At 43.3% G+C, this 72,089-nt stretch overlaps 5 protein-coding genes across 5 annotated transcripts; 1 reads left to right on the top strand and 4 right to left on the bottom strand.

The window, feature by feature from the left end:
• Positions 1-3,737: 3,737 nt before the first annotated feature.
• LOC106581388 (olfactory receptor 10A6-like) lies at positions 3,738-6,980 on the bottom strand. The gene is made up of 2 exons (XM_014163423.1): positions 6,336-6,980; positions 3,738-3,929 (listed from the first exon to the last, which is right to left on the bottom strand). Exons 1-2 carry the CDS (start codon positions 6,978-6,980, stop codon positions 3,738-3,740), a joined length of 837 nt encoding a protein of 278 aa, XP_014018898.1.
• Positions 6,981-20,090: 13,110 nt separating this feature from the next.
• LOC106581387 (olfactory receptor 4D1-like) lies at positions 20,091-34,002 on the top strand. The gene is made up of 4 exons (XM_014163422.3): positions 20,091-20,969; positions 29,589-29,671; positions 31,806-31,923; positions 33,988-34,002. Exons 1-4 carry the CDS (start codon positions 20,103-20,105, stop codon positions 34,000-34,002), a joined length of 1,083 nt encoding a protein of 360 aa, XP_014018897.3. The 5' UTR covers positions 20,091-20,102.
• Positions 34,003-34,760: 758 nt separating this feature from the next.
• LOC106593235 (olfactory receptor 52K2) lies at positions 34,761-38,126 on the bottom strand. The gene is made up of 2 exons (XM_014184576.3): positions 38,014-38,126; positions 34,761-37,637 (listed from the first exon to the last, which is right to left on the bottom strand). The coding sequence occupies exon 2, from the start codon at positions 37,588-37,590 to the stop codon at positions 36,658-36,660; it is 933 nt and encodes a 310-aa protein (XP_014040051.1). The 5' UTR covers positions 37,591-37,637; positions 38,014-38,126; the 3' UTR covers positions 34,761-36,657.
• Positions 38,127-52,782: 14,656 nt separating this feature from the next.
• Positions 52,783-54,084, bottom strand: sorf (main olfactory receptor-like protein; the record flags this gene model as incomplete). The annotated part of the gene is given in 3 exon segments (NM_001123603.1): positions 52,783-52,883; positions 52,885-53,690; positions 54,067-54,084. Coding segments are annotated over 2 exon segments (860 nt in total), but the record flags the coding sequence as incomplete, so codon positions are not given.
• Positions 54,085-69,943: 15,859 nt separating this feature from the next.
• Positions 69,944-71,675, bottom strand: LOC106591488 (olfactory receptor 52K2-like). Its single transcript, XM_014182712.3, has 2 exons — positions 71,563-71,675; positions 69,944-71,186 (listed from the first exon to the last, which is right to left on the bottom strand). The coding sequence occupies exon 2, from the start codon at positions 71,137-71,139 to the stop codon at positions 70,207-70,209; it is 933 nt and encodes a 310-aa protein (XP_014038187.2). The 5' UTR covers positions 71,140-71,186; positions 71,563-71,675; the 3' UTR covers positions 69,944-70,206.
• Positions 71,676-72,089: the final 414 nt, after the last annotated feature.

Genomic DNA, 72,089 nt, shown 5'->3' with positions numbered 1-72,089 from the left:
TCTATGTATTTTGGGTTTTCTGTTTTCTATGTGGGTTGTCTAGATTGTCGTTCTGTGTTGTATTTTCTATGTTGGTGCCGGGTATGTTTTCCAATCAGAGGCAGGTGTTTTTCGTTGTCTCTGATTGGAAGCCATACTTAGGCAGCCTGTTTTTCATGGGGTTTTGTGGGTGGTTGATTTCCGTTTCGTTGTTTGTACCTGATGGGACTGTTGGTCATTTTTGTTATTTTGCAAAGGGTTTTCATTAAAAGTAATTATGAGTACTTCACACGCCGCATTTTGGTCTCCTTAAACGACCCTTATTACACACTGTCAGTTATCAGAATGATTTTACCTCAATATGTTGTACAGTAACTTTCTGTTAATTCAGTAGCTTTATGATGGTTGCAGCATTAATCCCTCCAATAATTAATGTTATAAACATGCCAAAATTACAGCTGTGGCATAAAAAACATCTCTGAAATGTACACAAAAAAAGATTTGAAATTAGAAGTTCGCATTTTATTTACTATAAGTTACATCTATTATCTGCAAATATTGTGTTCAGAAGAATCGACATAAATAGCTTTGTTGCAAATATCTTAAAGAGTTAGTGTGTATTAAACAGTATCAACAGAAAAATGCTGAAAGTAAGTAGATACAAAGAGGAAGTTGCCTTGGAAACATTTCTTAAATCTTGAGTTCTTGCTGCAGAATTGAACCCAAACTAAAAATCTGAAAACATAAGATCAACAACTCCATGTAAGGTCTCATTTGTGAGGTGTAGCTTTTGTCTTTACATACAGTTTGATGATTTTCTCTCGCAGCTCCTCTGTCTTTAGGCTGTAGTTGATAGGGTTGAGCATGGATGGCAGACACAGTGAGGATGGCAGTCAGGAGGTCTGAGGACTGCACCAAGCGCAAGTTACCGTAATTTCCGGACTATTAAGCGCACCTGAATATAAGCCGCACCCACTGAATTTTAAAAAATATATTATTTTGAACATAAATAAGCCGCACATGTCTATAAGCCGCAGGTGCCTACCGGTACATTGAAACAAATGAACTTTACACAGGCTTTAACGAAACACGGCTCGTAACAAAAATAAATAGGCTTTAAAGAAACACAGCTTGTATCAAAAATAAAAAATTAGCAGTAAGCTTTAGTTGTCTTTTTGCACTGAGTCAATTCCTCACGCTGCTGTTTCCAACGTCTTATCATCGACTCATTAAGACCAAGCTCCCGTGCAGCAGCTCTATTTCCTTTTCCAACAGCCAGATCAATTGCCTTCAACTTGAAAGCTGCATCATATGCATTTCTCCGTGTCTTTGCCATGATGAGGGTGACAACTGACTAGCGTAATCAGAATGATGGGAAGTTTGAGAGCGCTCGATTTAATCTAAACAGTAAACAAAAAAGTTGTTTGACCTTAACCCGTTCGGCAATTTCATTGGTCTAATGAAAGCTTCATGCCGGCAAAAAACTGGTCAAACTCCATATATTAGCCTCGTCATTGTTAGCAATGAACCCCGAGTCGGGATTGCTAACAAGGCTGGAAATTCAAAACATCAAAAATCTAATAATTTCAATTTCTCAAACCATCAACTATTTTACACAATTTAAAAGATAAACATCTCCTTAATCTAACCACATTGTTCGATTTTCAAAGAGGCTTTACGGCAAAAGCATAAAGTTAGATTATGTTAGGACAGTACATAGCCACAAAAGTACAAACATCAATTTTCAATTCAAGGTCAGGCGTCACCAAAAGCAGAAACCAGCTAGAATTATGCACTAACCTTTGTCAATCTCCATCAGATGACACTCCTAGGACATTATGTTATACAATACATGCATTTTTTGTTCCATCAAGTTCATATTTATATCCAAAAACAGCATTTTACAGTAGCGTGAAATTCAGATTTTTTTCTTCTCTGAAATGCTTCCGGTGAACATAACAAAATTACTATTCGACAACATTGGTAAATTATAATATTGTCATTCAAAGAATAATATATTATCATCTCGTAATTGCTACCGAATGGCCAGATCTCAAAATAACTTTACTGCGAAATCACATTTTGCAATAAACGGGGTGCTATGCTAAGAACAACAGGCTATGCTATACAGTTAGCATCATCTAAAATCGATAATAACATTGTAAATACCCCCTTACCTTTGATTATCTCCATCAGAAGGCAGGATCCCAGATCCGGAAGGCATTCCAGGTCCGGAACAAATGTGGTTTCTTTTGACAAAGTTCATAATTTATGTCCAAATAACACCAAGTACTTAGCGTTCATTATGCTCCCACAAAACGTGGTTGTGGGGCTGGTAAAATCACGCCGAAAAGCTAAAAAAACCTAGTAAATAATCTATTTGTGTTCGTTCAAACATGTCAAATGTTGTTTAGCATTAATCTTTTGGTCCATTTTTAACGTTAAACATCAGTAATATTTTCACACAACCTATCCTATGTCTAGATAAAAAATGATGACAAACTCACGTTTCTCAGATTTATGCGCAGGCGCAAAAAAATGAAGTGATGACATGTCAACTTCCTTGGATTCTAATTTGCTCTCTGTTTATCATAGACGCTTCAAACAACTTTATAAAGATCGTTGACATCTAGTGGGAGCCGTAGGTGTTGCGAAATGAATCGTTTCTCACTATGGTATCTATAAAACAATGACACTAAATAGTACAGTCACAAAATTGAAATTTTTTTTAAATCTATTTTTCACAGGTTTTTGCCTGCAATATGAGTTTTGTTATACTTACAGACACCATTCAAACTGTTTTAGAAAATTCAGAGTGTTTTCTATCCGAATGTGTTAATAATATGCATATCCTAGCTTCTGAGTTGGTGTAGGAGGCAGTTAAAAATGGGCACATATTTTTTTCAAAATGTCTCAATACTGCCCCCGAGCCCCAACAGGTTGCCGCGAGGTTCAAAGCCTGGGAAAAAAGTTGCTGCTTATAGTCCGGAATTTACGGTACCTAGGAGGGAAGGGTGTGACAGTAATGCTAGTACGTACTCGGACCCAGGCGCAGAGAAACACAGCAAGCAGAGGTAAGGGTAAATCCAGAACTTTTACTAAGGTCTTTACAGAAAACAAAGCAATAACACACGAGTACACTAAACAAACATGAGCCCTAAGCAAAGATGCAGGCAAACAGAGGAACCTAAAATACAAGGCAACCAGGTGAACTGAGAGGGTAATCAAACGCCGGTGAAACCAATAAGAATTATATCCGGGTAACTGGAAACTAAACAAGATAAGGGTGCCCTCCAGCGGTAACAACACTCCCCAAAGAAATCGGGAGCTTCTTGCGGTCAAACTGGCTTTGGAGGAGTGGCGGCACTGGTTGGAGAGTTCGGAACACCCCTTTACGGTTTGGACTTACCACAAGAACCTGGCCTACATCCAGGAGGCTAAACGACTCAGTCCCTGACAGGCTCGTTGGGCTCTCTTCTTCACTCGGTTCAGATTCACGTCATCTTACCTTCCTGGGTTTAAGAATGTGAAGCCGAATGCTCTTTCTTGCCAGTTCCCCAGCTCCAGTGAGGATCGGCCACTTGGATCCATCATTTTCAGTCGCTCATCCTCACGCCGGTGTCCTGGGGTATAGAGACTGTAGTGAGGGAGGCGCAAGGTAGGGAGGCAGTTCCAGACGGCTGTCCACCGAACAGACTTTTTGTCCCTCTTGGGGCACTGTCCAAGGTACTTCTTCCAAGGCAATTCCAAGGTACGTCTCACCTCTCATCCGGGAGGGAAGGGAATTCTAGAGTTTCTGAGGAGGAGGTTTTGGTGGCCCTCGGCGGAGGTGGACACTTGTACCTTTGTGGCTGCTTGTCCGACATGCGCCCCAAACAAAACTCCTCGTCAGCAGCCTCTGGGGCTTCTTCATCTGCTGTCAACACCTTCTCGACCCTGGTCTCATCTCTCTATGGATTTCATCATGGGTCTTCCATCCTCAGCGGGCCACACTGTCATCCTGGTCATTGTGGACCGTTTTCCCAAGGTGGCACATTTCATTCCGCTGCCTAAGCTTCCATCTATCTGTGAGATTGCTCGGCTTGTCATTCAGCATATCACAGACTTCCTCTGGACATCGTCTCTGACCGGGGTCCCCAGTTTGCCTCCAGATTCTGGAGGGCGTTCTGTACTGTTCTGGGGTTATCAGCTAATTTGTTCTCGGGCTATCACCCTCAATCCAATGGTCAAATGGAGCGGATGAACCAGGATCTGGAGACCGCCTTACAGTGCTGTGTCCGCCAAATCCGCCACTTGGAGTCAACATCAGGTGAACTGAGAGGGTAATCAAACACAGGTGAAACCAATAAGAATTAATCATTGTAAACTGGAAACTAGACAACAAGATAAGGGTGCCCTCCAGCGGTAACCTTTGGAAACAACACTCAACAAGAACAGAAACTGTGACAAAGGGACAAACAGACACACATCCAGTGTCTTTGAGATGATGATTGATAATATTAACAGTAAAATTAACATATCCATTAAAAATAAGAAGGATATTGTTCACTGTGACATGATATACGTTCCCACGTGTTATCTTTTCTTTACTGTATCATTCACATGTACCTACAACGGGCTAACTCAGATGTGCGGCAGGTAGCCTAGTGGTTAACCTCTATGGGCTAGGTGGGACGCTAGCGTGCCACCCGTGGTGCACTCCATCAACAGCAGGTGCATTTCAAGAGCGGCAAATTTGAATCCAAATAAATGTCAAAATTCAAATTTTTCAAAAATACAACTATTTTACACCATTTGAAAGATAAACATCTCCTTAATCTAACCACGTTTTACGATTTCAAAAAGGTTTTACGGCGAAAGCATAAATTTAGAGTATGTTAGGACAGTACATTTACAAGAGTTGTGTGTAATGTTTTGTCAAGTCAAAGACAGGGTCACCAAAACCATAAAACCAGCTAAAATGATGCACTAACCTTTTACAATCTCCATCAGATGACACTCCTAGGACATTATGTTAGACAATGCATGCATTTTTAGTTCTATCAAGTTCATATTTATATCCAAAAACAGCGTTTTACTATGGCATTGATGTTGAGGAAATCGTTTCCCTCCAATAACCGGCAGTCAAGTCAGCGTCACAAATTAAATAATTAAAATTAGAAAACATTGGTAAAATATTATATTGTCATTTAAAGAATTATAGATTTACATCTCTTGAACGCAATCAACTTGCCAGATTTAAAAATAACCTTACTGGGAAATCACACTCTGCAATAATCTGAGCACTGCGCCCAGAAAAATACGCGTTGCGATACAGACTAGACGTCATGTTGGGGAGATCTAAAATCGAAAATACTATGTAAATAATCCATTACCTTTGATTCTCTTCATCAGATGTCACTTCCAGGTATCACAGGTCCATAACGAATGTAGTTTTGTTCAAAAAAGCTCATCATTTATGTCCAAAAATCTCCGTCTTGTTAGCACATGATCTAAGCCAGCCGGACTTCTCGTCATGAACGAGGGGAAAAAATATATTTCCGTTCGTTCAAACATGTCAAACGTTGTATAGCATAAATCATTAGGGCCTTTTTTAACCAGAACATGAATAATATTCAAGGTGGACGAATGCATACTCTTTTATAACGTATTGGAACGAGGGTACCCAACATGAACTCGCGCGCCAGGTGTCTAATGGGACATCATCGTTCCATGGCTCTTTTTCGGTCAGATCTCTCTCCAGGAGACTCAAAACACTTTGTACATGCTGGTGACATCTAGTGGAAGCAATAGGAAGTGCCAAAATATTCCTCAGCCCCTGTGTTTTTCAATGGGATAGGTTTAAAGTCAATACAACACATCAGGTATCCACTTCCTGTCAGAAAATGTCTCAGGGTTTTGCCTGCCAAATGAGTTCTGTTATACTCACAGACACCATTCAAACAGTTTTAGAAACTTTAGAGTGTTTTCTATCCATATATAATAAGTATATGCATATTCTAGTTACTGGGTAGGATTAGTAACCAGATAAAATCGGTTACATTTTTTTTATCCAGACGTGCAAATGCTGCCCCCTAGCCCTAACAGGTTAAGAGTGTTGGGCCAGTAACTGAAAGGTTGTTGGGTTGAATCCCCGAGCCGACCAGGTGAAAGATCTGTCGATGTGCCCTTGAGCACGGCACTTAACCCAATTTTTTCTGGATAAGATTGAGCTAAATGGCTAAATTACAGAACAACATATAAACACTTGAGGCAAATTTGCTACACTTAAGGATCATACAGTTTATATCAAGTATAAAAGGTGCGGTGATAAACACATAACACATAAGAATTTTGCTGAACCACCACCACAGCACAGGTGAAGATAGAGGGCCTAACAGGACAGCCAGATACTTAGCTGTCGCTAGTTTCCTGTTGAAGCAGGCCAGTCTGTATACAGGGCTGTGTTCACAGCAGCAGATATGCACCACCCTGGAGGCACAGTAAGGCAGACTAGAGGCCAGCGCAACAGGGGAGACCTCCAAAAGGAAGGACAGGGTCCAGATCCCTACCAGGATTAGCAGCAACCTCAGGTTGGTGTTGATGGTGAGGTAACGCAAAGGGAAACAGATGGCTATCACACGGTCGTACGCTAGGAGAGCCAGGGAAAAGGAATCAATATCACCAAATAAATGAGTGAAGAACATCTGAGAAAAACACGTCCCAATGGAGACGTAGTTCAGATTGAACACAAATACAGGCACCATCTGGGGGATGATGACAGTGTTCAAAGAGATGTCTACTATTGTTAAATTGCACACTTCAACATCTTTGGGAGTTTGTAGGCTTGTGTTTATAATGAAGACTGCTAACAGAGCAAAGTTACCCATTAGAGTGAGGATGTATATTATAGATAGAGCTAAGATGAGGTCATTTTTATTGCCCAGTGTGTGGAAGGCTGTAATATAGAATCCATCATCTGATGATTCCATTCCATTGTAAAGGCGCACAGAAAAACCCATGTGAGGGGACGCTGTGTGTCTGGAAGAGAAAACGTACAGACTACTGAGTTATTATATATTTTTTATCCATAAATTATCTGAAGATACAAAATGAAGTTCTAAACCAAACATTGACCAAGGCAAGACAATCTCAAACAGCCTTTCTGGTAATTTAATACCTCCCTGACAACATTTTACAATAATACTGAACACCCACTGTACCAACATCAATAATACTGTACACCCACTGTACCAATGTCAATAATACTGAACACCCACTGTACCAACATCAATAATACTGAACACCCACTGTACCAACATCAATAATACTGAACACCCACTGTACCAACATCAATAATACTGAACACCCACTGTACCAACATCAATAATACTGAACACCCACTGTACCAACATCAATAATACTGAACACCCACTGTACCAAAATCAGTAATACTGAACACCCACTGTACCACCATCAATAACACCGAACACCAATTGCACCTCTGCTTTTAACAATGTTTTGTAAGCAGTCTGTCATTTTGGTTTAATTAAAGTGAGAAAACAAGCACATATTTATGTATTAACAACTCATTAAAGGTAATGTTGTTAATAGATCTAAGGACCTAATTATCGCCATCTTATTTTATCATATCAGGGCCTAATTATCTCTTTTGAGTATAATGTTTACGCTCTTTAGCTTCTCTGTTTAATTATGACAACAACAACTAAAGATAATGTAGTGGAAACCGCTCAGTTCTGCCTCCAGGGAATGATTCATGACAATAAACTAAAACCTTTTGTAACTCTTGCTCTGGCCTCCCGACAAGAACATTTCAGAACCCTAACCCCTGCCTTATCTTGACCTGTCTTCTAAACCCATTCCCTATCCCCGACCGTTGGAGGCGGGTTTGCTCAATATACAATTTATAAAAAAATGAATGTTGTGTGAATTGCAACACAAATGGCTGAGTTGATCGAACAACTAGTTCAGAAGGCTGAGACCCAAAACTTAAAATAATATGTTGGCTTAAAATCCATATGTTCTCCATAACATATTTCCCAGTGTGCCTTGTATTTTACCTTATTTTATTCAATTTACTTGTCAGGGCCACTTAAAAACCAAAATATCCTGAAGTATAATGCATTAAACCAGATGAAGCAAAAAAGAACAGTCCCTTCAGAAAGTATTCATTCCCCTTATTCCACATTTTGTTGTTACAGCCTGAAATCAAAATTGATTATATTGATTTTTTTCTAACCCATCTACACAAAATACCCCATAATGACAAAGTAATAACATGTTTTTAGAAATGTTTGCAAATGTATTGAAAATGAAATACAGAAATATCAAATTTACATGCAGTAAATATTCACACCCCTGAGTCAATACTTTGTAGAAGTCCCTTTGGCAACAACTACAGCTGTGAGTTTGTGCAACATTGTTCTAAATTATTCAAACTCTGTCAAATTGGTTGTTGATCATTGCTAGACAACCATTTTTAGGTCTTGCCATATATTTTCAAGTAGATTTATTAAGTCCAAACTGTAACTCAGCCACTCAGGAACATTGACTGTCTTCTTGGTAAACAACTCAAGTGTAGATTTGGCCTTGTGTTTCAGGTTATTGTCCTGCTGAAATGTGAATTCATCTCCCAACGATTACAAGCATACCCATAACATGATGCAGCCACCACTATGCTTGAAAACATGAAGAGTGGTACTCAGTAAAGTGTTCTATTGGATTTGCTCCACATTTTTTGCAGTATTCCTTTTGTGTCTTCATGCAAACAGGATGCAGATGATGGAATATTTTAATCTGTATAGGTTTCCTTCTTGTCAATTAGGTTAGTATTGTGGAGTAACTACAATGGTGTTAATCCATCCTCAGTTTTTTCTGTTAAACTCTATAACTGTTTTGAAGTCACCATTGGTCGCATGTGGAAATCCCTGAGCGGTTTCCTTCCTCTCCAGCAACTGAGTTAGGAAGGACGCCTGTATTTCTGTAATGACTGGGTGTATTGATACTCCATCCAGGGTGTAATTAATAAGTTCACCGTGCTCAAAGGGATATTCAATGTCTGCTTTTTTATTTTTACCCATCTACCAATAGCTGCCATTTTTTGCGAGGCATTGGAAAACCTACGTGTGGTTGAATTCGTGGTTGAAATTTACGGCTCGACATACAGATAATTGTATGTGTGGGGTACAGAGATGAGTTAGTCATTCAAAAATCATGCTAAACACTATTATTGCACACAGAGTGAGTCCATGCAACTTATTACCCCTTTTTTCTCCCAAATTGGTCGTTACAGTCTTGTCCCATCGCTGTAATTCCCATACGGACTCGAGAGAGACGAAGGGCAAGAGCCATGCACCCTTCAAAACACGACCTTGACAAGCCGCACTGCTTCTTGACACACTGCTCGCTTAACCTGGAAGCCAGCCACACCAATGCACCTGGCCCGCCACAAGGAGTCGCTATAGCGTTGATGGCACAAGGACATCCTGGCCAGCCAAACCCTCCCCTAACCCGGATGACACTGGGCCAATTGTGCGCCGCCTCAATTGTGCGCCGCCTCCTTGTGGGCCGTGGTATATTGGCCATATACCCCACCTCCTCTGACCTTATTGCTTAATTATATAATCTAATGAACTGATAACATACTAGCTTATTCTGAATATAAAATACACATTTTCATTGTGTATGTGCTTTGTTTTTGTGTTTCTCAATTCCCTGCTCACTAAACTCACAAAGACTTGAGGTAAAAGATGATGAGTGGAGCTGTGTTAGAAGAATCATAGAGCGGACTATGTAGAGTATCTCAGTGAAGGTGCAGCCAGTGAGTTGTGTTAGAAGAATCATAGGGTGAAGAGAGGACTACGTAGAGTATCTCAGTGAAGGTTCAGCCAGTGAATGAGAAGATATGGGACCTGGCCTCCACATTCGGAAAGGATACAGTGCATTTGGAAAGTTATTCAGACCTCTTGACTTTTTCCCATAGCCTTATTCTAAAAAGGAAAACATTTTAGTTTTTTTCCCCACACCAATCTACACACAAAACCCCATAATGACAAAGAAAAAACAGGTTTAGACATTTATGCACATTTATTAAATATTAAAAACAGAAATATCACATTTACATAAGTATTCAGACTCTTTACTCAGTACTTTGTTGAAGCAACTTTGGCAGTGATTACAGCCTCGAGTCTTCTTGGGTATGACGGTACAAGCTTAGCACACCTGTATTTGGGGAGTTTCTACCATTCTTCTCTGCAGATCCTCTTAACTTGTTATGGATAGGGGGCAGTATTTTCACGGCCGGATAAAAAACGTACCCGATTTAATCTGGTTATTACACCTGCCCAGAAACTAGAATATGCATATAATTAGTAGCTTTGGATAGAAGACACTCCAAACTTTCTAAAACTGTTTGAATGGTGTCTGTGAGTATAACAGAACTCAAATGGCAGGCCAAAACCTGAGAAGATTCTGTACAGGAAGTACCCTGTCTGACCATTTCTTGGCCTGCTTTGTCATCTCTATCCAAAACAGAGGATCTCTGCTGTAACGTGACACTTTCTAAGGCTCCCATAGGCTCTCAGAAGACGCCAGAACGTTGAATGATGACTTTGCAGTCTCTGGCTGAAAAACAGTAGCGCATTTGGTAAGTGGTCGATCTGAGAACAATGAGACGGGTGCGCGCGTGCATGTGAAGAGTCCATTTTACTTTTTCAGTCTTTGAACAAAAACAACGACTCCCGGTCGGAATATTATCGCTATTTTATGAGAAAAATCGCATAAAAATTGATTTTAAACAGCGTTTGACATGCTTCGAAATACGGTAATGGAATATTTAGAATTTTTTTGTCACGATACGCGTCCGCGCGTCACCCTTCGTTACCCTTCGGATAGTGTCTTGAACGCACGAACAAAAAGCCGCTATTTGGATATAACTATGGATTATTTGTAACCAAACCAACATTTGTTGTTGAAGTAGAAGTCCTGGGAGTGCATTCTGACGAAGAACAGCAAAGGTAATCCAATTGTTCTTATAGTAAATCTGAGTTTGGTGAGTACCAAACTTGGTGGGTGTCAAATTAGCTAGCCCGTGATGGCGAGCTATCTACTCAGAATATTGCAAAATGTGCTTTCACCGAAAAGCTATTTTAAAATCGGACACCGCGATTGCATAAAGGAGTTCTGTATCTATAATTCTTAAAATAATTGTTATGTTTTTTGTGAACGTTTATCGTGAGTAATTTAGTAAATTCACCGGAAGTTTTCGGTGGGAATGCTAGTTCTGAACGTCACATGCTAATGTAAAAAGCTGTTTTTTGATATAAATATGTACTTGATTGAACAAAACATCCATGTATTGTATAACATAATGTCCTAGGAGTGTCATCTGATGAAGATCATCAAAGGTTAGTCCTGCATTTAGCTGTGGTTTTGGTTTTTGTGACATTATATGCTAGCTTGAAAAATGGGTGTCTGATTATTTCTGGCTGGGTAGTCTGATGACATAATCTAATGTTTTGCTTTCGTTGTAAAGCCTTTTTGAAATCGGACAGTGTGGTTAGAGAAAGGAGAGTCTTGTCTTTAAAATGGTGTAAAATAGTCATATGTTTGAAAAATGGAAGTTTTCGGATTTTCGAGGAGTTTGTATTTCGCGCCACGCCCAATCATTGGATATTGGAGTGGTGTTCCGCTAGCGGAACGTCTAGATGTAAGAGGTTTAAGCTCTGTCAGTTTGAAGCCACTCCTGCGTTGTCTTGGCTGTGTACTTAGGGTTGTGGTCCTGTTCGAAGGTAATCTTTCACCCCAGTCTGAGGTCCTGATCGCTCTGGAGCAGGTTTTCATCCATGATCGCTCTGTTCTTTGCTCCGTTATTCTTTCCCTCGATCCTGACTAGTCTCCCAGTCCCTGCCGCTGAAAAACATCCCCACAGCATGATCCTGCCATCACCATGCTTCACCGTAGGAATGGTGCCAGGTTTCCTCCAGATGTGATGCTTGGCATTCAGGCCAAAGTGTTCAAACTTGGTTTCATCAGACCAGAGAATCTTGTTTCTCATGGTCTGAGAGTCCTTTAGGTACCTTTTGGCAAACCCCAAATGGCCTGTCTTGTGCCTTTTACTGAGGAGTGGCTTCCGTCTGGCCACTCTACAATAAAGGCCTGATTGGTGGAGTGCTGCATAGATGGTTGTCCTTTTGGAAGGTTCTCCCATCTCCGCAGAGGAACTCTGGATCTATGTCAGATTGACCATCGGGTTCTTGGTCAACTCCCTGACCAAGGCCCTTCTCCCCCGATTGCTCAGTTTGGCCGGGCGACCACCTCTAGGAAGAGTCTTGGTGGTTCCGAACTTCTTCCATTTAAGAATGATAGAGGCCGCTGTGTTCTTGGGGACCTTCAATGCTGCAGCCATTTTTTGGTACCCTTCCCCAGATCTGTGCCTCAACACAATCCTGTTTCGGAGCTCTACGGACAATTCCTTTGTCCTCATGGGTTGGTTTTTGCTCTGACATCAACTGTGGGACCTTATATAGACAGGTGTGTGCCTTTCCAAATCATGTCCAAGCAATTGAATTTACCACAATCAAATTGTAGAAACATCTCAAGGATGATCAATGGAAACAGGATGCACCTGAGCTCAATTTCGAGTTTCATAGCAAAGGGTCTGATTACTTATGTAAATAAGTTATTTCAGATTTTTATTTTGAATAAATTTGGCCAAAATATAAAAAGCTGTTTTTACTTTGTCATTATGTAGTATTGTGTGTAGATTGATTCATTAGAATTTTTTTACAATTAATTTTAGAATAAGGCTGTAATGTAACAAAATGTGTAAAAAGTCAAGTGGTCTAAATACTTTCCTGTTGCGCTATACAGTATCTCAGTGAAGGTGCAGCCAGTGAATGAGTAGGTATTATCAAGGCTCAGGAGAAGACCCAGATGCTTTATTACAGAAGTTTATTACAGAAACAGGGGGGCAGGTAAACGACAGGTACATTGGGGATAATGGGGAAGATGGGCGACACCTGGAGGGGGGTGGAGACAAGCACAAAGACAGGCGAAACAGATCAGCGTGTGACAGGTATGGGACCTGGCCTCCACATTCTAAAAGGAGACCTCCCCCTCCTTATAATCTACAAAAACCCCCGCCTTCAGAGGATTATTTCTCAGGGAGAGGATGATGCTAGGCCCAGGGTGAACCATGTATTCCCAATTTTGCAGGCCCACAGTCCAGTATCCATTTGCTTGATTCCTTGTCACCATATTCTCTGACCATTCCTAAAGTGTACCAACTTGGTACTGGTACCCCCTGTCTGCCCTATTTCTCTGTATCTCTCTTGCTGAGTTTTACTGCCTGTTCGATCTGATTAGCCTTCTGAAGTTTCTCCTGGATCATCTTCTGAACTTTACCCTTAGTCTTCCTCGTCTGAGCCTTCTTCTTCCCACGCTCTTCCTCTATAGGGACAGTGTTATGAGTCTTGTGGTCTGTGTCACTGCAGAACTGACACACACACACACACGTTTGGTCTCTTCTACAGAACAGCTCTAGGGGTCTCTCATGCTGTCCTCCAGGTTCTCCTCAGCTTGTGTTTCTTGAAAGATGCCAGTGTCTTTTTACACATGGGACACTGGCACAGGTCAGTGCTATCCCAATATCCTTTGACAAAGGCCTTGCAGTAGTTGTGCCCACATGGGATGGACACTGGCTCAGTGAACAGACAGATAGAACATTGGAACTGCTGCAGGAAGCCATAGCTGTAAACAGACCAAAGAAAATATGATTTATGATAGTCACTCTGGTGGTCAGTGCTGATGGATTTGAAAGAGACCACTGTCTGGTCCATTCATTTGATACGTACAACATTTATTTACTTGTCTCAAACTAAATAAAACATTTAAAATAGCAATCTGTCAGCAACAAAAAATCCATAGTCGATCAACTTGTCTCATGAGTCAGAATAATTTCCTCAACACATACTTTTAAGTTGATTAAACTTTCCCCCAACTTGTCCCATTGAGTCAGAACAAAGTTTTGGCCAACTCAAAATTTGAATTTCATTCAACACTTTGCCAAAAAAAGGTGGGTGAACTCAAAAAGGCTGTGGAACTAGTTCGTTTTTGAGTTGGGCCACCTAAAAAAAAAGTACAGTGTGACCAAAGCCATTCCAGCTGGGGTGACCCCAGCTGTAGTCGGTCAAATATTGCCACTCTTTCACAGATGACTGACACAATAACCTGAGGCTCTTGCTGTCAGCCATTCCATAGAGGTCCATTACCAGTGCTAAGTAGAGAGGTAGAGGGACCCAGGAGAGGAGTATGTGTGCCCCACCCTTCCAATCAACACTGCTGTAAACAAAGCAGTCATTAACCTAATGAGCAAAGTTTCAAAGATAGTAAACATTGTGGTTGCTACAGTATACACATGGTTGGAAAGTGTACTCTTCAATAACAAGGCCTAAGGTGAGGAGAGACCCTCCAATGACACGTGTTCACCGAGGCAGCCTATGAGGTGAAGGTTATGATGACACCACTGTGTCATCTAATTCCATAGGGTGCCTTGTCGTAGCAACATCTCTAAGTTTCATTTCAGTTGTTACAGAGACAGATAGAGAGGACCTCACACTACCGAGCTCATTACAGAAATCTATCCACTGTTATATGTACAGATACATTTTATTTTCTGTTCAGGCACTGTAGAAGATGACAATACTACACGTGTTGTCTATGGTATACACAGCACACTGAATAAATCCTTATGGGAGTCAACTAAGAATGAATGTTCATTCCTATCAGGTGTCGGCTGTCAAGTCAACAAAACACCTTTTAAACAGAGCTTGTTAACTGTAATATGCACATTATCAAGCTCCAAATCATGTTGTGGACCTCACAGGTGTCAAAATGAGTAGACCAAGGTGCAGCGTGGAATATGTTCATCTTGTGGTTTAATGAAAGAATGAACACTTTAAAACTTAAACAAAAAATGACAGCAGACAGTTCCGTCAGATACTCACAACTAAATGGAAAACAACTACCCACAAAAACAAAGGAAAAACAGGCTGCCTAAGTATGGCTTCCAATCAGAGACAACGATAGACACCTGCCTCTGATTGGAAACCATACCCGGCCAAAACATAGAACACAAAACATAGAATGCCCACCCACCTATCACACCTTGGCCTAGCTAAACAGAGAAAACACAGCTCTCCTAGGTCAGAGCGTGACACATGCTCAATGTTGAGATTGAACGTTGAGACACAATGTGCCCCAGATTCAATTGACCTGTATAAAACTGCTATTTGATGCTTCATGTAATATTTTCAAATGAGGAAACTATAGTTCCTGAATGACCAACAATCTTTCTATTAGCAACAAGTACGTAATGCATTGTGCAATAAATGTAAAATGGGAATATAGTTTACATAGGTTCTCATAAAAGCCAAGAGGTTTTATTTTGTATTTGTATCTTTCGTATCGTCTGAGATCCCCAAATATTGGAAAGCTGCTGCAGTCGTCCCTCTCTTCAAAGAGGGAGACACTCTAGACCCAAACTGTTACAGACCTACAGTGAGGGAAAAAAGTATTTGATCCCCTGCTGATTTTGTACATTTGCCCACTGACAAAGAAATGATCAGTCTATCATTTTAATGGTAGGTTTATTTGAACAGTGAGAGACAGAATAACAACAAAAAAATCCAGAAAAACACATGTAAAAAATGTTATAAATTGATTTGCATTTTGATGAGGGAAATAGGTATTTGACCCCTCTGCAAAACATGACTTAGTACTTGGTGGCAAAACCCTTGTTGGCAATCACAGAGGTCAGATGTTTCTTGTAGTTGGCCACCAGGTTTGCACACATCTCAGGAGGAATCCCCACTCCTCTTTGCAGATCTTCTCCAAGTCATTAACCTCTATGGGCTAGGTGGGACGCTTGCGTCCCACCTACTCAACAGCCAGTGTAATCCCGTGGCGCGATATTCAAATACCTCAAAAATGCAAAAACTTCAATTTTTCAAACATATGACTATTTTACACCATTTTAAAGACAAGACTCTCGTTAATTTAACCACACTGTCCGATTTCAAAAAGGCTTTACAACGAAAGCAAAACATTAAATTATGTCAGCAGAGTACCCAGCCAGAAATAATCAGACACTCATTTTTCAAGCTAGCATATAATGTCACATAAACCCAAACCACAGCTAAATGCAGGACTAACCTTTGATGATCTTCATCAGATGACAACCCTAGGACATTATGTTATACAATACATGCATGTTTTGTTCAATCAAGTTCATATTTATATCAAAAACCAGCTTTTTACATTAGCATGTGACTAGCATGTGACTAGCATTCCGACCGAACACTGCCGGTGAATTTATTAAATTACTCACGATAAACGTTCACAAAAAACATAACAATTATTTTAAGAATTATAGATACAGAACTCCTCTATGCACTCGATATGTCCGATTTTAAAATAGCTTTTCGGTGAAAGCACATTTTGCAATATTCTAAGTAGATAGCCCGGCATCACAGGGCTAGCTATTGAGACACCCAGCAAGTTTAGCACTCACCAAAGTCAGATTTACTATAAGAAAAATGTTATTACCTTTGCTGTTCTTCGTCAGAATGCACTCCCAGGACTTCTACTTTAATAACAAATGTTGGTTTGGTCCCAAATAATCCATTGTTATATCCAAATAGCGGCGTTTTGTTCGTGCGTTCAAGACACTATCCGAAAGGGTAAATAAGGGTGACGAGCATGGCGCATTTCGTGACCAAAAAATTCTAAATATTCCATTACCGTACTTCGAAGCATGTAAACCGCTGTTTAAAATCAATTTTATTCCATTTTCTCGTAAAAAAGCGATAATATTCCGACCGGGAAAGCGTGTATACGTACAAAGAGAGAGAAAATAAAACATCTCGTGCCCTCGTGCACGAGCCTGAGTCTCAGAGTACTCTGACCAGCCACTATCCAAAGGCGATAATGTGTTTCAGCCTGGGGCTGCCTCGATATCATTCAGCTTTTTTCCCGGGCTCTGAGAGCCTATGGGAGCCGTAGGAAGTGTCACGTTACAGCAAAGATCCTCAGTCTTCAATAAAAAGAGCCAAGATGAACAACAACTTGTCAGACAGGCCACTTCCTGTTCAGAATCTTCTCAGGTTTTTGCCTGCCATATGAGTTCTGTTATACTCACAGACACCATTCAAACAGTTTTAGAAACTTTAGGGTGTTTTCTATCCAAAGCCAATACTTATATGCATATTCTAGTTACTGGGCAGGAGTAGTAACCAGATTAAATCGGGTACGTTTTTTATCCGGCCGTGTCAATACTGCCCCCTAGCCCTAACAGGTTAAGGTTTCGAGGCTGACGTTTGGCAACTCGAACCTTCAGCTCCCTCCACATATTTTCTATGGGATTAAGGTCTGGAGACTGGCTAGGCCACTCCAGGACCATAATGTGCTTCTTATTGAGCCACTTCTTTGTTGCCTTGGCCGTGTGTTTTGGATCATTGTCATTCTGGAATACCCATCCACGACCTATTTTCAATGCCCTGGCTGAGGGAAGGAGGTTCTCACCCAAGATTTGACGGTACATGGCCCCGTCCATCGTCCCTTTGATGCGGTGAAGTTGTCCTGTCCCCTTAGCAGAAAAACACCCCCAAAGCATAATGTTTCCACCTCCATGTTTGACGGTGGGGATGGTGTTCTTGGGGTCATAGGCAGCATTCCTCCTCCTCCAAACATGGCGAGTTGAGTTGATGCCAAAGAGCTCCATTTCGGTCTCATCTGACCACAACACTTTCACCCAGTTGTCCTCTGAATCATTCAGATGTTCATTGGCAAACATCAGACAGGCATGTATTTGTGCTTTCTTGAGCAGGGGGACCTTGCGGGCGCTGCAGGATTTCTGTCCTTCATGGCGTAGTGTGTTACCAATTGTTTTTTTGGTGACTATGGTCCCAGCTGCCTTGAGATCATTGACAAGATCCTCCCGTGTAGTTCTTGGCTGATTCCTCACCGTTCTCATGATCATTGCAACTCCTTCGAGGTGAGATCTTGCATGGAGCACCAGGCTGAGTGAGATTGACAGTTATTTTGTGTTTCTTCCATTTGCAAATAATCGCACCAACTGTTGTCACCTTCTCACCAAGCTGCTTGGCGATGGTCTTGTAGCCCATTCCAGCCTTGTGTAGGGCTACAATCTTGTCCCTGACATCATTGGAGAGCTCTTTGGTCTTGGCCATGGTGGAGAGTTTGGAATCTGATTGATTGATTGCTTCTGTGGACAGGTGACTTTTATACAGGTAACAAACTGAGATTAGGAGCAGTCCCTTTAAGAGTGTGCTCCTAATCTCAGCTCGTTACCTGTATAAAAAACACCTGGGAGCCAGATATCTTTCTGATTGAGAGGGGGTCAAATACTTATTTCCCTCATTAAAAATGCAAATCAATTTATAACATTTTTAAAATGCGATTTTCTGGATTTTTTTGTTGTTATTCTGTCTCTCACTGTTCAAATAAACCTACCATTAAAATTATAGACTGATCATTTCTTTGTCAGTGGGAAAACATACAAAATCAGCAGGGGATCAAATACTTTTTTCCCTCACTGTATATCTATCCTACCCTGCCTTTCAAAAATCTTCAAAAGCCAAGTTAACAAACATATCACCGACCATTTCCAATCCCACCGTCCCATCTCCACTATGCAATCTGCTTTCCGAGCTGGTCATGGGTGCACCTCAGCCACGCTCAAGATCCTAAACGATATCATAACCGCAATCGATAATGGACAATACTGTGCAGTCTCAACAGAAATTAAGCATTGATGGGTGGAGGGGAAAGGCTCCACCCATCAAGAACATCCAATTAATGTTAAATTGTAATTTTTTTTATAATACCAAAATAGTGTATGAATCATGTGAAAGACAGTTCACTTTCACTATAAAACCACTATAAAATCCTTCCATAAAATAGCCTTAAAGAAACTTTCTTTCTTTCTTTTTTACTATTTCAGTGCTTTATCTGCAGAACATATGGTTCATCAGTCACCAAGTTCCATGGCTTTGTTCTGATGAAGGCCTGAACAACCATAGCCCTGCCAAAGCATGTCTGTTGCAAACATGTGTATTTGAGTATTTGTTATTTCAATATATTGGTATTTATTATTTCAATATTTGAGTATTTGTAAAAACCAAATAGTTATTTGTAAAAACCAAATAGTCAACCAAATTGTACTTGACAGGATTTTCAAATACCTAAGTTAAATGCATAGGAGTGCCACGTCTGCTCCTGCTCTTCCCTCCCCCTGGCGCTTGAGGGCGCCAGGTTACCCTGCATCATGCACTCCTGCAATCCATCACGCACACCTGCCTTCCCTCGTCACGCGCTTCAGCGATATTGGACTTACCTGGACTCACTCATCATCTGTTTATTTCCTCCCCTATATTTGTCAGTTCCCTTTCTCTGTTCCCCACTGCTGCATTGATTGTTTTTTGTGTGTATTATCAGTTTGCTGATGCTGTTCCTGACTCGTTCCATGTCCGTTCTTTATTAAATGTTTTACTCCCCGTACCCCGTCTTAGTTCAGCTGTAGTTGGCATCCTGATATGACATTTGCATTCTGAAAGAGATGATCTAATCATTTACATCACGTGTCAAACTCATTACACGGAAGGCCGAGTATCTGCCTGTTTTCGCTCATCCCTTATACTTGAATGATGAATTAAGGTCACTAATTAGTAAGGAACTCCCCTGACCTGGTTGTCTAGGTCTTAATTTAAAGGATAAATCAGAAACCCACTGACACTCAGCCCTCCATGGAATAAGTTTGACACCCTTGAATTATATTGTCCAATCACCACCTCCAAAATACATTAATACATTATTAATGACAGACCAATAATCGTTTGAGGTAAGGTTGTAGAACCACAAAGCACAGGATCAGCTTTCTTATAAATATACATGCAACCATATGCTTCCAGAACTATTAACACTGATGTTCTGCACTCTACATCTCCAAGGCTATCAGTGAATAACAATTGCTGTTCATTTAAGTTGATGTTTTGGGACATTTTTAGCACTCTTCAAGCTGCCGTGAGGTTCAACGCTACAGGAGAATGGGGAACCGAACCATAGATGTACTCAACGCTGTTTTCATAATGGGCAAAATTGACTTGTCCTCTGAAGGGAAATATTTGACTGTCCTAATAGGCTCTCTCGTCTACTTATTTACACTGTTTGGTAATCTGTCTTTGCTTGCGGTTATAGCTTTCAACAGAAATCTACACGGGCCTATGTATCTGTTCCTTTTTAACTTATCCATCAATGACTTGATCGGTATCAGTGCCATGATTCCAAGGGTCATGTCATATGTATTGTCTGAAGATATGCACATCACTTACCCAGCATGCTTGATTCAGGCTTTCTGTATTCATATGTATGGCGGAGCGACACTTCTCATATTGTCTATCATGTCGTTTGATCGCTACATAGCTATCTGTCATCCACTAAGGTACCACTCCATCATGAATAAGAACACTGTTGTAAGTCTCATCGCCTCTGCTTGGCTGATTGACTTTCTACTGGTTGGGATCCTGTTCGGGCTCACGTTGCGTTTCCCTGTTTGTAAAACAGTTATTGTGAACATCTATTGTGACAATGTGTCCCTGTTAAGACTGACCTGTGCAACAGACACCACAGTGAACAACATCTATGGCTTATTTATCACAGGTGTACTCCATGGGGGAGGGGCTTTTTCTGTGGTGTTCTCCTACTCATTCATTCTATTCACATGCTTTAAAAGTAGTGACTCTGATGCCAAGCTAAAGGCCTTGCATACATGTGCCACACACCTGCTTGTCTTTCTAATCTATGAGTTCTCAGGTATCATTGTTGTCCTTGTGTATCGAATACCGAACACTCCTCTCCTACTTCAGACATTTGCAGGAATGATATTTGTCATATTTCCTCCAGGTCTGAACCCAGTAATATATGGTATCAAAACTAAAAAGATTAGAGTGAAATTACTTCAGCTTTTCTCCATGGCCAAAAGTTCAGTTAGAGTAGTAAAAGTCAATAGTGTAACTTAATAATGTAACGTTAATTCTTCATTGTTCTGTTTGTTATACATTTACATTTCTATTGTCAAGGAAAATAATTGTCAAGAGGAATGTATGTTAAAAAGCATAGGGAAGTCATTGTGTGTTAGGAAGCATAGGGACCAGAGGAGGAGCTATAGGTGGATGGGCTAATTGTAATGGCACAGTGAGGAGGAGACAGGCAAGTGGGACAACACAGGGATTGATCCCTGGTCTCCAATGCAGAGCAGTATATGACTGGCCATAAGAGTTACTGCTAGACCACGGGCTCTGCACGTCAGGTAAGAGATGATCAACGAGGGGCTATGCGTTCTATGGAAAATAATGAACGATGTGGAAGGTGTGTTCCACAACATGCTATTGGAGTGGAGCTAAGCTTCCACGTTGTTCATTATTTTCCAGAGAAAGTATAGCCCTTCATTGATTATTCCTTCCTTGACATGTAGAGCCTGTGGTCTAGCAGTAACTCTCATGGCCAGTCGTATACTGCTCTGCATCGGAGACCAGGGATCAATCCCTGTGTCCACCCTGTCTACTGTTGTCCCACTTGCCTGTCTCCTCCTCTGTTTCTATCTGTAAAGGGTATATATATATATTATTAATTGATTAGTCAATTTATGTGATTGTGTTTCAAGTCACCAGAATTACCACAAAAATGAATATTTAACCTTTAATATGTTTAATTAACAAATACAATTTCCTCCATATACAGTATTTTCATTTTTACTTTGGTTTGTTCGAAAACTGTTGGCTGGAATACCACTTTTCTCATAAAATATCAAATAAATTATGTGAATAATTTTTTCAATTTGTAAACTACACTTTCCACCACTCTTCCTGACACATTCTCAGTTTGCATTTGTATTTGCATCCTTTGTAGTATTGTTTTATGTAATTGATTCAACCTGTATGGCACCGAAATGAATCTCATCTGATGAAGGGAGCTATGCAACATGATCTTCAACCTATCAGCAGAAGCCATGTGGGCTAAACCCGCCCATAGTTTATGAGAGGATGCTGATCAAGTGCCTCGACTGGAGAATTTCCAGACTGAATCAGTGAAGGGAAACAATAGTGGAACAGAGTGATATTCAGTGTGGATTCCAGGCTATATTTGGTGCAGAACAAAATCACTAGAGGGTGCTGTGAACTAATTTGGACAATAAAATGTGGGTTTTTTTGTCAGTTCATCAACATTGTTCTAATCAGCATCCCAGACCTAAATAGAAATGGGTATGTCTCATTCTATACATTTTAAATCTGTCTTGTTTTGTGATATCCACAAACTAAACATGGGTTTGGAAGATGGAGAGAAGAGGAACAATTAGGCCTACATCTAGGTCATCATACAACAAACACAGTGATATCATATCTTTAATGTGAAGAGATGGCCAAATACACCAGACATAATGCATAGGCCTACATATGAGATGTATAACAATTACTTCTACATTTTAGTCATTCAGCAGAGCGACTTACTTGAGCAATAAGGGTTAAGTGCCTTGCTCAAGGGCACAGACAGATTTTTCACCTAGTCAGCTCAGGGATTTGAACCAGTGAACTTTCGGTTACTGGCCCTCTTAACCGCTACCTACCACCCCTAGTTTTTGTGTTAGTATTTGAGAATCCAGGGAATTAGAAAGAAAGAAAGAAAGAAAGAAAAAGAAAGAAAGAAAGAAAGAAAGAAAGAAAGAAAGAAAGAAAGAAAGAAAGAAAGAAAGAAAGAAAGAAAGAAAGAAAGAAAGAAAGAAAGAAAGAAAGAAAGAAAGAAAGAAAGAAAGAAAGAAAGAAAGAAAGACTACTAGAGTGTAAACTGGGCAAAATAACATTCTTTTACCAAATCAGACCAATGTTGAAGATGGATATTGGAAATAATTTCATCAATTTCAGACACATTTTCACAGATCAATAAAAGTCTAATGTCAAGATGAGTCCATGTCTCACGCCATCTGTGGTGTTGATCGATCTTTATACTGTAATCGCGATGAAATAGGAAAGATAGGCACCAAATAATATGAAATGAGGTGGTGCCTATGCATTTTAAAATGTGGAGTCATTCTTCAACTCAGACTGTTATAACCATGATCAAAGATATCACATGATGGCATTCGTCATAGGAATCATCAAATTGCTTTAAATGTCTCTCATAGTTTGATGTCTTAGGGAAGGTCTCAATTGCATATTTCTTTCTTCCTCTCTCCGCTCTCCTCATCTCTTTCTCAAACCCATTGGAGGTGAAGGTCAGAGGGGAGGGACCTCTGGCTTTCTTATCCAATGGGTTTTGAGAAGGAGACGAGGAGAGAGAACAAGAGGAGTATGCAATTGAAAGCTTCCCATAGACAGCATGATTTACATTTTCTTGTGAAACCTTGACAATCCACAAAAAGTACAGGCCTGAAACCTCCTTACTAGTTTATTCAAAATATGATCTACTTACATTGTCTGTTGTTGGTTGCCCCATACCATTTTTTAAGTGTATTTGTAGGGTTATTTAGTTTGTTCCAACTAAATCAGTCTCTGATTAACATTAGCTTCATAGGGCCCAAAATGAATGGCACCCAACAATGGTTGTTATATCATTTCCCATGTCCGTTAGAAATCAAGTGAGTGATTTCTTGACACCCCGGTGTGTTCTAAATGGCTTAATGGTTTTGGAATACAAGTGATACATTTACAGTTATGAAGATGTGAAAAATGGCGCCGGAGGAGATGGCCGCCGTTTTAAAGTCTCCTATCCAATTGTGCTATTATGTGGGTTTTTTCGCGATATTTGTCAATTATTTTGTACATAATGTTTCTGCAACCGTATCTTACGGCAGAAAAGAGCTTCCAGATATCAGGACAGCGATCACTCACCTCGGACTAGACAAAGATTTTTTCAACAACACAGTAGCAAGCAGGACTCACACGATTTCTCCAAACACCCCACAGGGCAGACATCCCAATTATTCGCAAAAGGAAGTGATGCAGAGGAAGAAGAGCGGGATGCCTCATCCGGACCCGAAGAAGGCAACTAGGAAAGCTGCCATTACCGTCAATATTACTTGCCAACTCACAATCATTGGACAATAAACTAAACGAGGTACAATCACGAATATCCTACCAACGGGACATCAAAAACTGTAATATCCTATGTTTCACGGAATCGTGGCTGAATGATGACATGGATGGGGGGGGGGCGGTCTGTGCATATTTGTAAACAACAGCTGGTGCACGGAATCTAAGGAAGTCTCTAGATTTTGCTCGCCTGAAGTAGAGTTTATTGTGATAAATTGCAGGCCACACTGCTTGTGTAACGCTTTTGGTTTGGAGACGTAGCAGAGTCAGGCGCAGGACACAGGTTTGAGTGAAAACAGTCTAGTTTACTCAAAAAACTCAAGCTCCAACAGCAAAACAACAGTGTGAGGAGAAAACACCTCCAACAACCACTGACAACGAACAATCACAGACAAAACAGAAAGGTAAGCCAGAGGGTTAAATAAGGAACATAATAAGGGAATTGAAAGCAGGTGTGTGTAATCAAGACAAAACAAAACGAAAAGGGAAACATGGATCGGTGGTGACTAGAAAGCCGGTGACGTCGACCGCCGAACGCCGCCCGAACAAGGAGAGGGGCCGACTTCGGCGGAAGTCGTGACAACTTGCCTAGAGAGTTCTCAGCTATACTTTTTGTGGCTGTTTATTTACCACCACAGACAGATGCCGGCACTAAGACCGCACTCAGCCAACTGTATAAGGAAATAAGCAAACAAGAAACCACTCACCCAGAGGAGGCGCTCCTAGTGGCCGGAGACTTTAATGCAGGGAAACTTAAATCAGTTCTACCAAATCTCTATCAACTAATCTCTACGAATCTCTATCAACTATTAAATGTGCAACCAGAGAGAAAAAAATTCTAGATCACCTGTACTCCACACACAGATACGCGTACAAAGCTCTCCCTCGCCCTCCATTTGGTAAATCCGACCACAACTCTATCCTCCTGATTCCTGCTTACAAGCAAAAATTAAAGCAGGATGCACCAGTGACTCGGTCTATAAAAAAATGGTCAGATGAAGCAGACGCTAAACTACAGGACTGTTTTGCTATCACAGACTGGAACATGTTCCGGGATTCTTCCGATGACATTGAGGAATACACCACATCAGTCACTGGCTTTATCAATAAGTGTATTAACCTGTTATGGCTAGGGGGCAGTATTTTCACGGCTGGATAAAAAACATACCCGATTTAATCTGGTTACCACTCCTACCCAGTAACTAGAATATGCATATACTTATTACATATGGATAGAAAACACTCCAAAGTTTCTAAAACTGTTTGAATGGTGTCTGTGAGTATAACAGAACTCAATTGGCAGGCAAAAACCTGACAAGGTTTCAGGCAGGAAGTGGCCTGTCTGACAAGGTGTCGTTCTTCTTGTCTCTGTTTATTGAAGAGTGAGGATCTTAGCTGTCCCGTGACACTTCCTACGGCTGCCATAGGGTCTCAGAAGGCGGTAAAAAGCTGAATCGTGGCTTTGCAGGCTCTGGCTGAAAAAAAGTAGCGCGTTTGGGTAGTGGCTGGTTACAGTACTGTGAGACTCAGGCTCGTGCCCGCGTCGACCGAAAGCTTTGTTTACTTTCCTCAGTTTAGCTAAAAGGAGATTCCCGGTCGGAATATTATCGCTTTTTTATGAGAAAAATGGCATAAAAATGGATTTTAAACAGCGGTTGACATGCTTCGAAGTACGGTAATGGAATATTTAGAGTTTTTTTGTCACGAATTGCGCCATGCGCGCGACCCTGATTTACCATTTCAGATAGTGTCTGGGACGCACGAACAAAACGCCGCTATTCGGATATAACGATGGATTATTTTGGACCAAACAAACATTTGTTATTGAAGTAGCAGTCCTGGGAGTGCATTCTGACGAAGACAACAAAAGGTAATGAAACTTTTATAATAGTAAAGCTGATATTGGTGAGTGCTAAACTTGCCGGGTGTCTAAATAGCTAGCCCGTGATGCCTGGGCAAAATGTGCTTTCACCAAAAAGCTATTTTAAAATCGGACATATCGAGTGCATAGAGGAGGTCTGTATCTATAATTCTTAAAATAATTGTTATGCTTTTTGTGAACGTTTATCGTGAGTAATTTAGTAAAATGTTAGCGAATTCCCCGGAAGTTTGCGGGGGGTATGCTAGTTCTGAACGTCACATGCTAATGTAAAAAGCTGGTTTTTGATATAAATATGAACTTGATTGAACAAAACATGCATGTATTGTATAACATAATGTCCTAGGGTTGTCATCTGATGAAGATCATCAAAGGTTAGTGTTGCATTTAGCTGTCTTCTGGGTTTTTGTGACATTATATGCTAGCTTGAAAAATGGGTGTCTGATTATTTCTGGCTTGGTACTCTGCTGACATAATCTAATGTTTTGCTTTCGTTGTAAAGCCTTTTTGAAATCGGACAGTGTGGTTAGATAAAGGAGAGTCTTGTCTTTAAAATGGTGTAGAAATAGTTATATGTTTGAGAAATTGAAGTAATAGCATTTTTAAGGTATTTGAATATCGCGCCACGGGATTAGACTGGCTGTTGTGTAGGTGGGACAATTTGGTGCCACCTACCCTAGAGAGGTTAAGCAGACCTTCATAATCCCTGTGGCCAAGAACACTAAGGTAACCTTCCTAAATGACTTCCGACCAGTAGCACTCACATCTGCAGCCACGAAGTGCTTTGAAAGGCAACATTATCCAGAAACCCTAGACTCACTCCAATTTGCATACCGCCCTAACAGATCCACAGATGATGCAATCTCTATTGCACTCCACACTGCCCTTTCCCAACTGGACAAAAGGAACACCTATGTGAGAATGCTATTCATTGGCTACAGCTCAGTGTTCAACATCATAGTGCCCTCAAACCTCATCAATAAGCTATGGACCCTGGGACTAAATACCTCCCTCTGCAACTGGATCCTGGACTTCCTGACGGGCCGCCCCCAGGTGGAAAGAGTAGGTATCATCACATCTGCCACGCTGATCCTCAACACAGGGGTCCCTCAGGGGTGTGTGCTCAGTCCCCTCCATTACTCACTTTTCACTCATGACTGCACGGCCAGGCACGACTCCAACACCATCATTAAGTTTGCCAATGACTCAATAGTGGTAGGCCTAATCACCGACAATGACGAGACAGCCTATAGGGAGGAGGTCAGAGACCTGGCCGTGTGGTGCCAGAACAACAACCTCTCCCTCAACATGATCAAGACAAAGGAGATGATTGTGGACTACATATGTTAATGTTGGCTATATTTAGCACTTTTCTGGGATGCTTGATTGTTTTCATTGCTTTACTGGGAAGCTTAGCAGCATGTTATTTATGTTAGTGCAGGGTGAACTCAACACAGCCTTATAATGCTGTGAATGGATCCAGGAACCCAGATGATTTGAGTGGATCCCATCCTCCTTCTAAAACAAGCTTTGTTTACAGGTGTATCAAAATGGTAAATTAATGTTGCTACAATAGTCTCGTAGCCAGTTATGAACGCTTATAGCAATAAAGTTACATTGTTTTCAGTAATTTCTGCAACATGCATTGCACATAGGCAGTTTATATTAAGTGCTATTAAAGAATGCTACAGCAGTAACAAAAAATGTATGAATGCAGTCTGATATGACAGACTATACAGCGGTCCCCTCATCTTTGGTGAAATAAGACATATTGTAAGTAAACAGAAGTAAGCTGACAAAAGTGAAGGGGAAAGGCTCCACACAACAAGAACATCCAATTAAAGTTAAATTATTCTTAATTATGATTTTTTTGATGACCAAAACAGTGCATGAATCATGATTCTTATATGACTGGCCGTAAGAGTTACTGCTAGACCACAGGCTCTGCATGTTAAGTAAGGGATAATCAACAAAGGGCTATGCTTTCTCTGGAACATAATGATTGACGTGGAAGCTTAGCTCCACTCCAACAGCATGACGTGGAACACACCTTCCACATCGTTCATTATTTTCCATAGAACGCATAGCCCCTCGTTGATTATCTCTTACCTGACGTGCAGAGCCCGTGGTTTAGCAGTAACTCTTACGGCCAGTCATATACTGCTCTGCATTTGTCACGACTACTGCCGAGGGCGGTTCCTCTCCCTGTTCGGGTGGCCCTCGGCGGTCGTCGTCACCGGCCTACTAGCTGCCATCAATCTCTTTTTTGTTTTTTTGTTAGTTATGTCTTTATGAGTTACACCTTTTTCCCATTAGTAATTTGTTTTATTATTTAAGCCCGCCTCTCCACCTCTTCTGTGTGCGGGCTTGTTACGTGTCGTCACTTTGTATGTTTTGTGGTACATGTATTTTGGACTTCGGGGTTATTGTTTCGCCCTGTTGTGTTTGGACATATTTCCTCGGTTTTCAGTACTTATTAAATTACATATTGTACCAAACATTTTCCTGCTTCCTGCGCATGACTCTACACCCACGAAGCCCAAAGTGTTACAGAAGCCCGCACCATAGAAATGGAGTCAGCAGAAGCAGCCACCACCCCTCTACCATCGATGGAGGAACGGGTCCTCCATAACACCACTGTTCTCCATCGGATTGGGTCAGCCATGGACCAGATGATGGAGAGAATGGATCGATGGGAGAGGAGTGGTCTCCCTTCACCTCCGGTTCACCCGACGAGCTCACCTCCTCCACTCCCTTCCCCGTCTGGATCTGGGGCACTACGTCTTACGCCTTCGAGGGAGTATGATGGAGCAGCGGCAAGGTGCCAGGGATTCCTATTACAACTTGAATTATACCTGGCGACCGTGAGGCCGACTCCCTCGGGGGAGGAGAGCGTGAGCCTCCTCATCTCCTGCTTGACGGCCCGAGCATTTTTGTGGGCCAACGCTGTGTGGAATGGACCCGATTCCGCACGAAACAACTACCCTGAGTTCACCCGCCGTTTCAGGGCCGTCTTCGATCATCCCCCGGAAGGAAGAGCGGCGGGTGAACGACTGTTTCACCTTAGGCAGGAGATGAGGAGCGCGCAAGATTTTGCCCTAGAATTCCGGACTTTGGCGGCTGGAGCTGGGTGGAACGACAGGGCCCTAATAGATCACTACCGGTGTAACCTCAGGGAGGACGTCCGCAGGGAGCTAGCGTGTCGGGACACTACACTCTCCCTAGATGAACTGATCGACATGTCTATACGACTGGACAATCTGCTGGCTACCCGCGGGCATTCAGAGAGGGTCCTGTCAGTTCCAGCTCCTAGCCTGCCTGCACCCATTCCTATGGAGCTCGGAGGAACTGCATCAAGGGGAACCGGAGGATGGCGCCCCTCCTGCACCAATTGTGGTCGACGAGGACACACGGCCGACCGGTGCTGGGGGGGTCCCTCTGGGAGTTGAGAGGGCAGGCAGAACACTCATCGTTCATCCCAGGTGAGTCAGCACCACATTCACCCAGAATCCTCTGTTGGTCACGTTTTTGTCTTAATTTTTTTCCTTGATTTTGCTCCCTTTTCCCAGCATAAGGCGCTAGTCGATTCAGGCGTAGCTGGTAACTTTATGGATAGCGGACTAGCCCTTAAGTTGGGAATTCCGCTGGTACCGTTAGATTCCCCTTTCCCCGTGCACTCCTTAGATAGCCGACCATTAGGGTCAGGGCTGATCAGGGAGACCACAGTGCCACTGGACATGGTAACGCAGGGGAATCATAAGGAACGAATTAGTTTCTTTATTATCAACTCACCTGCGTTTCCAGTGGTGCTGGGGGTGCCGTGGTTAGCTAGTCACAATCCTAAGATTTTGTGGAAACAGGGGATTCTCCAGGGATGGTCAGAGGAGTGTTCAGATAGATGTCTAGGTGTTTCCATCGGTGCCACGTCGGTGGAGAGTTCAGACCAGGTTTCCACTGTGCGCATTCCCCCTGAGTATGCCGAATTGGCTCTCGCCTTCTGTAAAAAGAAGGCGACTAAATTACGACCTCATCGACCGGGGGATTGTGCGATAGACCTCCAGGATAACGCTGCGCTTCCTAAGAGTCACGTGTACCCATTGTTCCAGGAGGAGACGTTGGCTATGGAGACATATGTCACGGAAGCTCTGGGGCAAGGGTACATTTAGCCCTCCATTTCACCTGTCTCCTCGAGTTTCTTTTTTGTGAAAAAAAGGGGGGAGGTTTGCGTCTGTGCATTGATTACAGAGGTCTCAATTCTACCACAGTGGGGTTCAGTTACCCGCTACCTCTCATTGCTACCGCAGTGGAATCATTTAACGGAGCGCGTTTTTTCATGAAACTGGATCTCAGGAGCGCTTATAATCTGGTGCGTATTCGGAAGGGAGACGAGTGGAAAACCGCATTTAGTACCACATCGGGCCACTATGAGTACCTCGTCATGCTGTATGGGTTGAAGAATGCTCCAGCCGTCTTTCAATCTTTTGTGGATGAGATTCTTAGGGACCTGCACGGGCAGGGAGTGATTGTGTATATCGATGATATCCTTATTTACTCCTCCACACGCGCCGAGCATGTGTCTCTAGTGCGCAAAGTGCTTGGTAGACTGCTGAAGCATGATCTATACGTCAAGGTTGAGAAATGTGAGTTCTTCAAAAAAGCAGTAGTATGGGAGGTGGACGCGGACATTGAGTGGGCGTTGTAAATGGAGCCTGCACCTTCAAATTGTCCTACCGGTTTTAAATACGTTCCGCTTGGTGTTCGTGATCGATTGATTCGATGGGCTCATACACTACCTTCGTCGGGTCATCCTGTGGTGGAGAGGACAGTGCAAGGCCTTAGGGGGAAGTACTGGTGGCCCACCTTGGCTAAGGACGTGAGGTTTTATGTCTCTTCCTGTTCGGTATGCGCCCAGAGCAAGGCTCCTAGGCACCTTCCTAGAGGGAAGTTACAACCCCTCCCCGTTCCACAACGGCCGTGGTCTCACTGTCGGTGGACTTTCTTACCGATCTTCCCCCGTCTCAGGGGAATACCACGGTTCTGGTAGTTGTGGATCGGTTTTCTAAGTCCTGCCGTCTCCACCCGTTGCCCGGTCTCCCTACGGCCCTACAGACTGCGGAGGCTCTATTCACCCATGTCTTCCGGCATTACGGGGTGCCGGAGGACATAGTCTCTGATCGGGGTCCCCAGTTCACGTCCCATGTATGGAGGGCGTTTATGGAGCGTCTGTGGGTCTCAGTTAGCTTGACCTCCGGTTATCACCCCGAGAGCAATGGGCAGGTGGAGAAAGTGAACCAGGAGGTGGGTAGGTTTCTGCGGTCGTACTGCCAGGACTGGCCAGGTGAGTGGTCGAGGTATTTACCCTGGGCTGAGGTGGCGCAAAATTCACTCCGCCACTCATCCACTAACATGTCGCCTTTCCAGTGTGTGTTAGGCTACCAGCCGGTCCTGGCACCACGGCATCAGAGTCAGACCGAGGCTCCTGAGGTGGAGGATTAGGTACAGCGCTCCAAGGACACCTGGAGAGCTGTGGAGGAATCCCTTAAACAAGCAGGAGAAAGGCAAAAGAGGAGCGCTGACCGCCTCCGCAGTGAGGCTCCCATATTCGCACCGGGAGACAGGGTCTGGCTCTCGACCCGAAACCTGCCCCTCCGCTTGCCCTGCCGGAAGCTGGGTCCGCAGCGTGTAGGGCCCTTCAAAGTCCTGAGGAGATTTGAAGAGGTGTGTTATAGATTAAAACTCCCTTCTTATTATCGTATTAACCCCTCGTTTCATGTGTCTCTCCTCAGGCCGGTGGTAGCTGGTCCCCTACAAGACGGTGAGATGCCGGAGGTCCCTCCGCCCCCTCTGGACATCGAGGGGGGCCCAGCGTACACAGTACGCTCCATTCTGGACTCAAGATGCCAGGTGGGGGGCCTGCAGTACCTCGTGGACTGGGAGGGGTACGGTCCGGAGGAGAGGTGCTGGGTCCTAGTGGGGGACATACTGGATCCATCATTGTTAGTTGATTTCCATCGCCCTGTGCCTCGTCCTCCGGGTCGAACTCGAGGCCGGTGTCGGCGCGCGGCTCCGTCGGGAGGGGGGGGTACTGTCACGACTACTGCCGAGGGCGGTTCCTCTCCCTGTTTGGGTGGCGCTCGGCGGTCGTCGTCACCGGCCTACTAGCTGCCATCGATCCCTTTTTAGTTTTTCTGTTAGTTATTTCTTTATGAGTTACACCTGTTTCCCATTAGTAATTTGTTTTATTATTTAAGCCCGCCTCTCCACCTGTTCTGTGTGTGGGCTTGTTACGTGTCGTCACTTTGTATGTTTTGTGGTACATGTATTTTGGACTTCGGGGTTATTGTTTCACCCTGTTGTGTTTGGACATATTTCCTCGGTTTTCAGTACTTATTAAATTACATATTGTACCAAACATTTTCATGCTTCCTGTGCCTGACTCTACACCCACGAAGCCCAAAGTGTTACAGCATTGGAGACCAGGGATCAATCCCTGTGTTGTCCCACTTGCCTGTCTCCTCCTCTGTTGTTTCCACCTGTTTAAGTAAAGGCTAAATTTACATACATATATATACACTGCTCAAAAAAATAAAGGGAACACTTAAACAACACAATGTAACTCCAAGTCAATCACACTTCTGTGAAATCAAACTGTCCACTTAGGAAGCAACACTGATTGACAATAAATTTCACAAATTTCACAACAGGTGGAAATTATAGGCAATTAGCAAGACACCCCCAATAAAGGAGTGGTTCTTCAGGTGGTGACCACAGACCACTTCTCAGTTCCTATGCTTCCTGGCTGATGTTTTGGTCACTTTTGAATGCTGGCGGTGATTTCACTCTAGTGGTAGCATGAGACGGAGTCTACAACCCACACAAGTGGCTCAGGTAGTGCAGCTCATCCAGGATTGCACATCAATGCGAGCTGTGGCAAGAAGGTTTGCTGTGTCTGTCAGCGTAGAGTCCAGAGCATGGAGGCGCTACCAGGAGACAGGCCAGTACATCAGGAAACGTGGAGGAGGCCGTAGGAGGGCAACAACCCAGCAGCAGGACCGCTACCTCCGCCTTTGTGCAAGGAGGAGCAGGAGGAGCACTGCCAGAGCCCTGCAAAATGACCTCCAGCAGGCCACAAATGTGCATGTGTCTGCTCAAACGGTCAGAAACAGACTCCATGAGGGTGGTATGAGGGCCCGATGTCCACAGGTGGGGGTTGTGCTTACAGCCCAACACCGTGCAGGGCGTTTGGCATTTGCCAGAGAACACCAAGATTGGCAAATTCGCCACTGGCGCCCTGTGCTCTTCACAGATGAAAGCAGGTTCACACTGAGCACATGTGACAGACGTGACAGAGTCTGGAGACGCCGTGGAGAACGTTCTGCTGCCTGCAACATCCTCCAGCATGACCGGTTTGGCGGTGGGTCAGTCATGGTGTGGGGTGGCATTTCTTTGGGGGGGCCGCACAGCCCTCCATGTGCTCGCCAGGGGTAGCCTGACTGCCATTAGGTACCGAGATGAGATCCTCAGACTCCTTGTGAGACCATATGCTGGTGTGGTTGGCCCTGGGTTCCTCCTAATGCAAGACAATGCTAGACCTCATGTGGCTGGAGTGTGTCAGCAGTTCCTGCAAGAGGAAGGCATTGATGCTATGGACTGGCCTACCCGTTCCCCAGACCTGAATCCAATTGAGCACATCTGGGACCTCATGTCTCGCTCCATCTAACAACGCCACGTTGCACCACAGACTGTCTAGGAGTTGGCGGATGCTTTAGTCCAGGTCTGGGAGGAGATCCCTCAGGAGACCATCCGCCACCTCATCAGGAGCATGCCCAGGCATTGTAGGGAGGTCATACAGGCCACACACACTACTGAGCCTCATTTTGACTTGTTTTATTAAGGACATTACATCAAAGTTGGATCAGCCTGTAGTGTGGTTTTCCACTTTAATTTTGAGTGTGACTCCAAATCCAGACCTCCATGGGTTGATACAAATACAAAGACTGGCTATCCATGATGCGGCCCACTTTTTGGAAGCAAACCACTCGATTTCGTCTCTGCTTTATATTGGCATCGAACATGTCACCCTCCCTAGGAGAGGGGGTGACCTTGATCATTTATTGTTAAAACGAAAGGCTGCCTTGATCTTTAACTTAAAGACCCTTGCACCCTTCGGTCTCAACATAGACTTTGATCTTAAGCCATTCTTGTGATTATTGTGACTTTGTCATTGTAATTGTTTGTTAGCTTGTGTAGTCTAAAATGAATCTACGATCGTATGCTATTCATTTGTTCTTATGTATGCTGTTCTTTGTATGCCATTTTTATATTTTTATATTTGAGAATTAACCAACAGCCTTCCCTGTAGCTCATTTGGTAGAGCATGGTGTTTGCAACACCATGGTTCTGGGTTCGATTCCCATGGGGGGCCAGCACAGAAAAAAAATGTATGAAATGTATGCATTCACTACTGTAAGTTGCTCTGGATAAGAGCCTCTGTTAAATGACTAAAATGTAAATGCTGATAAATTGGATTTCCATTGAGTATTTTTGTTGTCAGCACATTCAACTATGTAAAGAAAAAAGTATTTAATAAGATTATTTCATTCATTCAGATCTAGGATGTGTTATTTATGTGTTCCCTTTATTTTTTTGAGCAGTGTATATATATACCATTTTTATTCATTGATGTCAATTTATGTGATTGTGTTTACCTGAAGTTACCTGACTTACCACAAAAACAAATATTTAACATTTAATATGTTTAATTAGCAAATACAATTTCCTCCATATACAGTATTTTAATTTTTACATTGGTTTTGTGTTTGAAAACTGTCGGCTGGAATACCACTTTTCTCATAAAATATCAAAAACATTATGTGAATATTTTTTTCAATTTGTAAACCACACTTTCCACCACTCTTTTCCTGACACATTCATTCTCAGTTTGGTTTTGTATTTGCATCCTTTGTAGTACTTTTTTATGTAGTTGATTCAACCTGTATGGCACTGAAATGAATCTGTCCTCTGATGAAGGGTGCTACGCAAAATGATCTTCAACCAATCAGCAGAAGCCATGTGGGCTAAACCCGCCCATAGTTTCTGAGAGGATGCTGATCAAGTGCCTCGACTGGAGAATTTCCAGACTGAATCAGTGAAGTGAAACAATAGTGGAACAGAGCGATATTCAGTGTGTAGACACATTTTCACAGATCAATTAAAGTCTAATTTCAAGATGAGTCCATGTCTCACGCCATCTGTGGTGTTGATCGATCTTTATACTGTAATCCCGATGAAATAGGAAAGATAGGCACCAAATAATATGAAATTAGGTGGTGCCTATGCATCTTAAAATGTGGAGTCATTCTTCAACACAGACTGTTATAACCATGATCAAAGATATCACAGGATGGCCTTCGTCATAGGAGTCATCAAATTGCTTTAAATGTCTCTCATAGTTTGATGTCTTAGGGAAGGTCTCATACTTCTCGTGTCCTCTCTCCTCTCTCCTCGTCTCCTTCTCAAAACCCATTGGAGGAGAAGGTCAGAAGGGAAGGGACCTCTGGCTTTCACATCCAATGGATTTTGAGAAGGAGACGAGGAGAGAGAACAACAGGAGTAGGCAATTGAGATCTTCCCATTGACAGCATGATTTACCTTTTGTTGTGAAACCTTGACAAGCCTGAAACGTCCTTACTAGTTTATTCAAAAGATGATCTTCTACTTACATTGTCTGTTGTTCGTTGCCCCATACCGTTTTTTAAGTGTATTTGTAGGGTTATTTAGTTTGTTCCAGCTAAATCAGTCACTGATTAACATTAGCTTCATAGGGCCCAAAATGAATGGAACCCAACAATGGTTGTTATATCATTTACCATGTCCGTTTCAAAGCAAGTGAGTGATTTCTTGACACCCCGGGGTGTTCTAAATGGCTTATTGGTTTTGGTTATCCATTGGTCCAATTCAGATTCCTTGATTTAAAAAAGGGGGATAGACTAATTATTTATGCTACAAAAAACCTACTGTACACCTTCCAAAAACAGAAATGACTGACTTGTTATACTCTGGTGCCATTGTATAGACCATTTTTGGTCTTTCTGTCACTGATAGGCCTACCTTCTCACAGGGACAAAGTACAGGCATAACAATTATACAATACAACTTAATTATCCATGTACAGTGGACAACTGACGTGTCTTTTGCTATTGTTACAATCAAATGTACTGTATTAATTCTACGAGCTGCACACACACACACACACACACACACACACACACACACACACACTACACAAGAACACACACACACACACACACACACACACACACACACACACACACACACACACACACACACACACACACACACACACACACACACACACACACACACATACACACACACACACACACACACACACACACACACACACACACACACCCATAACCGATCTTAACCCATTACACATTTTAACCTAAAAAAAAAAGAAAATGTTGTCATTGTCTTGCACAAAACGACGGAACACAACTCTAATTTTCTTTGACTGATTTACAAAGGAGCATTTCTTTATTTTATTGGGAAGGCCTTAAAAACTGTCTAAAGCCCATGCCGTGTATTATACAGATTCATGTACAGTATTTATTCTCATTTAACTGAAGATACCTTTCGTTTGTAGAAACCCAGAACATTTTGCCGAATTTCTTTCGTTTTTAGACCATATATGAGGGGATTGAGAATGGGAGGGAACACCATAACTGATACTCCAAAAGCCCTCCTCAAGGAAGGGGCTGCTTGCTCGAATCGATGAGATATCAGGCTAAAGCAGGCGTTGAACTCTAAGAATATGAACACTACAAGATGTGTACCACATGTCTGAATGGCCTTGCTCCGGGCATCAGACGACTTATTCATGACACAGGTGAGCAGGATCTGGATATAGGTAAATATAACCACTATCAACGATACACCCTGAAAGACAGCTGTTATCAACAACCCATAGTAGTTGTTTATACGTGTGTCATCACAAATGAGCCTCACTAATGATGGATTGTTACAATATATATCCACTATTGTTGTTCTGCAGATCTTGAAGCGAGTGACCAGAGCCAGCAGAACCACAATCAGGGTAATGACCAAAAGCCACATGAAAATGATGATTTTCATCAAGTTACTGGAACTCATGATGGAGTTATACCTCAGTGGACAGCAGATTGCGATATACCTGTCATAAGCCATGCTAGTCAGGATAGTTAAGGAGCCAGCTCCATACAGGTGGACGAGCAGAGCTTGGAGGTAGCATGCAGGGTAGGAGATGGACCTGTTCTGAGCCAGGATGCTCACCAACAGCTGAGGGAAGAAGGCTGTAGCACCAATCAAATCATTGATAGGCATGTTGAAGAGTAGGATAAACATGGGTTTATGCAGCTTTCTGTCCAGGGCTATGGTGGATAAAACCGTCACGTTGCAAAACACAATGAAACAGTACGTAAGGGTTCCAAAAAGAAACGCTGGGTAAACACCTGATGGAGCAATGGCCAGTGAGTCCATGCTCAACATGTATGTAGAGTTTGTATACATAACTACTGTAGAATGATTTTGTAATTGCCTTCTGGAAAGCAGCCCACCTGAAATAATACAAAAATAGTCATATAGTCTTCAGCACATATGTTTGTCCAATGAATGTACTGAATTAAAAGAGCACACTGTTGCCTACTGCAATGATCATGATGTTGTTGTGACTACAACAAATATGACAGAAAGAACTCATCTCTACAACTAAAATGAACAAAACAAAAATCAAAATAATACATATATACATATATAGATATATATATTTTGCAACTGTTAAACATAACACACATTTTTCTTTGCCTAATGGAAACACATGAATTACATCTACCGTACTTATGTGATAATGCCCGAGATCCCTGGAATAACCTTTTAACCATTCAACTTTCAGGATTAGACCCACCCGTTGTATAATAATTAAAGCATGCCTACTTCTCTCTTCCTGGATGTCAGTCCACGACCAGAGCTGGAGGCTACCTTCAGTTGTGACAGACCCCTGACAGGCCCTTTTATTGCCTCATTACCAGTAAAGGACAGCCCTTTAGTGTCCTAGAGGTCTGTCACCTAGCTGATGTAACCTAGGAACCTCCTGACATATGTGTTGCTTTGTAGTCTACTTAATGATTAACATTTTAAAAACAACTTTTGCAATATTATCATCTCCTTACATTAACATGTAATTCATTGGTGACTGAGTTGATGTAGCAATACTGTTCAGCGTTCTCCCATTGTTTTGCATTCAATTATGCTAACACTAAATTGTGATCAAGTAAACGAAGCCACGTTTTCAGTTGCTGACTCTCATCCGTTGTCCATATATTGCCAGTTATCTGTCAATGTGTAACTTGGGTGAACAATCACTTTATAACAGCCCAATGAGTATTATGGGGCCAGTGAACTGTCACTTTACAACAGCCCAATGTGATTGACGCAAAGTGAAATTTTTGTGTGTATTTTTGTAAATAGCTGCTTGTGCACGATATCTAAGGAAGTCTCCAGGTTATGCTCGCCTGAGGTAGAGTATCTCATGATAAGCTGTAGACCACACTATCTACAGTGAGGGAAAAAAGTATTTGATCCCCTGCTGATTTTGTACGTTTGCCCACTGACAAAGAAATGATCAGTCTGTAATTTTAATGGTAGGTTTATTTGAACAGTGAGAGACAGAATAATAACAACAAAAATCCAGAAAAACGCATGTCAAAAATGTTATAAATTGATTTGCATTTTAATGAGGGAAATAAGTTTTTGACCCCCTCTCAATCAGAAAGATTTCTGGCTCTCAGGTGTCTTTTATAAAGGTAACAAACTGAGATTAGGAGCACACTCTTAAAGGGAGTGCTCCTAATCTCAGCTTGTTACCTGTATAAAAGACACCTGTCCACAGAAGCAATCAATCAATCAGATTCCAAACTCTCCACCATGGCCAAGACCAAAGAGCTCTCCAAGGATGTCAGGGACAAGATTGTTAACCTACACAAGGCTGGAATGGGCTACAAGACCATCGCCAAGCAGCTTGGTGAGAAGGTGACAACCTTTGGTGCGATTATTGCAAGTGGAAGAAACACAAAAGACCTGTCAATCTCCCTCGGCCTATGGCTCCGTGCAAGATCTCACCTTGTGGAGTTGCAATGATCATGAGAACGGTGAGGAATCAGCCCAGAACTACATGGGAGGATCTTGTCAATGATCTCAATGCAGCTGGGACTATAGTCACCAAGAAAACAATTGGTAACACACTACGCCGCGAAGGACTGAAATCCTGCAGCGCCCGCAAGGTCCCCCTGCTCAAGAAAGCACATATACATGCCCGTCTGAAGTTTACCAATGAACATCTGAATGATTCAGAAGACAACTGGGTGAAAGTGTTGTGGTCAGATGAGACCAAAATGGAGCTCTTTGGCATCAACTCAACTCGCCATGTTTGGAGGAGGAGTAATGCTGCCTATGACCCCAAGAACACCATCCCCACCATCAAACATGGAGGTGGAAACATTATGCTTTGGCGGTGTTTTTCTGCTAAGGGGACAGGACAACTTCACCGCATCAAAGGGACGATGGACGGTGCCATGTACCGTCAAATCTTGGGTGAGAACCTCCTTCCCTCAGCCAGGGCATTGAAAATGGGTCGTGGATGGGTATTCCAGCATGACAATGACCCAAAACACACGGCCAAGGCAACAAAGGAGTGGCACAAGAAGAAACACATTAACCTGTTTGGGATAGGGGGCAGTATTTTCACGGCCGGATAAAAAAAGTACCGGATTTAATCTGGTTACTGCTCCTACCCAGAAACTAGAATATGCATATAATTAGTAGATTTGGATAGAAAACACTCTAAAGTTTCTAAAACTGTTCGAATGGTGTCTGTGAGTATAACAGAACTCATATGGCAGGCCATAACCTGAGAAGATTCTATACAGGAAGTGCCGTCTGACTATTTGTTCTCCTTCTAGGGCATGTCTATCAAAAATACAGCATCTCTGCTGTAACGTGACATTTTCTAAGGCTTTCATTGGCTCTCAGAAGGCGCCAGAAAGTGGAATGAGAGCTCTCCAGTCTCTGGGCGAAAAACAGCAGGGGTTTTTGTGAGTGGTCCTTCTGAGAACAATGACACTGGAGCGCGCATGCACGAGACGACTCCATTTTTTTCTTTCAGTGTTTGAACAAATACAACGTCGCCCGGTTGGAATATTATCGCTATTTTACGAGAAAAATAGCATTAAAATTGATTTTAAACAGCGTTTGACATGCTTCGAAGTACGGTAATGGAATATTTTGAATTTTTTTGTCACGAAATGCGTCGGCACGTCACCCTTCGAATTGTGACTTGAACGCACGAACAAAACGGAGCTATTTGGATATAACTATGGATTATTTCGAACCAAACCAACATTTGTTGTTGAAGTAGAAGTCCTGGGAGTGCATTCTGACAAAGAACAGCAAAGGTAATCCAATTTTTCTTATAGTAAATCTGAGTTTGGTGAGGGCCAAACTTGGTGGGTGTCAAATTAGTTAGCCATGATGGCCGGGCTATCTACTCAGAATATTGCAATATGTGCTTTCACCGAAAAGCTATTTTAAAATCTGACACTGCGATTGCATAAAGGAGTTCTGTATCTATAATTCTTAAAATAATTGTTATGTTTTTTGTGAACGTTTATCGTGAGTAATTTAGTAAATTCACCGGAAGTTTGCGGTGGGTATGCTAGTAATGTAAAAAGCTGGTTTTTGATATAAATATGAACTTGATTAAACAAAACATGCATGTATTGTATAACATAATGTCCTAGGTGTGTCATCTGATGAAGATCATCAAAGGTTAGTGCTGCATTTAGCTGTCTTCTTGGTTTTTGTGACATTATATGCTAGCTTGAAAAATGGGTGTCTGATTATTTCTGGCTGGGTACTCTGCTGACATAATCTAATGTTTTGCTTTCGTTGTAAAGCCTTTTTGAAATCGGACAGTGTGGTTAGATAAAGGAGAGTCTTGTCTTTAAAATGGTGTAAAATAGTCATATGTTTGAAAAATGGAAGTTTTTGTATTTTTGAGGAATTTGTCATTCGCGCCACGCCCATCATTGGCTATTGGAGCAGGTGTTCCGCTAGCGGAACGTCTAGAAGTAAGAGGTTAAACAGGTCAACATTAACAACGCCGCAGGGCCAGATGGATTACCAGGACGTGTACCGCGAGCATGCGCTGAACAATTGGCAAGTGTCTTCACTAACATTTTCATCCTCTCCTTGTCCGAGTCTGTAATACCAACATGTTTTAACCTCTTAGGGCTAGGGGGCAGTATTTACACCGCCGGATAAAAAAACGTACCCGATTTAATCTGGTTACTACTCCTACCCAGTAACTAGAATATGCATATACTTATTAGATATGGATAGAAAACACCCTAAAGTTTCTAAAACTGTTTGAATGGTGTCTGTGAGTATAACAGAACTCATATGGCAGGCAAAAACCTGAGAAGATTCTGAACAGGAAGTGGCCTGTCTGACCATTTATTGGCTTTCTTTGACATCTCTTTCCAAAACAAAGGATCTCTGCGGTAACGTGACACTTCCCACGGCTCCCATAGGCTCTCAGAGCCCGGGAAAAAGCTGAATGTCGTCATTCCAGCCCCAGGCTGAAACACATTATCGCCTTTGTCAAGTGGCCGATCAGGGGACAGTGGGCTTAGGCGCGTGCACTGGTCGCCCCCGTCTTTCTTTTTTTTCCTCTATTTACCGAAACGCAGGTTCCCGGTCGGAATATTATCGCTTTTTTACGAGATAAATTGCATAAAAATTGATTTTAAACAGCGGTTGACATGCTTCGAAGTACGGTAATGGAATATTTAGAATTTTTTTGTCACGAAATGCGCCATGCTCGTAACCCTGATTTACCATTTCGGATAGTGTCTAGAACGCACGAACAAAACGCCGCTGTTTGGATATAACGATGGATTATTTGGGACCAAACCAACATTTGTTATTGAAGTAGAAGTCCTGGGAGTGCATTCTGATGAAGAACAGCAAAGGTAATAACATTTTTATTATTGTAAATCTGATTTTGGTGAAGGCTAAACTTGCTGGGTGTCTAAATAGCTAGTCCGTGATGGCTGGGCTATGTACTTAGAATATTGCAAAATGTGCTTTCACCAAAAAGCTATTTTAAAATCGGACATATCGAGTGCATAGAGGAGTTCTGTATCTATAATTCTTAAAATAATTGTTATGCTTTTTGTGAACGTTTATCGTGAGTAATTTAGTAAATTGTTAGTAAATTCCCCGGAAGTTTTCGGGGGGTATGCTAGTTCTGAACATCACATGCTAATGTAAAAAGCTGTTTTTTGATGTAAATATGAACTTGATTGAACAAAACATGCATGTATTGTATAACATAATGTCCTAGGGTTGTCATCAGATGAAGATCATCAAATGTTAGTGCTGCATTTAGCTGTGGTTTGGGTTTATGTGACATTATATGCTAGCTTGAAAAATGGGTGTCTGATTATTTCTGGCTGGGTACTCTGCTGACATAATCTAATGTTTTGCTTTCGTTGTAAAGCCTTTTTGAAATCGGACAGTGTGGTTAGATAAAGGAGAGTCTTGTCTTTAAAATGGTGTAGAAATAGTTATATGTTTGAGAAATTGAAGTAATAGCATTTTTAAGGTATTTGAATATCGCGCCACGGGATTAGACTGGCTGATGTGTAGGTGGGACGATTTGGTGCCACCTACCCTAGAGAGGTTAAGCAGACCTTCATAATCCCTGTGGCCAAGAACACTAAGGTAACCTTCCTAAATGACTTCCGACCAGTAGCACTCACATCTGCAGCCACGAAGTGCTTTGAAAGGCAACATTATCCAGAAACCCTAGACTCACTCCAATTTGCATACCGCCCTAACAGATCCACAGATGATGCAATCTCTATTGCACTCCACACTGCCCTTTCCCAACTGGACAAAAGGAACACCTATGTGAGAATGCTATTCATTGGCTACAGCTCAGTGTTCAACATCATAGTGCCCTCAAACCTCATCAATAAGCTATGGACCCTGGGACTAAATACCTCCCTCTGCAACTGGATCCTGGACTTCCTGACGGGCCGCCCCCAGGTGGAAAGAGTAGGTATCATCACATCTGCCACGCTGATCCTCAACACAGGGGTCCCTCAGGGGTGTGTGCTCAGTCCCCTCCATTACTCACTTTTCACTCATGACTGCACGGCCAGGCACGACTCCAACACCATCATTAAGTTTGCCAATGACTCAATAGTGGTAGGCCTAATCACCGACAATGACGAGACAGCCTATAGGGAGGAGGTCAGAGACCTGGCCGTGTGGTGCCAGAACAACAACCTCTCCCTCAACATGATCAAGACAAAGGAGATGATTGTGGACTACATATGTTAATGTTGGCTATATTTAGCACTTTTCTGGGATGCTTGATTGTTTTCATTGCTTTACTGGGAAGCTTAGCAGCATGTTATTTATGTTAGTGCAGGGTGAACTCAACACAGCCTTATAATGCTGTGAATGGATCCAGGAACCCAGATGATTTGAGTGGATCCCATCCTCCTTCTAAAACAAGCTTTGTTTACAGGTGTATCAAAATGGTAAATTAATGTTGCTACAATAGTCTCGTAGCCAGTTATGAACGCTTATAGCAATAAAGTTACATTGTTTTCAGTAATTTCTGCAACATGCATTGCACATAGGCAGTTTATATTAAGTGCTATTAAAGAATGCTACAGCAGTAACAAAAAATGTATGAATGCAGTCTGATATGACAGACTATACAGCGGTCCCCTCATCTTTGGTGAAATAAGACATATTGTAAGTAAACAGAAGTAAGCTGACAAAAGTGAAGGGGAAAGGCTCCACACAACAAGAACATCCAATTAAAGTTAAATTATTCTTAATTATGATTTTTTTGATGACCAAAACAGTGCATGAATCATGATTCTTATATGACTGGCCGTAAGAGTTACTGCTAGACCACAGGCTCTGCATGTTAAGTAAGGGATAATCAACAAAGGGCTATGCTTTCTCTGGAACATAATGATTGACGTGGAAGCTTAGCTCCACTCCAACAGCATGACGTGGAACACACCTTCCACATCGTTCATTATTTTCCATAGAACGCATAGCCCCTCGTTGATTATCTCTTACCTGACGTGCAGAGCCCGTGGTTTAGCAGTAACTCTTACGGCCAGTCATATACTGCTCTGCATTTGTCACGACTACTGCCGAGGGCGGTTCCTCTCCCTGTTCGGGTGGCCCTCGGCGGTCGTCGTCACCGGCCTACTAGCTGCCATCAATCTCTTTTTTGTTTTTTTGTTAGTTATGTCTTTATGAGTTACACCTTTTTCCCATTAGTAATTTGTTTTATTATTTAAGCCCGCCTCTCCACCTCTTCTGTGTGCGGGCTTGTTACGTGTCGTCACTTTGTATGTTTTGTGGTACATGTATTTTGGACTTCGGGGTTATTGTTTCGCCCTGTTGTGTTTGGACATATTTCCTCGGTTTTCAGTACTTATTAAATTACATATTGTACCAAACATTTTCCTGCTTCCTGCGCATGACTCTACACCCACGAAGCCCAAAGTGTTACAGAAGCCCGCACCATAGAAATGGAGTCAGCAGAAGCAGCCACCACCCCTCTACCATCGATGGAGGAACGGGTCCTCCATAACACCACTGTTCTCCATCGGATTGGGTCAGCCATGGACCAGATGATGGAGAGAATGGATCGATGGGAGAGGAGTGGTCTCCCTTCACCTCCGGTTCACCCGACGAGCTCACCTCCTCCACTCCCTTCCCCGTCTGGATCTGGGGCACTACGTCTTACGCCTTCGAGGGAGTATGATGGAGCAGCGGCAAGGTGCCAGGGATTCCTATTACAACTTGAATTATACCTGGCGACCGTGAGGCCGACTCCCTCGGGGGAGGAGAGCGTGAGCCTCCTCATCTCCTGCTTGACGGCCCGAGCATTTTTGTGGGCCAACGCTGTGTGGAATGGACCCGATTCCGCACGAAACAACTACCCTGAGTTCACCCGCCGTTTCAGGGCCGTCTTCGATCATCCCCCGGAAGGAAGAGCGGCGGGTGAACGACTGTTTCACCTTAGGCAGGAGATGAGGAGCGCGCAAGATTTTGCCCTAGAATTCCGGACTTTGGCGGCTGGAGCTGGGTGGAACGACAGGGCCCTAATAGATCACTACCGGTGTAACCTCAGGGAGGACGTCCGCAGGGAGCTAGCATGTCGGGACACTACACTCTCCCTAGATGAACTGATCGACATGTCTATACGACTGGACAATCTGCTGGCTACCCGCGGGCGTTCAGAGAGGGTCCTGTCAGTGCCAGCTCCTAGCCTGCCTGCACCCATTCCTATGGAGCTCGGAGGAACTGCATCAAGGGGAACCGGAGGATGGCGCCCCTCCTGCACCAATTGTGGTCGACGAGGACACACGGCCGACCGGTGCTGGGGGGGTCCCTCTGGGAGTTGAGAGGGCAGGCAGAACACTCATCGTTCATCCCAGGTGAGTCAGCACCACATTCACCCAGAATCCTCTGTTGGTCACGTTTTTGTCTTAATTTTTTTCCTTGATTTTGCTCCCTTTTCCCAGCATAAGGCGCTAGTCGATTCAGGCGTAGCTGGTAACTTTATGGATAGCGGACTAGCCCTTAAGTTGGGAATTCCGCTGGTACCGTTAGATTCCCCTTTCCCCGTGCACTCCTTAGATAGCCGACCATTAGGGTCAGGGCTGATCAGGGAGACCACAGTGCCACTGGACATGGTAACGCAGGGGAATCATAAGGAACGAATTAGTTTCTTTATTATCAACTCACCTGCGTTTCCAGTGGTGCTGGGGGTGCCGTGGTTAGCTAGTCACAATCCTAAGATTTTGTGGAAACAGGGGATTCTCCAGGGATGGTCAGAGGAGTGTTCAGATAGATGTCTAGGTGTTTCCATCGGTGCCACGTCGGTGGAGAGTTCAGACCAGGTTTCCACTGTGCGCATTCCCCCTGAGTATGCCGAATTGGCTCTCGCCTTCTGTAAAAAGAAGGCGACTAAATTACGACCTCATCGACCGGGGGATTGTGCGATAGACCTCCAGGATAACGCTGCGCTTCCTAAGAGTCACGTGTACCCATTGTCCCAGGAGGAGACGTTGGCTATATGTCACGGAAGCTCTGGGGCAAGGGTACATTTAGCCCTCCATTTCACCTGTCTCCTCGAGTTTCTTTTTTGTGAAAAAAAGGGGGGAGGTTTGCGTCTGTGCATTGATTACAGAGGTCTCAATTCTACCACAGTGGGGTTCAGTTACCCGTTACCTCTCATTGCTACCGCAGTGGAATCATTTAACGGAGCGCGTTTTTTCATGAAACTGGATCTCAGGAGCGCTTATAATCTGGTGCGTATTCGGAAGGGAGACGAGTGGAAAACCGCATTTAGTACCACATCGGGCCACTATGAGTACCTCGTCATGCTGTATGGGTTGAAGAATGCTCCAGCCGTCTTTCAATCTTTTGTGGATGAGATTCTTAGGGACCTGCACGGGCAGGGAGTGATTGTGTATATCGATGATATCCTTATTTACTCCTCCACACGCGCCGAGCATGTGTCTCTAGTGCGCAAAGTGCTTGGTAGACTGCTGAAGCATGATCTATACGTCAAGGTTGAGAAATGTGAGTTCTTCAAAAAAGCAGTAGTATGGGAGGTGGACGCGGACATTGAGTGGGCGTTGTAAATGGAGCCTGCACCTTCAAATTGTCCTACCGGTTTTAAATACGTTCCGCTTGGTGTTCGTGATCGATTGATTCGATGGGCTCATACACCACCTTCGTCGGGTCATCCTGTGGTGGAGAGGACAGTGCAAGGCCTTAGGGGGAAGTACTGGTGGCCCACCTTGGCTAAGGACGTGAGGTTTTATGTCTCTTCCTGTTCGGTATGCGCCCAGAGCAAGGCTCCTAGGCACCTTCCTAGAGGGAAGTTACAACCCCTCCCCGTTCCACAACGGCCGTGGTCTCACTGTCGGTGGACTTTCTTACCGATCTTCCCCCGTCTCAGGGGAATACCACGGTTCTGGTAGTTGTGGATCGGTTTTCTAAGTCCTGCCGTCTCCACCCGTTGCCCGGTCTCCCTACGGCCCTACAGACTGCGGAGGCTCTATTCACCCATGTCTTCCGGCATTACGGGGTGCCGGAGGACATCGTCTCTGATCGGGGTCCCCAGTTCACGTCCCATGTATGGAGGGCGTTTATGGAGCGTCTGTGGGTCTCAGTTAGCTTGACCTCCGGTTATCACCCCGAGAGCAATGGGCAGGTGGAGAAAGTGAACCAGGAGGTGGGTAGGTTTCTGCGGTCGTACTGCCAGGACTGGCCAGGTGAGTGGTCGAGGTATTTACCCTGGGCTGAGGTGGCGCAAAATTCACTCCGCCACTCATCCACTAACATGTCGCCTTTCCAGTGTGTGTTAGGCTACCAGCCGGTCCTGGCACCACGGCATCAGAGTCAGACCGAGGCTCCTGAGGTGGAGGATTAGGTACAGCGCTCCAAGGACACCTGGAGAGCTGTGGAGGAATCCCTTAAACAAGCAGGAGAAAGGCAAAAGAGGAGCGCTGACCGCCTCCGCAGTGAGGCTCCCATATTCGCACCGGGAGACAGGGTCTGGCTCTCGACCCGAAACCTGCCCCTCCGCTTGCCCTGCCGGAAGCTGGGTCCGCAGCGTGTAGGGCCCTTCAAAGTCCTGAGGAGAATAGAAGAGGTGTGTTATAGATTAAAACTCCCTTCTTATTATCGTATTAACCCCTCGTTTCATGTGTCTCTCCTCAGGCCGGTGGTAGCTGGTCCCCTACAAGACGGTGAGATGCCGGAGGTCCCTCCGCCCCCTCTGGACATCGAGGGGGGCCCAGCGCTCCATTCTGGACTCAGGACGCCAGGTGGGGGGCCTGCAGTACCTCGTGGACTGGGAGGGGTACGGTCCGGAGGAGAGGTGCTGGGTCCTAGTGGGGGACATACTGGATCCATCATTGTTAGTTGATTTCCATCGCCCTGTGCCTCGTCCTCCGGGTCGAACTCGAGGCCGGTGTCGGCGCGCGGCTCCGTCGGGAGGGGGGGGGTACTGTCACGACTACTGCCGAGGGCGGTTCCTCTCCCTGTTTGGGTGGCGCTCGGCGGTCGTCGTCACCGGCCTACTAGCTGCCATCGATCCCTTTTTAGTTTTTCTGTTAGTTATTTCTTTATGAGTTACACCTGTTTCCCATTAGTAATTTGTTTTATTATTTAAGCCCGCCTCTCCACCTGTTCTGTGTGTGGGCTTGTTACGTGCCGTCACTTTGTATGTTTTGTGGTACATGTATTTTGGACTTCGGGGTTATTGTTTCACCCTGTTGTGTTTGGACATATTTCCTCGGTTTTCAGTACTTATTAAATTACATATTGTACCAAACATTTTCATGCTTCCTGTGCCTGACTCTACACCCACGAAGCCCAAAGTGTTACAGCATTGGAGACCAGGGATCAATCCCTGTGTTGTCCCACTTGCCTGTCTCCTCCTCTGTTGTTTCCACCTGTTTAAGTAAAGGCTAAATTTACATACATATATATACACTGCTCAAAAAAATAAAGGGAACACTTAAACAACACAATGTAACTCCAAGTCAATCACACTTCTGTGAAATCAAACTGTCCACTTAGGAAGCAACACTGATTGACAATAAATTTCACAAATTTCACAACAGGTGGAAATTATAGGCAATTAGCAAGACACCCCCAATAAAGGAGTGGTTCTTCAGGTGGTGACCACAGACCACTTCTCAGTTCCTATGCTTCCTGGCTGATGTTTTGGTCACTTTTGAATGCTGGCGGTGATTTCACTCTAGTGGTAGCATGAGACGGAGTCTACAACCCACACAAGTGGCTCAGGTAGTGCAGCTCATCCAGGATTGCACATCAATGCGAGCTGTGGCAAGAAGGTTTGCTGTGTCTGTCAGCGTAGAGTCCAGAGCATGGAGGCGCTACCAGGAGACAGGCCAGTACATCAGGAAACGTGGAGGAGGCCGTAGGAGGGCAACAACCCAGCAGCAGGACCGCTACCTCCGCCTTTGTGCAAGGAGGAGCAGGAGGAGCACTGCCAGAGCCCTGCAAAATGACCTCCAGCAGGCCACAAATGTGCATGTGTCTGCTCAAACGGTCAGAAACAGACTCCATGAGGGTGGTATGAGGGCCCGATGTCCACAGGTGGGGGTTGTGCTTACAGCCCAACACCGTGCAGGGCGTTTGGCATTTGCCAGAGAACACCAAGATTGGCAAATTCGCCACTGGCGCCCTGTGCTCTTCACAGATGAAAGCAGGTTCACACTGAGCACATGTGACAGACGTGACAGAGTCTGGAGACGCCGTGGAGAACGTTCTGCTGCCTGCAACATCCTCCAGCATGACCGGTTTGGCGGTGGGTCAGTCATGGTGTGGGGTGGCATTTCTTTGGGGGGCCGCACAGCCCTCCATGTGCTCGCCAGGGGTAGCCTGACTGCCATTAGGTACCGAGATGAGATCCTCAGACTCCTTGTGAGACCATATGCTGGTGTGGTTGGCCCTGGGTTCCTCCTAATGCAAGACAATGCTAGACCTCATGTGGCTGGAGTGTGTCAGCAGTTCCTGCAAGAGGAAGGCATTGATGCTATGGACTGGCCTACCCGTTCCCCAGACCTGAATCCAATTGAGCACATCTGGGACCTCATGTCTCGCTCCATCTAACAACGCCACGTTGCACCACAGACTGTCTAGGAGTTGGCGGATGCTTTAGTCCAGGTCTGGGAGGAGATCCCTCAGGAGACCATCCGCCACCTCATCAGGAGCATGCCCAGGCATTGTAGGGAGGTCATACAGGCACGTGGAGGCCACACACACTACTGAGCCTCATTTTGACTTGTTTTATTAAGGACATTACATCAAAGTTGGATCAGCCTGTAGTGTGGTTTTCCACTTTAATTTTGAGTGTGACTCCAAATCCAGACCTCCATGGGTTGATACAAATACAAAGACTGGCTATCCATGATGCGGCCCACTTTTTGGAAGCAAACCACTCGATTTCGTCTCTGCTTTATATTGGCATCGAACATGTCACCCTCCCTAGGAGAGGGGGTGACCTTGATCATTTATTGTTAAAACGAAAGGCTGCCTTGATCTTTAACTTAAAGACCCTTGCACCCTTCGGTCTCAACATAGACTTTGATCTTAAGCCATTCTTGTGATTATTGTGACTTTGTCATTGTAATTGTTTGTTAGCTTGTGTAGTCTAAAATGAATCTACGATCGTATGCTATTCATTTGTTCTTATGTATGCTGTTCTTTGTATGCCATTTTTATATTTTTATATTTGAGAATTAACCAACAGCCTTCCCTGTAGCTCATTTGGTAGAGCATGGTGTTTGCAACACCAGGGTTCTGGGTTCGATACCCATGGGGGGCCAGCACAGAAAAAAAATGTATGAAATGTATGCATTCACTACTGTAAGTTGCTCTGGATAAGAGCGTCTGTTAAATGACTAAAATGTAAATGCTGATAAATTGGATTTCCATTGAGTATTTTTGTTGTCAGCACATTCAACTATGTAAAGAAAAAAGTATTTAATAAGATTATTTCATTCATTCAGATCTAGGATGTGTTATTTTAGTGTTCCATTTATTTTTTTGAGCAGTGTATATATATACCATTTTTATTCATTGATGTCAATTTATGTGATTGTGTTTACCTGAAGTTACCTGACTTACCACAAAAACAAATATTTAACATTTAATATGTTTAATTAGCAAATACAATTTCCTCCATATACAGTATTTTAATTTTTACATTGGTTTTGTGTTTGAAAACTGTCGGCTGGAATACCACTTTTCTCATAAAATATCAAAAACATTATGTGAATATTTTTTTCAATTTGTAAACCACACTTTCCACCACTCTTTTCCTGACACATTCATTCTCAGTTTGGTTTTGTATTTGCATCCTTTGTAGTACTTTTTTATGTAGTTGATTCAACCTGTATGGCACTGAAATGAATCTGTCCTCTGATGAAGGGTGCTACGCAAAATGATCTTCAACCAATCAGCAGAAGCCATGTGGGCTAAACCCGCCCATAGTTTCTGAGAGGATGCTGATCAAGTGCCTCGACTGGAGAATTTCCAGACTGAATCAGTGAAGTGAAACAATAGTGGAACAGAGCGATATTCAGTGTGTAGACACATTTTCACAGATCAATTAAAGTCTAATTTCAAGATGAGTCCATGTCTCACGCCATCTGTGGTGTTGATCGATCTTTATACTGTAATCCCGATGAAATAGGAAAGATAGGCACCAAATAATATGAAATTAGGTGGTGCCTATGCATCTTAAAATGTGGAGTCATTCTTCAACACAGACTGTTATAACCATGATCAAAGATATCACAGGATGGCCTTCGTCATAGGAGTCATCAAATTGCTTTAAATGTCTCTCATAGTTTGATGTCTTAGGGAAGGTCTCATACTTCTCGTGTCCTCTCTCCTCTCTCCTCGTCTCCTTCTCAAAACCCATTGGAGGAGAAGGTCAGAAGGGAAGGGACCTCTGGCTTTCACATCCAATGGATTTTGAGAAGGAGACGAGGAGAGAGAACAACAGGAGTAGGCAATTGAGATCTTCCCATTGACAGCATGATTTACCTTTTGTTGTGAAACCTTGACAAGCCTGAAACGTCCTTACTAGTTTATTCAAAAGATGATCTTCTACTTACATTGTCTGTTGTTCGTTGCCCCATACCGTTTTTTAAGTGTATTTGTAGGGTTATTTAGTTTGTTCCAGCTAAATCAGTCACTGATTAACATTAGCTTCATAGGGCCCAAAATGAATGGAACCCAACAATGGTTGTTATATCATTTACCATGTCCGTTTCAAAGCAAGTGAGTGATTTCTTGACACCCCGGGGTGTTCTAAATGGCTTATTGGTTTTGGTTATCCATTGGTCCAATTCAGATTCCTTGATTTAAAAAAGGGGGATAGACTAATTATTTATGCTACAAAAAACCTACTGTACACCTTCCAAAAACAGAAATGACTGACTTGTTATACTCTGGTGCCATTGTATAGACCATTTTTGGTCTTTCTGTCACTGATAGGCCTACCTTCTCACAGGGACAAAGTACAGGCATAACAATTATACAATACAACTTAATTATCCATGTACAGTGGACAACTGACGTGTCTTTTGCTATTGTTACAATCAAATGTACTGTATTAATTCTACGAGCTGCACACACACACACACACACACACACACACACACACACACATACACAAGAACACACACACACACACACACACACACACACACACACACACACACACACACACACACACACACACACACACACACACACACACACACACACACCCCATAACCGATCTTAACCCATTACACATTTTAACCTAAAAAAAAAAGAAAATGTTGTCATTGTCTTGCACAAAAAGACGGAACACAACTCTAATTTTTTTTGACTGATTTACAAAGGAGCATTTCTTTATTTTATTGGGAAGGCCTTAAAAACTGTCTAAAGCCCATGCCGTGTATTATACAGATTCATGTACAGTATTTATTCTCATTTAACTGAAGATACCTTTCGTTTGTAGAAACCCAGAACATTTTGCCGAATTTCTTTCGTTTTTAGACCATATATGAGGGGATTGAGAATGGGAGGGAACACCATAACTGATACTCCAAAAGCCCTCCTCAAGGAAGGGGCTGCTTGCTCGAATCGATGAGATATCAGGCTAAAGCAGGCGTTGAACTCTAAGAATATGAACACTACAAGATGTGTACCACATGTCTGAATGGCCTTGCTCCGGGCATCAGACGACTTATTCATGACACAGGTGAGCAGGATCTGGATATAGGTAAATATAACCACTATCAACGATACACCCTGAAAGACAGCTGTTATCAACAACCCATAGTAGTTGTTTATACGTGTGTCATCACAAATGAGCCTCACTAATGATGGATTGTTACAATATATATCCACTATTGTTGTTCTGCAGATCTTGAAGCGAGTGACCAGAGCCAGCAGAACCACAATCAGGGTAATGACCAAAAGCCACATGAAAATGATGATTTTCATCAAGTTACTGGAACTCATGATGGAGTTATACCTCAGTGGACAGCAGATTGCGATATACCTGTCATAAGCCATGCTAGTCAGGATAGTTAAGGAGCCAGCTCCATACAGGTGGACGAGCAGAGCTTGGAGGTAGCATGCAGGGTAGGAGATGGACCTGTTCTGAGCCAGGATGCTCACCAACAGCTGAGGGAAGAAGGCTGTAGCACCAATCAAATCATTGATAGGCATGTTGAAGAGTAGGATAAACATGGGTTTATGCAGCTTTCTGTCCAGGGCTATGGTGGATAAAACCGTCACGTTGCAAAACACAATGAAACAGTACGTAAGGGTTCCAAAAAGAAACGCTGGGTAAACACCTGATGGAGCAATGGCCAGTGAGTCCATGCTCAACATGTATGTAGAGTTTGTATACATAACTACTGTAGAATGATTTTGTAATTGCCTTCTGGAAAGCAGCCCACCTGAAATAATACAAAAATAGTCATATAGTCTTCAGCACATATGTTTGTCCAATGAATGTACTGAATTAAAAGAGCACACTGTTGCCTACTGCAATGATCATGATGTTGTTGTGACTACAACAAATATGACAGAAAGAACTCATCTCTACAACTAAAATGAACAAAACAAAAATCAAAATAATACATATATACATATATAGATATATATATTTTGCAACTGTTAAACATAACACACATTTTTCTTTGCCTAATGGAAACACATGAATTACATCTACCGTACTTATGTGATAATGCCCGAGATCCCTGGAATAACCTTTTAACCATTCAACTTTCAGGATTAGACCCACCCGTTGTATAATAATTAAAGCATGCCTACTTCTCTCTTCCTGGATGTCAGTCCACGACCAGAGCTGGAGGCTACCTTCAGTTGTGACAGACCCCTGACAGGCCCTTTTATTGCCTCATTACCAGTAAAGGACAGCCCTTTAGTGTCCTAGAGGTCTGTCACCTAGCTGATGTAACCTAGGAACCTCCTGACATATGTGTTGCTTTGTAGTCTACTTAATGATTAACATTTTAAAAACAACTTTTGCAATATTATCATCTCCTTATATTAACATGTAATTCATTGGTGACTGAGTTGATGTAGCAATACTGTTCAGCGTTCTCCCATTGTTTTGCATTCAATTATGCTAACACTAAATTGTGATCAAGTAAACGAAGCCACGTTTTCAGTTGCTGACTCTCATCCGTTGTCCATATATTGCCAGTCATCTGTCAATGTGTAACTTGAGTGAACAATCACTTTATAACAGCCCAATGAGTATTATGGGGCCAGTGAACTGTCACTTTACAACAGCCCAATGTGATTGACGCAAAGTGAAATTTTTGTGTGTATTTTTGTAAATAGCTGCTTGTGCACGATATCTAAGGAAGTCTCCAGGTTATGCTCGCCTGAGGTAGAGTATCTCATGATAAGCTGTAGACCACACTATCTACAGTGAGGGAAAAAAGTATTTGATCCCCTGCTGATTTTGTACGTTTGCCCACTGACAAAGAAATGATCAGTCTGTAATTTTAATGGTAGGTTTATTTGAACAGTGAGAGACAGAATAATAACAACAAAAATCCAGAAAAACGCATGTCAAAAATGTTATAAATTGATTTGCATTTTAATGAGGGAAATAAGTTTTTGACCCCCTCTCAATCAGAAAGATTTCTGGCTCTCAGGTGTCTTTTATAAAGGTAACAAACTGAGATTAGGAGCACACTCTTAAAGGGAGTGCTCCTAATCTCAGCTTGTTACCTGTATAAAAGACACCTGTCCACAGAAGCAATCAATCAATCAGATTCCAAACTCTCCACCATGGCCAAGACCAAAGAGCTCTCCAAGGATGTCAGGGACAAGATTGTTGACCTACACAAGGCTGGAATGGGCTACAAGACCATCGCCAAGCAGCTTGGTGAGAAGGTGACAACCTTTGGTGCGATTATTGCAAGTGGAAGAAACACAAAAGACCTGTCAATCTCCCTCGGCCTATGGCTCCGTGCAAGATCTCACCTTGTGGAGTTGCAATGATCATGAGAACGGTGAGGAATCAGCCCAGAACTACACGGGAGGATCTTGTCAATGATCTCAATGCAGCTGGGACTATAGTCACCAAGAAAACAATTGGTAACACACTACGCCGCGAAGGACTGAAATCCTGCAGCGCCCGCAAGGTCCCCCTGCTCAAGAAAGCACATATACATGCCCGTCTGAAGTTTACCAATGAACATCTGAATGATTCAGAAGACAACTGGGTGAAAGTGTTGTGGTCAGATGAGACCAAAATGGAGCTCTTTGGCATCAACTCAACTCGCCATGTTTGGAGGAGGAGTAATGCTGCCTATGACCCCAAGAACACCATCCCCACCATCAAACATGGAGGTGGAAACATTATGCTTTGGCGGTGTTTTTCTGCTAAGGGGACAGGACAACTTCACCGCATCAAAGGGACGATGGACGGTGCCATGTACCGTCAAATCTTGGGTGAGAACCTCCTTCCCTCAGCCAGGGCATTGAAAATGGGTCGTGGATGGGTATTCCAGCATGACAATGACCCAAAACACACGGCCAAGGCAACAAAGGAGTGGCACAAGAAGAAACACATGAACCTGTTTGGGATAGGGGGCAGTATTTTCACGGCCGGATAAAAAAAGTACCGGATTTAATCTGGTTACTGCTCCTACCCAGAAACTAGAATATGCATATAATTAGTAGATTTGGATAGAAAACACTCTAAAGTTTCTAAAACTGTTCGAATGGTGTCTGTGAGTATAACAGAACTCATATGGCAGGCCATAACCTGAGAAGATTCTATACAGGAAGTGCCGTCTGACTATTTGTTCTCCTTCTAGGGCATGTCTATCAAAAATACAGCATCTCTGCTGTAACGTGACATTTTCTAAGGCTTTCATTGGCTCTCAGAAGGCGCCAGAAAGTGGAATGAGAGCTCTCCAGTCTCTGGGCGAAAAACAGCAGGGGTTTTTGTGAGTGGTCCTTCTGAGAACAATGACACTGGAGCGCGCATGCACGAGACGACTCCATTTTTTTCTTTCAGTGTTTGAACAAATACAATGTCGCCCGGTTGGAATATTATCGCTATTTTACGAGAAAAATAGCATTAAAATTGATTTTAAACAGCGTTTGACATGCTTCGAAGTACGGTAATGGAATATTTTGCATTTTTTTGTCACGAAATGCGTCGGCACGTCACCCTTCGAATAGTGACTTGAACGCACGAACAAAACGGAGCTATTTGGATATAACTATGGATTATATCGAACCAAACCAACATTTGTTGTTGAAGTAGAAGTCCTGGGAGTGCATTCTGACAAAGAACAGCAAAGGTAATCCAATTTTTCTTATAGTAAATCTGAGTTTGGTGAGGGCCAAACTTGGTGGGTGTCAAATTAGTTAGCCATGATGGCCGGGCTATCTACTCAGAATATTGCAATATGTGCTTTCACCGAAAAGCTATTTTAAAATCTGACACTGCGATTGCATAAAGGAGTTCTGTATCTATAATTCTTAAAATAATTGTTATGTTTTTTGTGAACGTTTATCGTGAGTAATTTAGTAAATTCACCGGAAGTTTGCGGTGGGTATGCTAGTAATGTAAAAAGCTGGTTTTTGATATAAATATGAACTTGATTAAACAAAACATGCATGTATTGTATAACATAATGTCCTAGGTGTGTCATCTGATGAAGATCATCAAAGGTTAGTGCTGCATTTAGCTGTCTTCTTGGTTTTTGTGACATTATATGCTAGCTTGAAAAATGGGTGTCTGATTATTTCTGGCTGGGTACTCTGCTGACATAATCTAATGTTTTGCTTTCGTTGTAAAGCCTTTTTGAAATCGGACAGTGTGGTTAGATAAAGGAGAGTCTTGTCTTTAAAATGGTGTAAAATAGTCATATGTTTGAAAAATTGAAGTTTTTGTATTTTTGAGGAATTTGTCATTCGCGCCACGCCCATCATTGGCTATTGGAGCAGGTGTTCCGCTAGCGGAACGTCTAGAAGTAAGAGGTTAAACAGGTCAACATTAACAACGCCGCAGGGCCAGATGGATTACCAGGACGTGTACTGCGAGCATGCGCTGAACAATTGGCAAGTGTCTTCACTAACATTTTCATCCTCTCCCTGTCCGAGTCTGTAATACCAACATGTTTTAACCTCTTAGGGCTAGGGGGCAGTATTTACACCGCCGGATAAAAAAACGTACCCGATTTAATCTGGTTACTACTCCTACCCAGTAACTAGAATATGCATATACTTATTAGATATGGATAGAAAACACCCTAAAGTTTCTAAAACTGTTTGAATGGTGTCTGTGAGTATAACAGAACTCATATGGCAGGCAAAAACCTGAGAAGATTCTGAACAGGAAGTGGCCTGTCTGACCATTTATTGGCTTTCTTTGACATCTCTTTCCAAAACAAAGGATCTCTGCGGTAACGTGACACTTCCCACGGCTCCCATAGGCTCTCAGAGCCCGGGAAAAAGCTGAATGTCGTCATTCCAGCCCCAGGCTGAAACACATTATCGCCTTTGTCAAGTGGCCGATCAGGGGACAGTGGGCTTAGGCGCGTGCACTGGTCGCCCCCGTCTTTCTTTTTTTTCCTCTATTTACCGAAACGCAGATTCCCGGTCGGAATATTATCGCTTTTTTTACGAGATAAATTGCATAAAAATTGATTTTAAACAGCGGTTGACATGCTTCGAAGTACGGTAATGGAATATTTAGAATTTTTTTGTCACGAAATGCGCCATGCTCGTAACCCTGATTTACCATTTCGGATAGTGTCTAGAACGCACGAACAAAACGCCGCTGTTTGGATATAACGATGGATTATTTGGGACCAAACCAACATTTGTTATTGAAGTAGAAGTCCTGGGAGTGCATTCTGATGAAGAACAGCAAAGGTAATAACATTTTTATTATTGTAAATCTGATTTTGGTGAAGGCTAAACTTGCTGGGTGTCTAAATAGCTAGTCCGTGATGGCTGGGCTATGTACTTAGAATATTGCAAAATGTGCTTTCACCAAAAAGCTATTTTAAAAACGGACATATCGAGTGCATAGAGGAGTTCTGTATCTATAATTCTTAAAATAATTGTTATGCTTTTTGTGAACGTTTATCGTGAGTAATTTAGTAAATTGTTAGTAAATTCCCCGGAAGTTTTCGGGGGGTATGCTAGTTCTGAACATCACATGCTAATGTAAAAAGCTGTTTTTTGATGTAAATATGAACTTGATTGAACAAAACATGCATGTATTGTATAACATAATGTCCTAGGGTTGTCATCTGATGAAGATCATCAAATGTTAGTGCTGCATTTAGCTGTGGTTTGGGTTTATGTGACATTATATGCTAGCTTGAAAAATGGGTGTCTGATTATTTCTGGCTGGGTACTCTGCTGACATAATCTAATGTTTTGCTTTCGTTGTAAAGCCTTTTTGAAATCGGACAGTGTGGTTAGATAAAGGAGAGTCTTGTCTTTAAAATGGTGTAGAAATAGTTATATGTTTGAGAAATTGAAGTAATAGCATTTTTAACCTCTTGGGGCTAGGTGGGACGCTAGCGTGCCACCTGTGGTGCACTCCATCAACAGCAGGTGCATTTCAAGAGCGGCAAATTTGAATCCAAATAAATGTCAAAATTCAAATTTTTCAAAAATACAACTATTTTACACCATTTGAAAGATAAACATCTCCTTAATCTAACCACGTTTTACGATTTCAAAAAGGTTTTACGGCGAAAGCATAAATTTAGAGTATGTTAGGACAGTACATTTACAAGAGTTGTGTGTAATGTTTTGTCAAGTCAAAGACAGGGTCACCAAAACCATAAAACCAGCTAAAATGATACACTAACCTTTTACAATCTCCATCAGATGACACTCCTAGGACATTATGTTAGACAATGCATGCATTTTTAGTTCTATCAAGTTCATATTTATATACAAAAACAGCGTTTTACTATGGCATTGATGTTGAGGAAATCGTTTCCCTCCAATAACCGGCAGTCAAGTCAGCGTCAGAAATTAAATAATTAAAATTAGAAAACATTGGTAAAATATTATATTGTCATTTAAAGAATTATAGATTTACATCTTTTGAACGCAATCAACTTGCCAGATTTAAAAATAACCTTACTGGGAAATCACACTTTGCAATAATCTGAGCACTGTGCCCAGAAAAATACGCGTTGCGATACAGACTAGACGTCATGTTGGGGAGATCTAAAATCGAAAATACTATGTAAATAATCCATTACCTTTGATTCTCTTCATCAGATGTCACTTCCAGGTATCACAGGTCCATAACGAATGTAGTTTTGTTCAAAAAAGCTCATCATTTATGTCCAAAAATCTCCGTCTCGTTAGCACATGATGTAAGCCAGCCGGACTTCTCGTCATGAACGAGGGGAAAAAATATATTTCCGTTCGTTCAAACATGTCAAACGTTGTATAGCATAAATCATTAGGGCCTTTTTTAACCAGAACATGAATAATATTCAAGGTGGACGAATGCATAGCCTTTTATAACGTATTGGAACGAGGGTACCCAACATGAAGTAGCGCGCCAGGTGTCTAATGGGACATCACCGTTCCATGGCTCTTGTTCGGTCAGATCTCCCTCCAGAAGACTCAAAACACTTTGTAAAGGCTGGTGACATCTAGTGGAAGCAATAGGAAGTGCCAAAATATTCCTAAACCCCTGTGTTTTTCAATGGGAGAGGTTTAAAGTCAATACAACACATCAGGTATCCACTTCCTGTCAGAAAATGTCTCAGGGTTTTGCCTGCCAAATGAGTTCTGTTATACTCACAGACACCATTCAAACAGTTTTGGAAACTTTAGAGTGTTTTCTATCCATATATAATAAGTATATGCATATTCTAGTTACTGGGTAGGATTAGTAACCAGATTAAATCGGGTACATTTTTTTTATCCAGACGTGCAAATGCTGCCCCCTAGACCCAACAGGTTAAGGTATTTGAATATCGCGCCACGGGATTAGACTGGCTGTTGTGTAGGTGGGACGATTTGGTGCCACCTACCCTAGAGAGGTTAAGCAGACCTTCATAATCCCTGTGGCCAAGAACACTAAGGTAACCTTCCTAAATGACTTCCGACCAGTAGCACTCACATCTGCAGCCATGAAGTGCTTTGAAAGGCAACATTATCCAGAAACCCTAGACTCACTCCAATTTGCATACCGCCCTAACAGATCCACAGATGATGCAATCTCTATTGCACTCCACACTGCCCTTTCCCAACTGGACAAAAGGAACACCTATGTGAGAATGCTATTCATTGGCTACAGCTCAGTGTTCAACATCATAGTGCCCTCAAACCTCATCAATAAGCTATGGACCCTGGGACTAAATACCTCCCTCTGCAACTGGATCCTGGACTTCCTGACGGGCCGCCCCCAGGTGGAAAGAGTAGGTATCATCACATCTGCCACGCTGATCCTCAACACAGGGGTCCCTCAGGGGTGTGTGCTCAGTCCCCTCCATTACTCACTTTTCACTCATGACTGCACGGCCAGGCACGACTCCAACACCATCATTAAGTTTGCCAATGACTCAATAGTGGTAGGCCTAATCACCGACAATGACGAGACAGCCTATAGGGAGGAGGTCAGAGACCTGGCCGTGTGGTGCCAGAACAACAACCTCTCCCTCAACATGATCAAGACAAAGGAGATGATTGTGGACTACATATGTTAATGTTGGCTATATTTAGCACTTTTCTGGGATGCTTGATTGTTTTCATTGCTTTACTGGGAAGCTTAGCAGCATGTTATTTATGTTAGTGCAGGGTGAACTCAACACAGCCTTATAATGCTGTGAATGGATCCAGGAACCCAGATGATTTGAGTGGATCCCATCCTCCTTCTAAAACAAGCTTTGTTTACAGGTGTATCAAAATGGTAAATTAATGTTGCTACAATAGTCTCGTAGCCAGTTATGAACGCTTATAGCAATAAAGTTACATTGTTTTCAGTAATTTCTGCAACATGCATTGCACATAGGCAGTTTATATTAAGTGCTATTAAAGAATGCTACAGCAGTAACAAAAAATGTATGAATGCAGTCTGATATGACAGACTATACAGCGGTCCCCTCATCTTTGGTGAAATAAGACATATTGTAAGTAAACAGAAGTAAGCTGACAAAAGTGAAGGGGAAAGGCTCCACACAACAAGAACATCCAATTAAAGTTAAATTATTCTTAATTATGATTTTTTTGATGACCAAAACAGTGCATGAATCATGATTCTTATATGACTGGCCGTAAGAGTTACTGCTAGACCACAGGCTCTGCATGTTAAGTAAGGGATAATCAACAAAGGGCTATGCTTTCTCTGGAACATAATGATTGACGTGGAAGCTTAGCTCCACTCCAACAGCATGACGTGGAACACACCTTCCACATCGTTCATTATTTTCCATAGAACGCATAGCCCCTCGTTGATTATCTCTTACCTGACGTGCAGAGCCCGTGGTTTAGCAGTAACTCTTACGGCCAGTCATATACTGCTCTGCATTTGTCACGACTACTGCCGAGGGCGGTTCCTCTCCCTGTTCGGGTGGCCCTCGGCGGTCGTCGTCACCGGCCTACTAGCTGCCATCAATCTCTTTTTTGTTTTTTTGTTAGTTATGTCTTTATGAGTTACACCTTTTTCCCATTAGTAATTTGTTTTATTATTTAAGCCCGCCTCTCCACCTCTTCTGTGTGCGGGCTTGTTACGTGTCGTCACTTTGTATGTTTTGTGGTACATGTATTTTGGACTTCGGGGTTATTGTTTCGCCCTGTTGTGTTTGGACATATTTCCTCGGTTTTCAGTACTTATTAAATTACATATTGTACCAAACATTTTCCTGCTTCCTGCGCATGACTCTACACCCACGAAGCCCAAAGTGTTACAGAAGCCCGCACCATAGAAATGGAGTCAGCAGAAGCAGCCACCACCCCTCTACCATCGATGGAGGAACGGGTCCTCCATAACACCACTGTTCTCCATCGGATTGGGTCAGCCATGGACCAGATGATGGAGAGAATGGATCGATGGGAGAGGAGTGGTCTCCCTTCACCTCCGGTTCACCCGACGAGCTCACCTCCTCCACTCCCTTCCCCGTCTGGATCTGGGGCACTACGTCTTACGCCTTCGAGGGAGTATGATGGAGCAGCGGCAAGGTGCCAGGGATTCCTATTACAACTTGAATTATACCTGGCGACCGTGAGGCCGACTCCCTCGGGGGAGGAGAGCGTGAGCCTCCTCATCTCCTGCTTGACGGCCCGAGCATTTTTGTGGGCCAACGCTGTGTGGAATGGACCCGATTCCGCACGAAACAACTACCCTGAGTTCACCCGCCGTTTCAGGGCCGTCTTCGATCATCCCCCGGAAGGAAGAGCGGCGGGTGAACGACTGTTTCACCTTAGGCAGGAGATGAGGAGCGCGCAAGATTTTGCCCTAGAATTCCGGACTTTGGCGGCTGGAGCTGGGTGGAACGACAGGGCCCTAATAGATCACTACCGGTGTAACCTCAGGGAGGACGTCCGCAGGGAGCTAGCGTGTCGGGACACTACACTCTCCCTAGATGAACTGATCGACATGTCTATACGACTGGACAATCTGCTGGCTACCCGCGGGCGTTCAGAGAGGGTCCTGTCAGTTCCAGCTCCTAGCCTGCCTGCACCCATTCCTATGGAGCTCGGAGGAACTGCATCAAGGGGAACCGGAGGATGGCGCCCCTCCTGCACCAATTGTGGTCGACGAGGACACACGGCCGACCGGTGCTGGGGGGGTCCCTCTGGGAGTTGAGAGGGCAGGCAGAACACTCATCGTTCATCCCAGGTGAGTCAGCACCACATTCACCCAGAATCCTCTGTTGGTCACGTTTTTGTCTTAATTTTTTTCCTTGATTTTGCTCCCTTTTCCCAGCATAAGGCGCTAGTCGATTCAGGCGTAGCTGGTAACTTTATGGATAGCGGACTAGCCCTTAAGTTGGGAATTCCGCTGGTACCGTTAGATTCCCCTTTCCCCGTGCACTCCTTAGATAGCCGACCATTAGGGTCAGGGCTGATCAGGGAGACCACAGTGCCACTGGACATGGTAACGCAGGGGAATCATAAGGAACGAATTAGTTTCTTTATTATCAACTCACCTGCGTTTCCAGTGGTGCTGGGGGTGCCGTGGTTAGCTAGTCACAATCCTAAGATTTTGTGGAAACAGGGGATTCTCCAGGGATGGTCAGAGGAGTGTTCAGATAGATGTCTAGGTGTTTCCATCGGTGCCACGTCGGTGGAGAGTTCAGACCAGGTTTCCACTGTGCGCATTCCCCCTGAGTATGCCGAATTGGCTCTCGCCTTCTGTAAAAAGAAGGCGACTAAATTACGACCTCATCGACCGGGGGATTGTGCGATAGACCTCCAGGATAACGCTGCGCTTCCTAAGAGTCACGTGTACCCATTGTCCCAGGAGGAGACGTTGGCTATATGTCACGGAAGCTCTGGGGCAAGGGTACATTTAGCCCTCCATTTCACCTGTCTCCTCGAGTTTCTTTTTTGTGAAAAAAAGGGGGGAGGTTTGCGTCTGTGCATTGATTACAGAGGTCTCAATTCTACCACAGTGGGGTTCAGTTACCCGCTACCTCTCATTGCTACCGCAGTGGAATCATTTAACGGAGCGCGTTTTTTCATGAAACTGGATCTCAGGAGCGCTTATAATCTGATGCGTATTCGGAAGGGAGACGAGTGGAAAACCGCATTTAGTACCACATCGGGCCACTATGAGTACCTCGTCATGCTGTATGGGTTGAAGAATGCTCCAGCCGTCTTTCAATCTTTTGTGGATGAGATTCTTAGGGACCTGCACGGGCAGGGAGTGATTGTGTATATCGATGATATCCTTATTTACTCCTCCACACGCGCCGAGCATGTGTCTCTAGTGCGCAAAGTGCTTGGTAGACTGCTGAAGCATGATCTATACGTCAAGGTTGAGAAATGTGAGTTCTTCAAAAAAGCAGTAGTATGGGAGGTGGACGCGGACATTGAGTGGGCGTTGTAAATGGAGCCTGCACCTTCAAATTGTCCTACCGGTTTTAAATACGTTCCGCTTGGTGTTCGTGATCGATTGATTCGATGGGCTCATACACTACCTTCGTCGGGTCATCCTGTGGTGGAGAGGACAGTGCAAGGCCTTAGGGGGAAGTACTGGTGGCCCACCTTGGCTAAGGACGTGAGGTTTTATGTCTCTTCCTGTTCGGTATGCGCCCAGAGCAAGGCTCCTAGGCACCTTCCTAGAGGGAAGTTACAACCCCTCCCCGTTCCACAACGGCCGTGGTCTCACTGTCGGTGGACTTTCTTACCGATCTTCCCCCGTCTCAGGGGAATACCACGGTTCTGGTAGTTGTGGATCGGTTTTCTAAGTCCTGCCGTCTCCACCCGTTGCCCGGTCTCCCTACGGCCCTACAGACTGCGGAGGCTCTATTCACCCATGTCTTCCGGCATTACGGGGTGCCGGAGGACATCGTCTCTGATCGGTGTCCCCAGTTCACGTCCCATGTATGGAGGGCGTTTATGGAGCGTCTGTGGGTCTCAGTTAGCTTGACCTCCGGTTATCACCCCGAGAGCAATGGGCAGGTGGAGAAAGTGAACCAGGAGGTGGGTAGGTTTCTGCGGTCGTACTGCCAGGACTGGCCAGGTGAGTGGTCGAGGTATTTACCCTGGGCTGAGGTGGCGCAAAATTCACTCCGCCACTCATCCACTAACATGTCGCCTTTCCAGTGTGTGTTAGGCTACCAGCCGGTCCTGGCACCACGGCATCAGAGTCAGACCGAGGCTCCTGAGGTGGAGGATTAGGTACAGCGCTCCAAGGACACCTGGAGAGCTGTGGAGGAATCCCTTAAACAAGCAGGAGAAAGGCAAAAGAGGAGCGCTGACCGCCTCCGCAGTGAGGCTCCCATATTCGCACCGGGAGACAGGGTCTGGCTCTCGACCCGAATCCTGCCCCTCCGCTTGCCCTGCCGGAAGCTGGGTCCGCAGCGTGTAGAGCCCTTCAAAGTCCTGAGGAGAATAGAAGAGGTGTGTTATAGATTAAAACTCCCTTCTTATTATCGTATTAACCCCTCGTTTCATGTGTCTCTCCTCAGGCCGGTGGTAGCTGGTCCCCTACAAGACGGTGAGATGCCGGAGGTCCCTCCGCCCCCTCTGGACATCGAGGGGGGCCCAGCGCTTCATTCTGGACTCAAGACGCCAGGTGGGGGGCCTGCAGTACCTCGTGGACTGGGAGGGGTACGGTCCGGAGGAGAGGTGCTGGGTCCTAGTGGGGGACATACTGGATCCATCATTGTTAGTTGATTTCCATCGCCCTGTGCCTCGTCCTCCGGGTCGAACTCGAGGCCGGTGTCGGCGCGCGGCTCCGTCGGGAGGGGGGGGGGGTACTGTCACGACTGCTGCCGAGGGCGGTTCCTCTCCCTGTTTGGGTGGCGCTCGGCGGTCGTCGTCACCGGCCTACTAGCTGCCATCGATCCCGTTTTAGTTTTTCTGTTAGTTATTTCTTTATGAGTTACACCTGTTTCCCATTAGTAATTTGTTTTATTATTTAAGCCCGCCTCTCCACCTGTTCTGTGTGTGGGCTTGTTACGTGTCGTCACTTTGTATGTTTTGTGGTACATGTATTTTGGACTTCGGGGTTATTGTTTCACCCTGTTGTGTTTGGACATATTTCCTCGGTTTTCAGTACTTATTAAATTACATATTGTACCAAACATTTTCATGCTTCCTGTGCCTGACTCTACACCCACGAAGCCCAAAGTGTTACAGCATTGGAGACCAGGGATCAATCCCTGTGTTGTCCCACTTGCCTGTCTCCTCCTCTGTTGTTTCCACCTGTTTAAGTAAAGGCTAAATTTACATACATATATATACACTGCTCAAAAAAATAAAGGGAACACTTAAACAACACAATGTAACTCCAAGTCAATCACACTTCTGTGAAATCAAACTGTCCACTTAGGAAGCAACACTGATTGACAATAAATTTCACAAATTTCACAACAGGTGGAAATTATAGGCAATTAGCAAGACACCCCCAATAAAGGAGTGGTTCTTCAGGTGGTGACCACAGACCACTTCTCAGTTCCTATGCTTCCTGGCTGATGTTTTGGTCACTTTTGAATGCTGGCGGTGATTTCACTCTAGTGGTAGCATGAGACGGAGTCTACAACCCACACAAGTGGCTCAGGTAGTGCAGCTCATCCAGGATTGCACATCAATGCGAGCTGTGGCAAGAAGGTTTGCTGTGTCTGTCAGCGTAGAGTCCAGAGCATGGAGGCGCTACCAGGAGACAGGCCAGTACATCAGGAAACGTGGAGGAGGCCGTAGGAGGGCAACAACCCAGCAGCAGGACCGCTACCTCCGCCTTTGTGCAAGGAGGAGCAGGAGGAGCACTGCCAGAGCCCTGCAAAATGACCTCCAGCAGGCCACAAATGTGCATGTGTCTGCTCAAACGGTCAGAAACAGACTCCATGAGGGTGGTATGAGGGCCCGATGTCCACAGGTGGGGGTTGTGCTTACAGCCCAACACCGTGCAGGGCGTTTGGCATTTGCCAGAGAACACCAAGATTGGCAAATTCGCCACTGGCGCCCTGTGCTCTTCACAGATGAAAGCAGGTTCACACTGAGCACATGTGACAGACGTGACAGAGTCTGGAGACGCCGTGGAGAACGTTCTGCTGCCTGCAACATCCTCCAGCATGACCGGTTTGGCGGTGGGTCAGTCATGGTGTGGGGTGGCATTTCTTTGGGGGGCCGCACAGCCCTCCATGTGCTCGCCAGGGGTAGCCTGACTGCCATTAGGTACCGAGATGAGATCCTCAGACTCCTTGTGAGACCATATGCTGGTGTGGTTGGCCCTGGGTTCCTCCTAATGCAAGACAATGCTAGACCTCATGTGGCTGGAGTGTGTCAGCAGTTCCTGCAAGAGGAAGGCATTGATGCTATGGACTGGCCTACCCGTTCCCCAGACCTGAATCCAATTGAGCACATCTGGGACCTCATGTCTCGCTCCATCTAACAACGCCACGTTGCACCACAGACTGTCTAGGAGTTGGCGGATGCTTTAGTCCAGGTCTGGGAGGAGATCCCTCAGGAGACCATCCGCCACCTCATCAGGAGCATGCCCAGGCATTGTAGGGAGGTCATACAGGCACGTGGAGGCCACACACACTACTGAGCCTCATTTTGACTTGTTTTATTAAGGACATTACATCAAAGTTGGATCAGCCTGTAGTGTGGTTTTCCACTTTAATTTTGAGTGTGACTCCAAATCCAGACCTCCATGGGTTGATACAAATACAAAGACTGGCTATCCATGATGCGGCCCACTTTTTGGAAGCAAACCACTCGATTTCGTCTCTGCTTTATATTGGCATCGAACATGTCACCCACCCTAGGAGAGGGGGTGACCTTGATCATTTATTGTTAAAACGAAAGGCTGCCTTGATCTTTAACTTAAAGACCCTTGCACCCTTCGGTCTCAACATAGACTTTGATCTTAAGCCATTCTTGTGATTATTGTGACTTTGTCATTGTAATTGTTTGTTAGCTTGTGTAGTCTAAAATGAATCTACGATCGTATGCTATTCATTTGTTCTTATGTATGCTGTTCTTTGTATGCCATTTTTATATTTTTATATTTGAGAATTAACCAACAGCCTTCCCTGTAGCTCATTTGGTAGAGCATGGTGTTTGCAACACCAGGGTTCTGGGTTCGATTCCCATGGGGGGCCAGCACAGAAAAAAAATGTATGAAATGTATGCATTCACTACTGTAAGTTGCTCTGGATAAGAGCATCTGTTAAATGACTAAAATGTAAATGCTGATAAATTGGATTTCCATTGAGTATTTTTGTTGTCAGCACATTCAACTATGTAAAGAAAAAAGTATTTAATAAGATTATTTCATTCATTCAGATCTAGGATGTGTTATTTTAGTGTTCCATTTATTTTTTTGAGCAGTGTATATATATACCATTTTTATTCATTGATGTCAATTTATGTGATTGTGTTTACCTGAAGTTACCTGACTTACCACAAAAACAAATATTTAACATTTAATATGTTTAATTAGCAAATACAATTTCCTCCATATACAGTATTTTAATTTTTACATTGGTTTTGTGTTTGAAAACTGTCGGCTGGAATACCACTTTTCTCATAAAATATCAAAAACATTATGTGAATATTTTTTTCAATTTGTAAACCACACTTTCCACCACTCTTTTCCTGACACATTCATTCTCAGTTTGGTTTTGTATTTGCATCCTTTGTAGTACTTTTTTATGTAGTTGATTCAACCTGTATGGCACTGAAATTAATCTGTCCTCTGATGAAGGGTGCTACGCAAAATGATCTTCAACCAATCAGCAGAAGCCATGTGGGCTAAACCCGCCCATAGTTTCTGAGAGGATGCTGATCAAGTGCCTCGACTGGAGAATTTCCAGACTGAATCAGTGAAGTGAAACAATAGTGGAACAGAGCGATATTCAGTGTGTAGACACATTTTCACAGATCAATTAAAGTCTAATTTCAAGATGAGTCCATGTCTCACGCCATCTGTGGTGTTGATCGATCTTTATACTGTAATCCCGATGAAATAGGAAAGATAGGCACCAAATAATATGAAATTAGGTGGTGCCTATGCATCTTAAAATGTGGAGTCATTCTTCAACACAGACTGTTATAACCATGATCAAAGATATCACAGGATGGCCTTCGTCATAGGAGTCATCAAATTGCTTTAAATGTCTCTCATAGTTTGATGTCTTAGGGAAGGTCTCATACTTCTCGTGTCCTCTCTCCTCTCTCCTCGTCTCCTTCTCAAAACCCATTGGAGGAGAAGGTCCGAAGGGAAGGGACCTCTGGCTTTCACATCCAATGGATTTTGAGAAGGAGACGAGGAGAGAGAACAACAGGAGTAGGCAATTGAGATCTTCCCATTGACAGCATGATTTACCTTTTGTTGTGAAACCTTGACAAGCCTGAAACGTCCTTACTAGTTTATTCAAAAGATGATCTTCTACTTACATTGTCTGTTGTTCGTTGCCCCATACCGTTTTTTAAGTGTATTTGTAGGGTTATTTAGTTTGTTCCAGCTAAATCAGTCACTGATTAACATTAGCTTCATAGGGCCCAAAATGAATGGAACCCAACAATGGTTGTTATATCATTTACCATGTCCGTTTCAAAGCAAGTGAGTGATTTCTTGACACCCCGGGGTGTTCTAAATGGCTTATTGGTTTTGGTTATCCATTGGTCCAATTCAGATTCCTTGATTTAAAAAAGGGGGATAGACTAATTATTTATGCTACAAAAAACCTACTGTACACCTTCCAAAAACAGAAATGACTGACTTGTTATACTCTGGTGCCATTGTATAGACCATTTTTGGTCTTTCTGTCACTGATAGGCCTACCTTCTCACAGGGACAAAGTACAGGCATAACAATTATACAATACAACTTAATTATCCATGTACAGTGGACAACTGACGTGTCTTTTGCTATTGTTACAATCAAATGTACTGTATTAATTCTACGAGCTGCACACACACACACACACACACACACACACACACACACACACATACACAAGACACACACACACACACACACACACACACACACACACACACACACACACACACACACACACACACACACACACACACACACACACACACACACACCCATAACCGATCTTAACCCATTACACATTTTAACCTAAAAAAAAAAGAAAATGTTGTCATTGTCTTGCACAAAAAGACGGAACACAACTCTAATTTTTTTTGACTGATTTACAAAGGAGCATTTCTTTATTTTATTGGGAAGGCCTTAAAAACTGTCTAAAGCCCATGCCGTGTATTATACAGATTCATGTACAGTATTTATTCTCATTTAACTGAAGATACCTTTCGTTTGTAGAAACCCAGAACATTTTGCCGAATTTCTTTCGTTTTTAGACCATATATGAGGGGATTGAGAATGGGAGGGAACACCATAACTGATACTCCAAAAGCCCTCCTCAAGGAAGGGGCTGCTTGCTCGAATCGATGAGATATCAGGCTAAAGCAGGCGTTGAACTCTAAGAATATGAACACTACAAGATGTGTACCACATGTCTGAATGGCCTTGCTCCGGGCATCAGACGACTTATTCATGACACAGGTGAGCAGGATCTGGATATAGGTAAATATAACCACTATCAACGATACACCCTGAAAGACAGCTGTTATCAACAACCCATAGTAGTTGTTTATACGTGTGTCATCACAAATGAGCCTCACTAATGATGGATTGTTACAATATATATCCACTATTGTTGTTCTGCAGATCTTGAAGCGAGTGACCAGAGCCAGCAGAACCACAATCAGGGTAATGACCAAAAGCCACATGAAAATGATGATTTTCATCAAGTTACTGGAACTCATGATGGAGTTATACCTCAGTGGACAGCAGATTGCGATATACCTGTCATAAGCCATGCTAGTCAGGATAGTTAAGGAGCCAGCTCCATACAGGTGGACGAGCAGAGCTTGGAGGTAGCATGCAGGGTAGGAGATGGACCTGTTCTGAGCCAGGATGCTCACCAACAGCTGAGGGAAGAAGGCTGTAGCACCAATCAAATCATTGATAGGCATGTTGAAGAGTAGGATAAACATGGGTTTATGCAGCTTTCTGTCCAGGGCTATGGTGGATAAAACCGTCACGTTGCAAAACACAATGAAACAGTACGTAAGGGTTCCAAAAAGAAACGCTGGGTAAACACCTGATGGAGCAATGGCCAGTGAGTCCATGCTCAACATGTATGTAGAGTTTGTATACATAACTACTGTAGAATGATTTTGTAATTGCCTTCTGGAAAGCAGCCCACCTGAAATAATACAAAAATAGTCATATAGTCTTCAGCACATATGTTTGTCCAATGAATGTACTGAATTAAAAGAGCACACTGTTGCCTACTGCAATGATCATGATGTTGTTGTGACTACAACAAATATGACAGAAAGAACTCATCTCTACAACTAAAATGAACAAAACAAAAATCAAAATAATACATATATACATATATAGATATATATATTTTGCAACTGTTAAACATAACACACATTTTTCTTTGCCTAATGGAAACACATGAATTACATCTACCGTACTTATGTGATAATGCCCGAGATCCCTGGAATAACCTTTTAACCATTCAACTTTCAGGATTAGACCCACCCGTTGTATAATAATTAAAGCATGCCTACTTCTCTCTTCCTGGATGTCAGTCCACGACCAGAGCTGGAGGCTACCTTCAGTTGTGACAGACCCCTGACAGGCCCTTTTATTGCCTCATTACCAGTAAAGGACAGCCCTTTAGTGTCCTAGAGGTCTGTCACCTAGCTGATGTAACCTAGGAACCTCCTGACATATGTGTTGCTTTGTAGTCTACTTAATGATTAACATTTTAAAAACAACTTTTGCAATATTATCATCTCCTTATATTAACATGTAATTCATTGGTGACTGAGTTGATGTAGCAATACTGTTCAGCGTTCTCCCATTGTTTTGCATTCAATTATGCTAACACTAAATTGTGATCAAGTAAACGAAGCCACGTTTTCAGTTGCTGACTCTCATCCGTTGTCCATATATTGCCAGTCATCTGTCAATGTGTAACTTGGGTGAACAATCACTTTATAACAGCCCAATGAGTATTATGGGGCCAGTGAACTGTCACTTTACAACAGCCCAATGTGATTGACGCAAAGTGAAATTTTTGTGTGTATTTTTG

Source organism: Salmo salar, chromosome 20, assembly GCF_965601325.2.
Source record: "Salmo salar chromosome 20, fSalSal1, whole genome shotgun sequence".
Classification (NCBI taxonomy): Eukaryota; Metazoa; Chordata; class Actinopteri; order Salmoniformes; family Salmonidae; genus Salmo; species Salmo salar.
This window is presented reverse-complemented; position numbering and strand designations above follow the sequence as displayed.

Bases quoted from the DNA above. Each gene is read 5' to 3' on its own strand.
- LOC106581388 (XM_014163423.1), bottom strand. From the start codon at position 6,980: ATGGGTTTTTCTGTGCGCCTTTACAATGGAATGGAATCATCAGATGAT. The intron at 3,930-6,335 runs GTGCTGTGGTGG...TGAAATCCATAG, and splicing joins TAGGCCCTCTATCTTCACCT to AGAGATGAGACCAGGGTCGA.
- LOC106581387 (XM_014163422.3), top strand. From the start codon at position 20,103: ATGGGGAACCGAACCATAGATGTACTCAACGCTGTTTTCATAATGGGC. The intron at 20,970-29,588 runs GTAATATATGGT...CCCTTTTCCCAG, and splicing joins TTCCTCCAGGTCTGAACCCA to CATAAGGCGCTAGTCGATTC. The intron at 29,672-31,805 runs GTTAGATTCCCC...GTCTCTCCTCAG, and splicing joins TTGGGAATTCCGCTGGTACC to GCCGGTGGTAGCTGGTCCCC.
- LOC106593235 (XM_014184576.3), bottom strand. From the start codon at position 37,590: ATGTATACAAACTCTACATACATGTTGAGCATGGACTCACTGGCCATT.
- LOC106591488 (XM_014182712.3), bottom strand. From the start codon at position 71,139: ATGTATACAAACTCTACATACATGTTGAGCATGGACTCACTGGCCATT.